A 72,089-nucleotide genomic window follows, 5' to 3' on the forward strand; every position below is an offset into this window, starting at 1 on the left:
TGAGGGCAGGATTTTAGGTCTTGTCCCAACCTAAGTCCCAAAAAGTAGACAACCACCCACCGAGAGGGATAGGGCATTTGCCAGGGCCCGGTTGATCCCACGGTCAGCGTCTGACGGGCACGGCTCCCAACCAAAGGACCGGGAGCGGACTCCTGCGTTATGCACCGGGAAGTCTAGCACAAAAAACACAGTGCAGAGGAAAGGGGCATTGACCACCGGCCCGGGTGTGGGACCAGAAATACACCCCCGGCCGCGGCAGCCGGCCACTATCACCTTGGTATACCAAAGGACTTGTGTGAATTATTCAACCGTGAGTAACATCCCCGGCCTGGCCGGGTGCGCCGGCCCCTGCCGTTACCATCCCCTGCACAGAGACATTGGGCCCCGGGGCATCCATCCCTACCCGCGGAGTGGTTAACATCCCGCTGCCAGCCCATCGCCCCACAATAGCAGCGGTGGTGCAACACCTCACCACACACCGTGGGTAGCGTCAAAGACAGTTTTCAATAACACCTGTACAAATACGTCCCCTTTTTATTTGAAGTGTGCGCGACCCCCGGGTCCGGTAGAGTCCCTCGAGCCATACCGCAGATCCGTATCAGAGCAGCACGGCTGCTGGCGTGGGGGAGGCACACCAGCACTAGGGATACCTAGGGTCAGGTATCCTTATCAGCGCATAGGTGCACAATCTATCTAGGGTGGTGATGGACTCCAGGGACCAGCTGTTGGTTTGGTCAGTGGTCACCATCTTCCTCCTCCCTAGACACAGGTTTTCCCTTCCCTTTCACTGTTCGCTTGGTACTTCCTCATACCTAGTGTGACATCGTGCTACTGATTTATGACACCATATTTGGGCCAATGGAGGCTGTTATACAGGCTTTTGCATACAGGAATGAAGAGGTGGCATGTCATTATGTCTATGGGAGTTACAGAAGGTCTGATACCTCATGATTTGGATGAGATATGTAACGCCGACGTCTCTGCAGAGACACCAACTTACTCACCGCCCTGGCCAGGTCGCGTCCTCTCCCGCTGACATGCAGCCACCTACGTGTGCTGCTGTCTCCTTCCCCACCCAGGCTCTGTACATGCCGCACAGGGTTCCCGGGAGGACATCTAAGACGCGCGCGCGCGCACACCGGCCTTCCTTTTCAAGTGCTGGTGTGACGCCCTGGGCAAGCCAGGGGTCACAGGTCACAACATCACATGCACCCCACATTCCCTGCAGGTACACCAAGGCTAACCCAAAATCCTTGTTGCCTTCCTCCAGGGGCTGATGTCCACACCAGGGGGTGGGCCAGGCGGTTGGCTCCGCCCACCGAGTACACAGCCCTGGAGGCGGGAGAACCAGGCAGTTGAGCTCAGGCAGAGCTTGATTGAGAAGCAAGAACAGTTAAGGAAGTGAAAGTAGAAGGAAGTGAAGTGGTAGAGGAGCTTAGGAGAGAAGCTGAAGTAAAGTGAAAAGAAACAGTTTGTAAAGCCTGAAGTTGGTCCGGGTGTGTGACCCGGACAGTGACAGCAAGGTCAGCAGACGGTGGTGATAGTCTGCAGGGGGACTGCTCGGAGGTTGCTGGAAGGACCGCGGACGGGTGGTGACCCGGCGGTACCGGAGCAGTATACGAAGAACAATCAGCACCAGGGCAGGGGCCTTTCGGATCCCGGCAAGGCTAGGAGTCGCCATAATTTGCCAAATCCGTCAGTGAAGGGGACGTCTGTCTCCTAACAACCAAGTCCCGATTGAAGGCAACAGCCCGACAGTGAAGGGGAGACACCGCCACCGCCAGGGCACCAGTTTCCCAGGGCCAGCGCCTGCGGGCAAAGTAGGGCTCCTTCGGCCCAGCTTGAAGCCGAGGAGTGGGTAACCAGTGGGGACCCATCGCTACCAAAGAGACTTTCATAGGTGCAGGGAAGAGACCGTCACCGCTAACTGCAGGGAACATCAGCACCATGAACCGTCCGAGGGACCCGTCCAACCAGCCGTTTGTTTACCAAGAACTGTGTCGTGTTTACTGGCTGAGTGAGTACCTCCGTGCCGTGCGGCACAGCGCTGTCCCTGCGCCCCTGCACCTCCACAGGCCCCATCCCCGCCTGTCCACCATCCCAATCCCATCACCGGGCCCCGGGAGCACCACAACCCCTACCCACGGAGGGGCACATCAACAACTGGCTGCTCCATACCATCACTCCCGGGCTCCCCATACAGAGCAGCGGTGGTGTTAACAAATCACCACAACCGTGGGTGGCGTCACGGACAATAAACTATCCCCAAAACCCAATCCCTTTTCACTAACGGGCGAGGAGCGCCGCTCGAGTCCCCGGGATCCGGCCCATCGCTCGAGCCACCGAGCAGCAGCAGGTCGCAGCAGCCGCGGCAGCCGGACCCGAGCAGAGGGAGAGCGCGGCGTCCCCTCCTCCGCCCGCGACACTGGTGTGCCATTTCCAGGTAATGCCTCTCAGCCTATAGCTGAGAGGCACTGTGTATTTAAGGCTGCCTCCCATTAGGGGAGGTGCCTGTGCAACGCCTCTAGTTAGTTAGTCAGTCAGTCTCCAGTCTGCTAGCTAGGTAGTTGTCAGGACCTGCGCTGCTGTTCTGTTAACCCTGTGCCTGTCACCCTGTACCTGCCTTCCCATACCTACCTGTCTATACCTGCCGTGCCCACCATTCCTGTCCGTACCCGCCTGTCCAGCCTGCCTCAGTCATCCTGCCTATATCGGAGTCCGTCTCCTGCCCTGGTGGTCAGCTGCCACAGTCCCAGTCACTTCCCTGAGAGTGGTACCTGGCGTCCGCCTCACGGTGCGTGCTTAGTCAAGCCCTTCACTTTAAGGGGAAGCCCGGGGTCCCCCTTTGGCACAGTGGGTCTACTAATCCAGCTTGCAGCCTCGACATCAGCCGTGAGCGTTACATCCATACTTCTTACCTGGTATTGTCTCTTGTATCTGTGGCTCATACTGGGTGAACAAGTGGTGCAAATGTTACCCAACGAGCACATTGCCTGTGAATATGAGTACATACGTTGATCGTCTATGCCAAGGATCTCGGTAAAATACCAGGGCTGTGCTTATCAAGGGCTTGGAAACGCTGTATAAGTGAACAGAATTGCACAACCAGGCTTGGCACATCGTTGTGCCTAAAAGATCATAGAAGGGGCCACAGTTTGCCGAGGAATGTTTGGAAGTCTAATACAGCTGCTCTCTGGGGGTCAGATGCCTAAGGATTGCATATTAATTCCTACGCTAAGACTGGGGCTTCACTGCAACTTTGGATAGTCGTGTGGCCAGAGATCTCTGTAAGGCTAGTTTCACACATCCGGCTTTTCGCCGGTTTGCCGGATTCGGCGCACTCCAGTACAGTGTATACAGTACAATGGCAGTGCAACAAGCTATGGTCACAGGCTGTGATGTGACCGGAGCATGTGACCCAGAAGTTGCCGTGCTGCCATTGTACTGTATACACTGTACTGGAATCCGCCGAATCCGGCAAACCGGCGAAAAGCCGGATGTGTGAAACTAGCCTAAAGGGAGCTTTACACGCAGCGACGTCGCTAGTGATGTCGCTGGTGAAAGCACTCGCCCCCGTTGTTTGCAAATCGCAGCCCGTGGCGCACAACATCGTTAGGACCCGTCACACAAGACTTACCTGCCTAGCGACGTCGCTGTTGCCGGGGAAAGCCTCTTTTCTAAGGGGGCGGTTCGTGCGGTGTCAGTAAGCGGCCACCCAATAGAAGCGGAGGGGCGGAGATGAGTGGCCGTAACATCCTGCCCACCTCCTTCCTTCCGCATTGCCGGCAGCCGCAGGTAAGCTGTAGTTAGACGCTCCCGAGGTGTCACACATAGCGATGTGTGCTGCCTCAGGAACGGCGAACAACCTGCATCCTCAACGATTTTTTTGAAAATGAACAACGTGTCAACGATGGACGATTTGGTGACTATTTTCCATCGTTAACGGCAGCTCTTTAGTATCACACGCAACGACGTCGCTAATGATGCCGGATGTGCGTCACGGAATCCGTGACCCCGGCGATATATCGTTAGATACGTCGTTGCGTGTAACGGGGCCTTAAGCTGCTGCATAGTGCAAGAGGATAGGGTTGCAATATACGGTATCAGATCCTTTGCAACTTGCTTGTTGTGTTTACAGTATCTTGAAGGTCGCAACGTCACCCCATTCACCGCACTACGCTGCGTTTTAGCAGTGGCATGGAGCCGTCATGTAGCCCAAACCTTAAAATAGACATTGTGCTTTACCAAAAGACTCCATTAATGGATAGAGCAAGTCCACACAGATATTACCAAATAGTTGCATTCTAATTGTACAAAGGAGAGAAGCAATCATCAATTTAACGGGCGCTACAATCATAAAGGACGAATCTTTTGACAAACTCAAGTCTCAATTCCGACTCCAGGAAAGATGAAAGCTGCTTCAGAAACCGGCTTCAGGAATGTAACGGAAGGGATAAAAGACGGGGCGATATGATCCTATAAAGGGCCAGTATGAAGCTATAGGCAGTGACAGCTGTGATGGATGGTGGGAATTGTGTGAATCGCTGCATGCTGACTCTAAAGCACCAATACAGCAACAACAAAGGAGCAGAAATGAAGATTGAAATCCATAAATCTGGAAGAGGAAAGAGACAAGGTAAAGATTTAAAGCCTATCCCGCCAGGAACTAAAGGACATGGGCAGAATAATGTGCATTCTCCTCACTGCCATTAGGGCCAGAAGGTTTAATATCCCTGGAGTTTGCTGCAATTGCATCATTATTTTATCATGAACATATTCATACATGTATTTTTCATTAACAGTTCAACCCTGAAATCAACGATTTTATAAGGCTCTGTGCACACAGCACTGGAGCCTTGTACCAGAGGTATACACTCCCAAGGTTTACTCTGACGTATCTTACTGTACAGACATAAGTAGCGCATAAGTGGCCCTCGTTATAGGAAATCTCTAAACATTTAATATAGGTGTGCACATAGTCTAACCCACATATTTACGGTAGTAACGATATTACCTTGTGATTAAAATGCAGTACAATTGTTAATTCTTGCAAAAAATAAAAAACAAAATGACACTATCACAGTCATCTTCCTGTTGTTTTGAGACTAGTGACAGCCTTAGGACTGGAGCCTCCAATCTCCATCTAGAGTCCTCATTTAAACAAGGTTTCCTTTACGTTGGCGTCTCATGAGTTAATATCCGTTTTTGTTTCCAGCAGCTCTGTGCAGTGCAGGTCAGCTGTTTTTGCTTTGGGGGCCCATGCCCATTTTGGGTTAAATAGCACAGTTTTCCCACTAGTCCTTGCTGTTGTTAGAATTCTTTCTACTCTGGCCAGCCTGGTGGAAGGAGCTGCTGAGGAATTATCTTCTGCCCATCCATCTGCTACTCTGGAGTGAAGTTTGGTGTTTGTACCCTTCTGTTTATTCCCGTCTGTTTCTCCTTTCCCTCTTTGTTTACTAGTGTAGCGGTGAAACTAGTGTATCCTGCCGGCCATTTCACTAACCAGGGTGTTTGCAGCGGTAGAAAGGGATTAGGTATTTGGCTCAGCGACGGGTTAAAACACCCCATATAGGGAAGCTAGGGAGCTCAGGTATCAGCTTGAGGTAAGTTCAGGAGATGTCCCCTTACGCCTCTCCCTATAAAGTGTCCCCGATGTCCTCCCTTTGTTTTTGTGGTGCATCAGACACCCGTTGGTCTGAACACGTCTCACATAGTACATATGGACATCTCCTACTCTGTGTGTGACAGACACACTAAAATATAAATAATATATATATATTCTTGAGGTCTTTAAAAGGGTTACCACTAGGTATGATGGAACACCTCAAATATTCGGCTTCACAAATATTTTCCGAATAGGTTGCTGCTATTCGAATATTCGATGCGCAATGTAAGTCTATGGGAAGCCCGAATAGTTCCGAATAGTTGTTATTCGGGTTTGTCATAGACTTACATTGCGCATCGAATATTCGCGAATAGTCGAATAGCTGCGACCTATTCGGAAAATATTTGCGAAGCCGAATATTTGAGGTATTCGATAATCCCTAGTTACCACATCATCAACAATTATTATGATGTGGTGGGCATTACGGAAACCTGGCTGGATGAAAGCCATGACTGGGTGACAAACATACAGGGTTATAGTACATTTAGGAAGGACAGGAAAGGCCAAAAAGGTGGTGGGGTGTGTATATTTATTAAATCTAACCTAAAACCTGTGTTGAATGATGACATTGGGGGAACTGCAACAATGTAGAGTCAGTATGGGTAAATGTACATGGGGAGGGGAATAATGGAAAAATGCTAATTGGAGTTTGCTATAAGCCTCCTAACATACCTGAACAAATAGAGGGTGAAATGCTGGAACAAATTGAAAAGGCAGCTAATAATAATAATCGGGTTCTTATTATGGGGGATTTCAACTATCCAGACATACAGTGGGACATAGAATCTTCTGGTTCTGCTAAAAGCTGTAAGTTTTTATCTACCATTCAAGACCATTTCCTCTCTCAGATGGTAGATGAACCGACAAGGGGAGATAATTTGCTAGATCTGGTCCTGTCAAATAGACCGGATACAATTTCAGATCTACAGGTCCGGGAGCACTTGGGCACCAGCGATCATAATATGGTAAGCATCAACGTAATATTCAATAGAACATTTCAAAGGGGAAATGCTAAAACCTGGAATTTTAGGAAAGCTGATTTCAACAAATTAAGGGAAGAGCTTAAATGTGTAGATTGGGACAGAGTCATGGTAACTGGGGATACCGAACATAAATGGGGTAAGTTTAAGGATATACTACTAGAGTCCTGTAAAAAACGTATACCCTCTGGTAATAAAATGTCCAGGAATAAAAAGAAACCACTATGGATAAATAAGACTGTACAAAGTATAATAAAACAAAAACAAAGGGCGTTTAAAATCTTAAAGGCTGAGAATACAGAAATAGCATTGCCGGAGTATACAGATATCAATAGGAAATGTAAAAAAGAAATCAAACAAGCAAAATTAGCTACTGAAACAAAAATCGCCAATGACATTAAAATAAATCCCCAAATCTTTTATAAATACATTAATGCCAAAAGGAAAACAAAGGATAGTATCGACCCCTTAAAATATAATAACAAGTTAGTTATAGAGGACAAACAAAAGACTGAGATATTAAATAGGCATTTCTCATCTGTATTCACCAAGGAACTGACTGTACCAGGGATCATTCAACAAGTGAAAAATCAAAGTCCACCACCCGATATAATTAATTTAACACAAGATGAAGTACGCCTACGTCTGAGTAAATTAAACATTGACAAATCCCCAGCGCCAGATGGCATTCATCCACGAATATTGAGGGAATTGAGCTCCGTAATCGACAGACCGCTGTATCTCATCTTTTTAGACTCACTTGTAACAGGGTTGGTGCCTCACGATTGGAGGATTGCTGATGTGGTACCGATATTTAAGAAAGGTAAGAGGTTAGATCCAGGCAACTACCGTCCAGTAAGCCTGACATCAGTAGTATGCAAAGTTTTTGAGGGCATTTTAAGGGATGACATGCAAAAATATATTGCAGAAAATAATATGATAACTGACAAACAGCATGGATTCATGAAAGATAAGTCGTGTCTAACCAACCTGTTGGGGTTCTATGAGGGGGTAAGTGCAAACCTGGATATTGGTAATGCAGCTGATGTGATTTATTTGGACTTTGCAAAGGCATTTGATACTGTACCACATAATAGCCTTATACTAAAGCTCCAGAAGCAAGGACTAGGGGACACAATATGCGACTGGGTAAGGAATTGGCTAAAAGATAGGAAACAAAGAGTAGTCATAAATGGAACATTCTGTAAATGGGCTATAGTCAGCAGTGGGGTGCCGCAGGGATCTGTGCTAGGACCGATTCTTTTTACTCTCTTTATTAATGACCTTGTGGATGGGATTGATAGTACAGTGTCAATCTTTGCCGATGACACCAAACTATGTAGGATATTAAAAACTGACCTGGATAGTGCAATATTACAAAAAGATCTGGATAAGATGTCAGAATGGGCAGATACTTGGCAAATGAGATTTAATGTTGATAAATGTAAAGTAATGCACCTAGGACGGAGTAATCCTATAGCTGCGTATACATTAAATGGAAGTAAACTCGGGACTACAGAACAGGAGAAGGACTTGGGTATTCTCATTACAAATAAGCTGAGCAGCAGAACTCAATGTCAGGCAGCAGCTGCTAAAGCAAACAAGATTTTAGGGTGTATAAAAAGAGAGATTAGATCCCGTGATCCCAACGTATTGTTACCCCTCTATAAATCACTTGTAAGGCCACATCTGGAATATGGGATTCAGTTTTGGGCTCCACATTTTAAAAAGGACATTCAGAAGTTAGTCAGTTCAAAGGCGGGCAACTAGACTATTACAAGGAATGGAAGGCCTCCCATATGATGACAGGTTGAAAAAGTTAGATATTTTTAGCTTAGAAAAAAGACGTCTCAGAGGAGATCTCATTTATATGTATAAATACATGTGTGGTCAATATAAAGGACTGGCACATGACTTATTTCTTCCAAAGACAATACTAAGGACCAGGGGGCACTCACTGCGAGTGGAAGAAAAGCGATTCCGACACCTAAATAGGAAAGGGTTCTTTACAGTTAGAGCGGTCAGACTGTGGAATGCCGACCACAAGAGGTAGTAATGGCAGACACTATAACAGCTTTTAAAAAAAGGGCTGGATGATTTCCTCAGTACACAAAACATTGTTGGTTATAAGTGACTTAGAGACAAAATGTAGAACTGGTGGAGGAAGGGTGAACTAGATGGACCTAGGTCTTTTTTCAACCTAAGTAACTATGTAACAATGGATAAAATTGTAGAGTGCTGTCACATGGAGCTTTGCTCAGAATTCAGTGTCATGGCGCATCAGACGCTGTTCACACTAAAGGTTCTGACACTCCACAATATGGTAGTCTCTGGTGCTTCTGAATTACACAGACAGGCTCGGGCGTCGACCAGCTGTGTGCTCATTATTTGTCAACCTAGGAAGATTTAGACTATGTGCGCACACTGCGTTTTTCGGGGCTTTTTTTGCGCGTTCTTTGGCTATGTGCGCACGCTGCGTTTTTTTTTGACGCTGTGTTTTTGGCTGCTAAAAACGCACAAACGCACCTGCGTAAAAAAACGCATCAAAAAACGCATGCGTTTTTACCGCGATTTGGTGCGTTTTTGGCTGCGTTTTGCTGCGTTTTTGCAATGCATTGCATGGGCGAAAAACGCAGGAAAGAATTGACGTCCATTTTTTTTTTTTTTTTTTCTCAAGCTCAAAAACGCAGCTTAAAAAAAAAAACAGTTGTGTGCAGACAGCAAAAATGAAAACTCATAGACTTTGCTGGGGAAGCAAAGTCATGCAGTTTTGAGGCCAAAAACGCCGCGAAAAACGCACTGTGCGCACATAGCCTTTGGGTGCGTTTTTGGTCTAAAAACTGCATGACTTTGTTTCCCCAGCAAAGTCTATGAGTTTTCATTGTTGCTGTCCGCACAGTGCAGTTTTGTTTTAGGTGCGTTTTTGTGGTGACCACAAAGATGCAACGTGTCCATTATTTCTGCGTTTTTCTCTGCGTTTTTTACCCATGCAATGGATTGGAAAAAACGCAGGAAGAAAAAAACGCAGCAAAACGCACAAAAACAGGTGCATTTTTTGAGGGCAAAAATGCACAAAAAAGCTGCATCTTTGTGGTCCCAAAAAAAGGCGACATGCGCACAGAGCCTTAAACTCTGCTAGCCTGCTGGTTACGTCCAGGATCACATGTTGCGAGAAACCTATCACATTTACTGAAGAAAAAACCATAGATGATCTAGCGAGGGAAGGAAGTCCACCAGGAATGAGTAAAATCTTATATTTGGTATCATGATTAAGGCTTATAAGTTAGCTGAAACGCGTTGATCTGTAACTTTCCACACACCTTAGAGTGATGTTAGAGTTTTTTCTGATGAAAGTATATGCAATGGATATTTTGAGATTGAAGACATAAAATGCAAGATTTTACTTATTCCTGGTGGACTCCCTTCCCTCTCTGGATCATCTCAGATGATGCACATGATGCACATGAGCCATTTGGAAAAAAAATCCCAGCTTTTTAGGGACCAAACTAGTGTATACTATAGACAGAAGGGTAGTCAGACAGGCCAGGGTCAGGAAAAGGAGGACATGACAGTACATAGGGAGTAAGCAGAAACGCAGTCAAGTCACAGGCCGAGGGTCAGAATTCCAGGACAGTACGTACTAGATTCAGGGAGCAGACAGAGCCATGGTCAGGTAGCGGTCTTAGGTCAGAAGCCAGGAGGTAACGACGTGAACAGGGAGCGGGCAGAGAGGAGTCAAACAACGGTCCAGGTTCAAGAAACTTAGATCTGATCACAAGCCAAGAGCACAACTGAAGAACCAGAGAGTACGACTGGCAAGGTTCTGAGAGAGCATGCTCAGTAATGAAACAGAGCAATTACCAGGAAGGTGGAACATCTGAGTACGCACCTCCCAGAACCTGTATGGAATCCTGTGCTGTCAAATAACCTACCAGCTAGTGCTCAAAGAAACACAGCAGAGCATCTCCAAATATGCAAGGTGCTCTGCACAAAGGAAACATGTCACTGCCGACTCTGTAGTTCAGGAAGGCGTGGCAGAACATCATCTGTTTTCAAGATGCTCTGCACAGAGGAATAATGTCACTGCTGGCTTTGTTATTCAGGAAGGCGCAGAAGAGAATCACCTGTGTGCAAGATGCTCTGCACAGAGGAATAATGTCACTGCTGGCTCTGTTATTCAGGAAGGCGCAGAAGAGAATCACCTGTGTGCAAGACGCTCTGCACAGAGGAATAATGTCACTGCTGACTCTGTTATTCAGGAAGGCGCAGAAGAGAATCACCTGTGTGCAAGATGCTCTGCACAGAGGAATAATGTCACTGCTGGCTCTGTAATTCAGAAAGGTGCAGCACAGAATCACCTGTGTACAAGATGCTCTGCATAGAGGAATAATATCACTGCTGGCTCTGTAATTCAGGAAGGTGCAGCACAGAATCACCTGTGTACAAGATGCTCTGCACAGAAGAATAATGTCACTGCTGGCTCCGTTATTCAGGAAGGCGCAGAAGAGCATCACCTGTGTGCAAGATGCTCTGCACAGAGGAATAATGTCATTGCTGTCTCTGTAATTCAGGAAGCTGCAGCACAGAATCACCTATGTACAAGATGCTCTGCACAGAGGAATAATGTCACTGCTGGCTCTGTAATTCAGGAAGGTGCAGCACAGAATCACCTGTGTACAAGATGCTCTGCACAGAGGAATAATGTCACTGCTGGCTCTGTAATTCAGGAAGCTGCAGCACAGAATCACCTGTGTACAAGATGCTCTGCACAGAGGAATAATGTCACTGCTGGCTCTGTAATTCAGGAAGGTGCAGCACAGAATCACCTGTGTACAAGATGCTCTGCACAGAAGAATAATGTCACTGCTGGCTCCGTTATTCAGGAAGGCGCAGAAGAGCATCACCTGTGTGCAAGATGCTCTGCACAGAGGAATAATGTCACTGCTGGCTCTGTAATTCAGGATGGTGCAGCACAGAATCACCTGTGTGCAAGATGCTCTGCACAGAGGAATCATGACAGTGTGCTAACTAATGCACATGAGCCATTTGGAAAAAAAATCCCAGCTTTTTAGGGACCAAACTAGTGTATGTAATGGCAGATGGTGATCGCAGAGAGCAAGGAGCAGAAAACGGACCCAATATGGGATGTGACGGTCCGGATTATAACAGCCATCTGAAACCGGCCTTGGAGATGTGGAAGGCGACATGTCAGGTATATTCACCCACATTCTCATGATATTTGCAGATCTTATCCAAAGAGTGTAACAAAACCAGCACCCCTAGGTGACAGCTACCTGTTTTGTTTCCTCTGGCATTCTATAAGCACATTATCCTATCCTGGATTTAGCAGCTTACCGGTTAAGTTGCTTGGCAGGACGGAGCGGCTGTACTGAGCATTATGTGAAAGGCGAGCTTGTTCTCATGGAGCAGGGTTCACTACTCGCCTTCTCTAATGTTTCCATGAACCAAAGTAGTTCAGATAGAACTATTGAGAATAAGTTATCATGGGCAGAGACCTAAAAGTTTAACAGGTTTAGGAAAAATATATCTTTTTAGATTATGAAAGAGTAGTGTCAAATAGTAAGAGATTACTCGGGGCTGTTCATCAGGCATTAATGAACATTAGTCTATAAAGTTTGCTATTTGTTACCAACTTTTCAGTTACAATGTATCAATCACTGAATTTTGACTATTTTTTTGTCTTTTTTTGTACTGTCATTCTATCTTTCCCCACTAGGGGCCACCATAACACCATGCGTCTATGTCCCAGAGCACTAGGTCTTGTTTCTATCCTCTCCTGACCCCAGAATTTCCCACTCCCTATAGTAAAACGTGCCGCTCTCCTCGCATGACCTGATAATTCTGCATGCGATAATCACAGTAGTAAAGTATGGAGGAGACAACTATCTCAGTAGCAGAACTCAGCAGCTTTGTGAGATTCTTCCAAACACATAATGATAAGTAATCCCGTGTTTCCCCCGAAAATAAGACAGGGTCTTATATTATTTTTGCTCTGGGCTTATTTTCAGGGGATGTCTTATATTTTACTATGAACAACTATCCACATTTATTCTTGAACATTTAATCACATCTAATCGTCATCACATTCTGGAACATGAACATTTTGTGTTATCCTATTACTGGGTCAGATGCATATTTTCTTATCTGATCTGCTATTTTCATGGTGCAGAACCAGTCCTATAGTGATGGGTACATACTATATTTACAAAGGGTTAAATTATCGCTTACATTTTTTATTCTGTATGTATTGCTAAGTTTAGCCCCAAAAAAAAGCAGACACCCCCTAAAAGAATCGCACTTACCAGACCCCAAACAATTAGAGTTGGAAAATGAATGGGCTCTCACATACAGATCTGCATCACTGTCAGGTCCCCCTGCGTTCTACAGTAGTTGGCTCCCCCTGGTGACTGGAAGATGTATCACTAGTGTAGAGTGATACTGGTACCCAATCGGTTTGTGAGAGCTGCAGTGCAATGCCACTGGAACAGCGAGGACCTGACAGCGACACAGATCTTTGTGTGAGAGCTCATCTACAATCAGCACTTGCCAACTGTTAATTGTTTGGTGTGTTTTCTTTTTGGCTGTGTTTGCTTTCTTTGATGAAGAATTCTGCTGTGATGCTAGACACTACAAGCAGTAGGAATAGAAGGGTAGTCAGACAAGCCGGGATCATAAGCCAGGAAGTAACAAAGGGTTCAGGGAGCAAACAGACGTGGTCAGGAAGAGGTCAGAAGCCAGGAAGTAACGTTCCAGATTCAGGGAGCAGACAGAGACGTGGTCAGGAGGAAGTCCGAGGTCAGAAGCCGGGAGGTAACATATAGGGTTCAGGGAGCAGACAGAAACGTGGTCAGAAGCCAAGATCAGAACACTTCTACCAGACAAGAGCATACTGAGCAAACAGGAAGTACGACTGGCGAAGTTCAGGCAGAGCAAGCTCAGTAAAGAAACAGAGCAATCACCAGGAACGAGGCGCATCTGTGAAGGCACCTCCCAAAACCAGCGTAGATTCTAGTGCTGAAAGACATGTAAGGCTAAAACGCAAACTGCATGTTGCCGGATTCGTTGTCTGCTCAATGCAATGTCAATGGACTAGCGGCAACATGCGTTTGCATCCGTTTTCATGCGGCAGTGTCTGGATCCTGTGAGTTACAGTTTTTTACCATGTTTCAAAAACGCAAAATGTAGCGTTTTTTGCCTCCGACCTAAAACTGCAGCTCACCGGATCCTGTACATTGCAGCACTAGCGTCAATGTTTTTCAATGGGCGACGGATCTAGTTTTCACATTTGCGGTAGTATGCGGCTGGAAGGATACTTTTTGCCGTACAAAACATATCCTGAAGCATTTTCATTCTTTTCTCTTCTCATTGTCTTCTCTTCTCATTTTCTTCTCATTCTCTTCTCTGCTCTTCTCATTCTCTTCTCTCTCTCCGCACAAACACCGGCACTACAGCCCCCAGCATCACCGCACATGAAGGCACTACCGCACACACGCAGGCATTACCTCAGTGATGTCCCCGCTGACAGCGCAACTTCCTTCAGTTGCTGCATGGAGCTCCCGGGAGCGGCGGTGTTCTACTGCCGCTCCTGTCAGCTTCATGTAGCAGAGCTGATAGCGTCACGGGACCTCTGTGGATTACGTCGGACCTGGAGGCGTATTTGGGGATTTTTATTAAAATGTTGAAAGAGGGTGGGTTTTTTTGTCTTTTATTCCAAATAAAGTATTTTTTTGGGTGTATGTGTTTATTTACTTTCACTTACAGGTTAATCATTGGGGGTGTCTCATAGGCGCCTGCCATGATTAACCCCTTATTACCTCGATTGCCACCGCACCAGGGCAATTCGGGATGAGCCGGGTAGAGTCCCAGGACTGTCACATATAATGGATGCGGCAATTCCGGGCAGCTGCTGGCTGATAGTTAGGGTTGAGGGCTCCCCATAACGTGGAGCTCCCCATCCTGAGAATACCAGCCTTCAGCCGTGTGGCTTTACCCTGGCTGGTATAAAAATTGGGGGGGACCGCACGTCGTTTTTTTATAATTTATTTATTTATTTTACTGCAAGATATAGCCCCGCCCACCGGCGGCTGTGATTGGTTGCAGTGAGACAGCTGTCACTCAGCGTGGTGGCGTGTCTGACTGCAACCAATCATAGGCGCCGGTGGGCGGGGAAAGCAGTGAATACGAGATTGAATAATGGGCGGCCGGCATTTTTAAATCAGGAAAAGCCGCCAGAAGAGTGTCACAGCCCTGCAGCGCCGGTGATCGGTGAGTGGGTGAGAGTGAGTGAATGAGTCAGTGACACTCACTCACTCACACACACACACACACTCACTCTCACACACACACTAACACACAAGGGTGCTCTACATGCTGCGACATCGCTAGCGATTTCGTTAGCGATGTGACACACCAGATCGCAGATGCGATCTGTCCATATCGCACATAGGTCTGTTTAATAGCGCCGGTCACATGTGCGACCTCTGCAGATTGCATCAGTGATCTGGCGTGTCACATCGCTAACGAGATCGCTAGCAATGTCGCAGCGTGTAAAGCACCCTTGAGTGTGAGAGTAAGTGTGTGTGTGGGTGGGTGTGAGTGAGTGTCACTGACTCATTCACTCACTCTCACCCACTCACCGATCACCGGCGCTGCACGGCTGTCACACTGCTGGCAGCTTCTCCTGATTTAAAAATGCCGGCCTCCCATTATTCAATCTCGTATTCACTGCTTTCCCCGCCCACCGGCGCCTATGATTGGTTGCAGTCAGACACGCCACCACGCTGAGTGACAGCTGTCTCACTGCAACCAATCACAGCCGCTGGTGGGCGGGGCTATATCTTGGAGTAAAATAAATAAATAAATAATTTATAAAAAAACGACGTGCGGTCCCCCCCAATTTTTATACCAGCCAGGGTAAAGCCACACGGCTGAAGGCTGGTATTCTCAGGATGGGGAGCTCCACGTTATGGGGAGCCCCCCAGCCTAACAATATCAGCCAGCTGCCGCCCGGAATTGCCGCATCCATTATATGCGATAGTCCTGGGACTCTACCCGGCTCATCCCAAATTGCCCTGGTGCGGTGGCAATCGAGGTAATAAGGAGTTAATCATGGCAGGCATCTACCCGAGATACCTTCCATGATTAACCTGTAAGTTAAAGAAAATAAAGACATACACACAAATCCTTTATTTGAAATAAATGACAAAAAAAACCCACCACCCTCTTTCACCACTTTATTCAAGTCCCCAAATACCCCTCCTGGTCCGACGTAATCCACAGAGGTCCCATGTCGCATCCAGCTCTGCTTGATCAGAAGCTAACAGAGAGCGGTCTCATACCACGACTGCTCTCTGTGAGCTCCCTGCAGCAACTGAAGTGAGTCGCGCTGTCAGCGGTGACATCACTCAGGTTACCCGCGGCCATATAACTCAGGTGGAGAACTTCAGCTGTGGCCGCGCGTAACCTCAGTGATGGCACCGCTGTTAGCGCACATCACTTCAGTCACTCAGGGGAAACCTTCAGCGGTGACCAAAAATCAGCCCATGACACACAGACAGAGCCGCGGGATGACAATGAAGTCGGGTGAAGTTCATCCGACTTCATTCTGATCGCGCGGCTCTGTTTTTTTCTGCTGTCACCGGCCATTCAGCTCTGCTACATGGCTCTGCCTGTGTCTGCTGTCAGCGGTCATGTAGCAGACCTTAATGGCAGATGACAGATTCTGAGAATAAAAACGGATCCGTCAAAACTAAGCAAAAAAACAGCACCCAAACTCATGCAAACGCAAGTGATCGCTCCGTTTTTATGCTGGATCCGGTAGACTGATCCAGTTAAAAAACGTTCAGGTCACTTGCGCTGGCATGCGTTGTTCTTCAAAAAAAAAGGATCCAGTGACATGCAGTTTGCGTTTTTTTTTGCCTTTTTAAGGAAAAAAAATGCTGATGTGAAGCTAGCCTAAGCCAGTGCACAAGACACACAGCAGAGCATTTTCAAATGCAAAATGCTCCGCACAGCGGGACAGTGACACCTACTGTATTCTTTAACTTTTTTAGCTGCTTAGATACTTCCTTCTGGAACCACAACTAGGGCTTATGTGACGCCCTGGGCAAGCCAGGGGTCACAGGTCATCACACCACCACACCCTACACCCCAGTTAGGAACACCAAAGCTAACCAGAAATCCTTGTTGCCTTCCTCCAGGGGCTGGTGTCCACACCAGGGGGTGGGCCAGGCGGTTGGCTCCGCCCACCGAGGAGTTCACAGCCCTGGAGGCGGGAAGAACCAGGCAGATAGAGTTTGGAGGGAGAAGTGGAAGGAGTAAACAGTTGAGCTCAGGCAGAGCTTAAGTGAGGAAGTGAAAGTAGAAGTGAAGTAGTAGTGGAGCTAAAGAGAGAAACTAAAGTGAAGAGTAGTAAAGTCTGAAGTTGGTCCGGCTGTGTGCCCGGACAGTGACAGCAAGGTCAGCAGACGGCGGTGATAGTCCGCAGGGGTGACTGCTCGGAGGTTGCTGGAAGGACCGCGGACGGGTAGTGGCCCGGCGGTCTGGAGCAGTATACGAAGAACAGTCAGCACCAGGGCAGGGGCCTTTCGGATCCCGGCAAGGCTAGGAGTCGCCATAATTTGCCAAATCCGTCAGTGAAGGGGACGACTGTCTCCCAACAACCAAGTCCCGATTGAAGGCAACAGTCCGACCGTTACAGAGAGACACCGCCACCGCCAGGGCACCAGTTTCTCAGGGCCAGCGCCTGCGGGCAAAGTAGGGCTCCTCCGGCCCATATCCAAGCCGGGGAGCGGGTTACCGGTGGGAACCCATCGCAACCATCATCAACTTAGGTGCAGGACAGAGGGACCGTCACCGTCACCTACTGGGGAAAGCAAGTGCAGCCGTCCGTGGGAACCGTCTTTCCAGCCGTGTGTTTTACCGAGAACTGTGTCATCGTCTCAGGCTGAGTGAGTACCACAGTGCCACAAGGCTGCTCCCGCGTCCCTGCGCCCACCAAGCCCTGCATCTCCCACCTCATCACTGGGCCCCGGGATCACCAACCCCTACCCACAGAGGGGCAACACAACAACTAGCTGCTTCATATCATCATTCCCGGGATCCTCATACAGAGCAGCGGTGGTGCCAACAAATCACCACAACCGTGGGTGGCGTCACTGACAATAAACTCTATCCCAAAACCCAATCCCCTTTCACTCATGGGCGAGGAGCGCCGCTAGAGTCCCCGGGATCCGGCCCATCGCTCGAGCCACCGAGCAGCAGCAGGCCACAGCAGCCGCGGCAGCCGGACCCGAGCAGTGGGAGAGCGCGGCGTCCCCTCCTCCGCCCACGACACTTATTTTTGGCATAGGTCTTATATTTTACGTACACTCAAAAACAGCCACCAAAATCCTGCAAAAGCTTATTTTCGGGTAGGTCTTATTTTCGGGGAAGCAGGGCATTTACCCTTCAGGTTACCTAAGATTATAAATCCCAGTATTTCTTTCTTTCGTCTACTTCTTTTTTGGTAATTTCTTGCTTACATTTGTATGTTGGACAGGAGGTGCTGTTAGGGCTCATGCGCACGTTACATACTTACATGCATTTACGCTGCGTATAGCACTGCAGTGTAAATGCATGCGTCCTGTGTCCCCTGCAAAATTTATGAAGATTGTGCATGATACGTGCGCACGTTGCTTTTATGAACGCAACGATTTGGATGCTAAAATTTTGACCCAAATCTGTGCATTCATAAAAGCAGCATGTCAATTATTTCTGTGTTTTGGATGCAGCTCCCACTCTGCCTATGGTGGGAGCAGCAGCCAGAGCGCAGGAAATCAGCTTTTTGCAAAAAAAACCGCATTCATTATGCAGTCTTTCTGCAGCGATTTGACGCGCACATGTGCTGTCAAATCGCTGCAGAATATTCTGCAGTTACGTGCGCATGAGCCCTTACACTGGATATTTCCTCATCCACTTAGCTGATACGTAGATTTTCTGCATGCAAATGCTATAATGCAAAATGTGGGGGGTTTTTATCAGTTTCGTGTAGACCTACAGTTCCTACGACACGTTCTTAGTGAAGTTTTGATGCCGCATATTATTTGCTGTGCAAAAAACACAGTGTCTTACATTTCCAGCAAAGACCATGTGATTTATAGACATGTCCTGGGCGTAGCGAGGACAAAAATCAAAATGTCAGAAATTTTTTTACCTCATTATGAAGGTCACGTCACGTGCACACGCTGAGTGTTTGGTGAGTTTTTTACCTCAGTATTAAGGCTACGTGCACACGTTTAGTATTTGGTGAGTTTTTTTACCACATTATTAATGCCACGTGCACACGTTTAGTATTTGGTGAGTTTTTTTACCTCAGTATTAATACCACGTGCACACGCTGAGTGTTTGGTGAGTTTTTTTACCTCAGTATTAAGGCCACATGCACACGTTTAGTATTTGGTGAGTTTTTTACCTCAGTATTAAGGCCACATGCACACGTTTAGTATTTGGTGAGTTTTTTACCTCAGTATTAAGGCCACATGCACACATTTAGTATTTGGTGAGTTTTTTTACCTTAGTATTAATGCCATGTGCACACTTTTAGTATTTGGTGAGTTTTTTACCTCAGTATTAAGGCTACGTGCACACGTTTAGTATTTGGTGAGTTTTTTACCTCAGTATAAGGCTGGACTCACACGAGCGTATGGCATCCGATGCGAGAGCATCGGATGCGATATGCTAATGTCCCCCGGCTCAGGCTCTGCTGCGAGCGTGAGCCGGGTGTCATGCGACTGTAACCCGATCTTGCGATCGGGTCACAGCTGTGAGGCTGAGTGCAGGTGCTGCGGAGGAGAGGGAGGGGTTAATTCTCCCATCTCCTCCACTGTCAGCCTGTGCGTAGATCGCACTGCACTGGGATAACATCCGAGTGCAGTCCGATGTATCTCTCGCATCCATTCACTTGAATGGGTGCGAGGGATATGGCTCTCGCAGACAATCGCAGCATGCTGCCGCTTTTCTCGCATCCAGAATCTGGATGCGAGAAAAGCTGACCAACAGCTCGCCCTCAATGCCTAACATTGGTCAGAGTGCAATGCGAGAATTTCTCGCATTGCACTCGTCCGATTTTCACGCTCGTGTGAGCGTACCCTTAAGGCCACATGCATACGTTTAGTATTTGGTGAGTTTTTTACCTTAGTATTAAGGCTACGTGCACACGTTTAGTATTTGGTGAGTTTTTTTTACCTCAGTATTAATGCCACGTGCACACGCTGAGTGTTTGGTGAGTTTTTTTACCTCAGTATTAAGGCCACATGCACACGTTTAGTATTTGGTGAGTTTTTTTACCTTAGTATTAATGCCATGTGCACACGTTTAGTATTTTGTGAGTTTTTTACCTCAGTATTAAGGCTACGTGCACACGTTTAGTATTTGGTGAGTTTTTTACCTCAGTATTAAGGCTACGTGCACACGTTTAGTATTTGGTGAGTTTTTTACCTCAGTATTAAGGCTACGTGCACACGTTTAGTATTTGGTGAGTTTTTTACCTCAGTATTTGTAGCCAAAATCAGGAGTGGGTAAAAAATGCAGAAGTGTTGCTCGTGTTTTTACGATACGTTTTCTCTGATTGCTCTTGGTTTTGGCTGAGGTAAAGAAACTCACTAAATTAGCAAAGGAAGCACGAGGCCTTAGGGCCGCAATGTCTGTGTGTATTGTTCTGTCAAGACTGAAGTATCACTGTGCATTGTGGTTGGACAATTGCAGATCAGATGTCACGAAACCTCATCCATCCAGGAGAACAGACTGGCCCTGATTCCAGGGATGTGTCACTTAAGCTGTGCTGTTGTTTCAATAAAATCAATGTTTTATCATTAGGATATTATCACTACAGGTCTCGTGCCTCCTAGTCCAACCCTGCCCCCAACACTGACTAGCAGATTTCTGCCTATTCATAATGTACACAGAAAGCAGCCAATCAGTGATGTGGGCGGGGTTATACACAGCTCAGCATTCTGAGCTCTGCTACATCTACAGTAGAGAAAACTATGATTTTATCACAACTTCTGCACCTAATAAACTAAGTGACACATCACTGGAATCAGGGTCTCTGCCCTAACATCATGCTGCTCTTTAATTGCTAAAACCTGCTGACAGATTCCCTTTATGTAGTGCATCTCTGGCCTGTCTCAGCACCAGAAAAGAAAAATCTAGATTAACAGTTTTCTGGTATGTGTCTCAGCTAAGCTATGTTGACACGTTTTTTGACACTAGGTTTTTTTTCATGAGTTTTTCTTTTTTCCTCCCTATCTTCTAAGAGCCATAACTTTTTTTTTTATTTTTCCATCAATCTAGCAGTATGAGGGCTTGTTTTTTGCTGGATGTGTTGTACTTTTGAATAACAAAAAAAATTTCTGAAATTTTGAAACAAAAAAAAAAATGGCGCTTTTGTCGCCATTTTCTGAGACCCGTACCGTTCTCATTTTTTAGGATCTGGGACTCAGTGATGGCTTATTTTTTGCGTCTAGAGCTGGCGTTTTTAATTATATTATTTTGGGGTAGATTTGATATTTTGATTGCCTGTTATTGCCTTTTAATGCAATGTTGCAATGACAAAAAAAAAATCAATTCTGGTGGTTTTGAATTTTTTTTTATCGCTATGCTGTGTACCGATCAGATTGATTTTATATTTTGATAGATCGGGCATTTCTGAACATGGCAATTACAAATATATGTATTTTTTTTTAATTATTATTGTTTTATTTTCAATGGGGCAAAAGGGGTTGATTTGAACTTTTGGGTTTTTTTCATATGTTTTTTTAAATTTTCCTTAATGACTTTAATAGTCCCCCTAGGGGACTTTATTCCTGCACATTCCGATCATTTCTGCTGATCAGAGCGATGCTTCAGCATCACTCTGATCAGCAGAAATGCAGTGCTACTATCCCTGCCAACATTCACCGGAAACATGTCATGGTAGCGACAGAGGCCATCATCTGACCCCGCACTGTCATGGCAACCCATTGTCGCCCTATCATCTATATCAGATAGGTGGTGGTCCAACACCCGGCCCTCATTTAACCCAGCCATTGCGGCTGCTGCCTGGCTCCACAGATCAGCTAATGCTCAGTACTTGGCAGCGGCCTCTACACAATAAGAGGATTCTCCAGATCAGCATGATTACAACTATACCAAACCTGTATAGTTTTGTTTTTTTTTAACTAAAAAAAATCCGAATTTTGTTAAAAAAAAAATAAATTGGGTTGGTCGCCATTTTTCGACATCCATAATTATTATTATTTTTTTTTTAAACGTATTTTTGGGGTTGACTTTTTTCTTAACGCTCCCATTTTGGTGTGCACGTGACGTTTTCATTGCATTTTTTTGCCAATTTTGTTGTTTTTGATTTTTTTTTTTAACATTTTAATCTTATAGGTTAAACAACATTGTATATTTTCATAGCTCCGGCGTCTACAGACATGGCGATATCGGCTTTGCTGATTTTTTTTAAATTTATTTTCAACTAAAGGGAATAGGGGGTGATTAGACAGCCGCCCTTGGTCTTGGTAGACCCCTGGCTCCGAGGCAACCAATCGGCACGTCAAGTGGGGGCCCGAGCGGAGGCCTGAGTGGGAAAGTGCTAATTATGTGCGGATGTAAGAGCTTGATTTCTGCTGTTACAGGTAGATGCTGGCATCCACACACCCGCTCCATGATGGCACAGTACCTCAGTGCAGGAAGGGGTTAAATGGCCTCCCACATCAATAGGGGCCATAGACCCATGTAGAGACTTCTGATACTTTGAGATCTGTGAGAAAAATATTGTCTGCACCAGATGGTGCCAATACAGTTCATATTGATCCCGCCATTTATGTTGTTATGGTACTTGTAGGGACACTGACAGACACTTTAAAGGATTCTTTACCAGACACTGATTGTTCCAATTATGAAAACACCATGTCTTCTAAAAAAATGGCTTATATCTAAACTACAATACACCCCCTTTAAATGAAATACGGGGCTCCTTACAGAGTATCCTAAAGCATGATTCTTACTCACGCCGTTCGAAGCTGAGTGACTACTACCTGACGTCACGTGGCTGAGGCAGCGTCACGTGACAGGAGCGCTCTCACTGCACAACCTCAGTGCGAGTGACGTCACAAAGCAGAGATGTAGGGGGCGGGGCTAGAGAGGAGGTGTTAGGGACGTGATTGTATGGGCGGGGCGAAGAGCTGAGCAGGAAAGGGGTGGGGCCTAGGAGCGGCGACCACCACCGGGCGGGAGACTCCCAGAGCGCGGGGACCCGGGCGGGTGACAGGGACGAGATTCGTGACCCGGTTGGTGGTCAGGATGCCGCGGGTAGTGCCGGACCAGAGGAGCAAGTTCGAGAACGAGGAATTCTTCCGGAAACTGAGCCGCGAATGTGAGGTGAGAGCACAGGGCTGGGGATATACGGGGGGTGTATGGGGTATATAGTGGAGAGGGGTGTATAGAGGGGTGTATGAGGTATATAGAGGGGAGGGGGGTGTACGGGATATATAGAGGGGTGTATGAGGTATATAGAGGTGGGGTATACGGGCTATATGGGTGTATGAGGTATACAGAGGGGAGGGGGGTGTACGGGGTATATAGTGGGGAGGTGTACGGGGTATATAGAGGGGAGGGGGGTGTACGGGCTATATAGAGAGGGGGTATATACAGGGGTGTACGCTGTATATAGTGGGGGTGTGCGGGGTCTATAGAGGGGAAGGGGGTGTACGGGGTATATAGAGGTGAGGGGGTGTATGAGGTGTATATAGAGGGGAGGGGGGTGAACGGGGTATATGGAGGGGTGTATGGGATATATAGAGGGGTGTACAGGATATTTATAAGGGGGTGTATGAGGTATATAGAGGGGATGGGGTGTACAGGGTATATAGTGATGGGGCGGTGTAGTATATAGAGAGGGTGTGTACCGGGTATATAGAGAGGTGATCTATGGGGTATATGGAGGGCTGTGTACAGGATATATAGAGGTGTATATAGAGGGGACATGTACGAGTTATATAGAAGGCGTGTACGGGGTATATAGTGGGGGTGCAGTATATAGAGAAGGGGTGTATATAGATGGGTGACAGGGGGGTGTACGGGGTATATAGAGAGGGGAATATGGGGTTATAGGGGGTGGGTGTGGTAAGAGAGTGGGAGTGTGGTATATAGATAGCGAGGTAGTGGGTATCTAGGGGGGGTGATATATAGAGAGGGTATGTGTGTGAGGTAGATAATCGGGTGGTGGTATATAGGGAGGAGGTGGATGGGGTTGCGATATATAGAGAGTGAGGGGATTGGTGATGGGAATACAGGTCTGGGGGTGTACGGGGTATGAAGAGGGGGTGTGGTATATAGAGAGGCGTCTGTGCAGTATACAGTGGTGGGAGTGTGGTATATAGAAAGCGGGGGGTGCGGTATATAGAGAGGGTTGATGTGCAGCATGTAGATAGGGGGTGCAATATATACTGTAGATTGTGTGTGATAGTATATAATAGTTGGGGGTGTGGGATATAGAGAACGGAGGGGATGTACGGTATATAGCAAGGAGGATGTGCAGCATATATATAGTGGGGGATGTTGTATGTGATTTTTGTTTACATACTGTGCTTCATTTTTGTTTGGGGTTTTATTTTGTATGAAGATCTCACATATTTTATTTACTCGTCTTCTTACTTTTTTGTGTTTGCAGATCAAATACACCGGCTTCAGGGACCGGCCGCACGAGGAACGCCAGGGCCGTTTTCAGAACGCCTGCAGGGACGGTCGCTCTGAGATAGTAAGTCTGTGCCTGGATAACACCTGTGGGGACAGTCTCTCTAAGACAGTGAGTCTGTGCCTTGATGATGCCCACTGGGACGGTCACTCTGAGATAATAAGGCTGTGCCTGGATGATGCCCACTGGGACGGTCACTCTGAGATAATAAGGCTGTGCCTGGATGATGCCCACTGGGACGGTCACTCTGAGATAATTAGGCTGTGCCTGGATGATGCCGCTGGGACGGTCGCTCTGAGATAATAAGGCTGTGCCTGGATGATGCCGCTGGGACGGTCGCTCTGAGATAATAAGGCTGTGCCTGGATGATGCCGCTGGGACGGTCGCTCTGAGATAATAAGGCTGTGCCTGGATGATGCCGCTGGGACGGTCGCTCTGAGATAATAAGGCTGTGCCTGGATGATGCAGCTGGGACGGTCGCTCTGAGATAATAAGGCTGTGCCTGGATGATGCCGCTGGGACGGTCGCTCTGAGACAGTGAGTCTGTGCCTGGATGATGCCCACTGGGACGGTCACTCTGAGATACTGAGTCTGTGCCTGGATGATGCCCACTGGGACGGTCACTCTGAGATACTGAGTCTGTGCCTAGATGACACCTGTGGGGACGGTCGTTCTGAGGTAGTAAGGCTGTGCCTGAATGACTCCTGCCGCTTGTGACCTCTGTTTCTGTGTCTGCACATTGTACATCCAGAGCCTGAACTTTCTGCTGCTCCATTATGAGACGTCCAGTAAGTGACCCGCACTGGAATCTGGGTCTCTGTCCTTACTTTATACTGACCATAAAATTGCTAAGAGAATCCAAGTTTCTGGAATTGAGGATAGAAGACCAAAAGTGTAGCAATCCTTGTTTCTAGGCTGGACAAGACCATACCAGAGGGGGCTGTCAGCCCTTTATCCCACTCACCCTAATAATCAACACATACATACTTAACCACCCTGCTCAGTGCGGCTCCTCCACCGATCAGCTGTTCCTGCTACCTGAAGTGTCCAGTAGCGCCACCAACTCGATAGTGGCCACAGCCTGTTACTGCATTTTGCCCCCCCCCCCTATACAAACCAATGTAAAAGGTCTGGACAATTCCTTTAATTTGGCGTCAGTACACATAGACCACCTCTGACTTCCTGTGTATTGATTCTCTATTTCAGGCTTTCGTGGCCACAGGAACCAATCTGTCTCTTCAGTTTTTCCCAGCAAGCTGGCAAGGAGAGGCTCGCCAGGCTCCCACCCGGGACTACGTGGACTTTGAAAGAGAGACTGGAAAGGTAAGTGTGCCAGAAGAGGAAAGATCTTGTCTACATACTGGGATCTGGAACAAAGAGGAAAACAAATGTGTATATTCTGTTACTTTTTCTGTAGCTATCCAATGTATGACCCGAATGAGGATTTGGGGGGGGATCAACTTTTTTACCAATTCCCATAGACTAAAGCAGCCAGACTCCATAGTTTTGGCATTTCACTTGCAATATGCCGTCAGGTACAGTATTAGCAAAAATAAAACCTTTAAAGGGGCTCTGTTATCTTGACAGCTCCTTGTCCCTCTTTATCGGAAATCGTCTGTTTTCATCAGTTGCTGAAAAGTGAAACCTAGTACTTACTATGTGACGGCCAAGATGACCCTTTAAAGGGAACCTGTCAGCAGAAATTTCGCCCAAAACCTAAAAGATTCCCCCTCTGCAGCTCCTGTGCTGCATTCTAGAAAGGTCCCTGTTATTATTGTGCCCCATGTGACACCAAAATAAAGACTTTATAAAGTGGTACCTTTTTGTATTCAGATACTGTAAATGTGACACGGGGGCGGCCTTTCTGGCGTCCATTATTCTGCCTCATGGTCCTGTATGCCGCCCCCCATCGCTCCTTTCCATAGCTGATGCACCGCCCACTGCTCCAGCCATCCCCGCGCATGCCCAGTGCCGGTCTCACGGGACTGAGCAGTGTGACCGCTGGTGACGTGTGCGCAGGGAAGTGATTATGGGCGGGGCTGTGATTGTTATCAGCAAGTACCCGCCCATAATCTCGTGAGCGCGCAAACCTCACCAGCGGTCACACTGTGCTCAGGGTACATGCTAGACTGTATGGGCTGCTTCCAGGGATGACGTCCCTTTTGTCACGTGATAGGGGCGTGTTCAAAATACTATCACGTGACAAAAGGGACGTCATCCCTGGAAGCAGCCCATACAGTCTAGCATGTACCCTGAGCACAGTGTGACCGCTGGTGAGGTTTGCGCGCTCACGAGATTATGGGCGGGTACTTGCTGATAACAATCACAGCCCCGCCCATAATCACTTGCCTGCGCACACGTCACCAGCGGTCACACTGCTCAGTCCCGTGAGACCGGCACTGGGCATGCGCGGGGATGGCTGGAGCAGTGGGCGGTGCATCAGCTATGCAAAGGAGCGATGGGGGGCGGCATACAGGACCAGGAGGCAGAATAACGGACGCCAGAAAGCCCGCCCCCGTGTCACATTTACAGTATCTGAATACAAAAAGGTACCACTTTATAAAGTCTTTATTTTGGTCTCACATGGGGCACAATAATAACAGGGACCTTTCTAGAATGCAGCCCAGGAGCTGCAGAGGGGGAATCTTTTAGGTTTTGGGCGAAATTTCTGCTGACAGGTTCCCTTTAAGGCAGGGGTCTCAAACTCAGCTGGGTATATGTGCCGCATATAGAAAAAAAAATAATTTGGTGGGCCGCATTCTTTGCAGGACCAAGTGATGTTTTCACCACTTATTGGTGAATGTGAATTAATTGGTGAATTAATGTGGCACCATTTATTTCTCTTTACAACTTCGGATCACTGTTTTTGAACAGATTTTGCTTGTTTATTATAACAAACATGCACTTTTTTTCTTTTTTTTTATATATATAAACCTTTTTAATGGTGAAAAAAAAAATCATGCTTTATTTTAATTTTTTTTTGTTTTCATTTTGTTCCCTTTTTGTAAGTAATATTATAATTAGTGCCATGCAATAATTTTGGCCAACATCTTGGAGTAATTTTCCATCCTAGTCCTCATCTTTTAGTAATGTACCCAATCCTGTTCCCCTTCTTGTAGAAAAGTGCCCCACTGTAGTAATGTGCCTCATCCTGATCCCCATCCTGAAGTAATATGCCCATCCTTGTCCCCTGGTAGTAATGTGCCCCATCCTGTAGTAATACGCGCCGCCTCCACTGCCATTTTCTTGAAATCAATTTCGTCAACTGCGGGCGATTTAAACAGAGCCCGCAGTCAGGTCAATGGCACCCGCCGCCGAGACTCTCATGAGTTGCTCCACTGCAGTGACACCCCCGCAGCCCTCCGGCAGATCAGTGGTGCCTGCTGCTGCGACACCCCCGAGCCTGCAGTATCACCGGTCCTCCTGAGCCGCAATACCCCTAACTCCGAGCCCGCAGCGTCGCCAACCCCGCCGCCTGTGACCTTCCTGAGCCACTCAAACACTGCCACATCCACCTGGTGAGCATTAGGATTATAAGACAGACCCTGATTTTAAGATTAAAAATTATTTTTTCCTGTTTTCCTCCTCTATAATTAGAGGTGCATCTTATATCTGGTGCGGCTTATAAAACGAAAAATACAGTGTGTGTGTGTGTGTGTGTGTGTGTGTTTTTATATATATATATATATATGTATATATGTATATATGTATATATGTATATATGTATATATGTATATATGTATATATGTATATATGTATATATGTATATGTATATATGTATGTATATGTATATATGTATGTATATGTGTATATATATGTATATGTATATATATGTGTATATGTATATATATGTGTATATATGTATGTGTGTGTGTTTTTATATATGTGTGTGTGTGTGTGTGAGATTATATACAGTTAGGTCCAGAAATATTTGGACAGTGACACAATTTTCGCGAGTTGGGCTCTGCATGCCACCACATTGGATTTGAAATGAAACCTCTACAACAGAATTCAAGTGCAGATTGTAACGTTTAATTTGAAGGTTTGAACAAAAATATCTGATAGAAATTGTAGGAATTGTACACATTTCTTTACAAACACTCCACATTTTAGGTCAAAAGTAATTGGACAAATAAACCAAACCCAAACAAAATATTTTTATTTTCAATATTTTGTTCCGAATCCTTTGGAGGCAATCACTGCCTTAAGTCTGGAACCCATGGACATCACCAAACGCTGGGTTTCCTCCTTCTTAATGCTTTGCCAGGCCTTTACAGCCGCAGCCTTCAGGTCTTGCTTGTTTGTGGGTCTTTCCGTCTTAAGTCTGGATTTGAGCAAGTGAAATGCATGCTCAATTGGGTTAAGATCTGGTGATTGACTTGGCCATTGCAGAATGTTCCACTTTTTTGCACTCATGAACTCCTGGGTAGCTTTGGCTGTATGCTTGGGGTCATTGTCCATCTGTACTATGAAGCGCCGTCCGATCAACTTTGCGGCATTTGGCTGAATCTGGGCTGAAAGTATATCCCGGTACACTTCAGAATTCATCCGGCTACTCTTGTCTGCTGTTATGTCATCAATAAACACAAGTGACCCAGTGCCATTGAAAGCCATGCATGCCCATGCCGTCACGTTGCCTCCACCATGTTTTACAGAGGATGTGGTGTGCCTTGGATCATGTGCCGTTCCCTTTCTTCTCCAAACTTTTTTCTTCCCATCATTCTGGTACAGGTTGATCTTTGTCTCATCTGTCCATAGAATACTTTTCCAGAACTGAGCTGGCTTCATGAGGTGTTTTTCAGCAAATTTAACTCTGGCCTGTCTATTTTTGGAATTGATGAATGGTTTGCATCTAGATGTGAACCCTTTGTATTTACTTTCATGGAGTCTTCTCTTTACTGTTGACTTAGAGACAGATACACCTACTTCACTGAGAGTGTTCTGGACTTCAGTTGATGTTGTGAACGGGTTCTTCTTCACCAAAGAAAGTATGCGGCGATCATCCACCACTGTTGTCATCCGTGGACGCCCAGGCCTTTTTGAGTTCCCAAGCTCACCAGTCAATTCCTTTTTTCTCAGAATGTACCCGACTGTTGATTTTGCTACTCCAAGCATGTCTGCTATCTCTCTGATGGATTTTTTCTTTTTTTTCAGCCTCAGGATGTTCTGCTTCACCTCAATTGAGAGCTCCTTAGACCGCATGTTGTCTGGTCACAGCAACAGCTTCCAAATGCAAAACCACACACCTGTAATCAACCCCAGACCTTTTAACTACTTCATTGATTACAGGTTAACGAGGGAGACGCCTTCAGAGTTAATTGCAACCCTTAGAGTCCCTTGTCCAATTACTTTTGGTCCCTTGAAAAAGAGGAGGCTATGCATTACAGAGCTATGATTCCTAAACCCTTTCTCCGATTTGGATGTAAAAACTCTCATATTGCAGCTGGGAGTGTGCACTTTCAGCCCATATTATATATATAATTGTATTTCTGAACATGTTTTTATAAACCGCTAAAATAACAAAACTTGTGTCACTGTCCAAATATTTCTGGACCTAACTGTATAACACACACACACACACACAGCTCTGGCAGAAATTAAGGGACCACTTCTTTATAGGTATATTTTTGAGTAAAATGTAAATTGTTCTTTTATTCTATAAACTACTGACATGACTCTTGCGGTGGGCTGAACGTCAACACATGCCCCACTCATTCTCTATCAGGCTGCCCCCCAAAAACAGTGCTTGAAAGCCCCATAGTGAATGAATGGAACCATGGAGCCTGTGCACTGCCTCTCCATACTGTGTGTTCTACCGATCAATGTAAGTGATCACCTACAGCTGCTTTTGGGTGACCTTATGCCACCCCTAGTACAAAAATGTAAGCAGATCTTCTTTGATGGCTTCATTGTGACTATCCATCTTCCTCTTGATTACATTCCAGAGGTTTTCAATGGGGTTCAGGTCTGGAGATTGGACTGGCCATGACAGGGTTTTGATGTGGTGGTCCTTCATCCACACATTGATTGACCTAGCTGTGTAGCATTGTCCTGCTGGAAAAAAAACAGTCCTCAGAGTTGGGGGAACATTGTCTGAGCAGAAGGAAGCAACTGTTTTTCCAGGATAACCTTGTATGCGGCTTGATTCATACGTCCTTCGCAAAGTTTAATCTGCCCAATTCCAGCCTTGCTGAAGCATCCCCAGATAATCGCCGATCCTCCACCAAATTTGGTCCTCCACAATGGGTGCAAGACACTGTGGCTTGTATGCCTCTCCAGGGCTTCGTCTAACAATTAGATGATTAGATGTTGGGCAAAGCTGAAAAGGACCATGTGCCATGCCACACAGCTAGGTCAATCAATGTGTGGCTGAAGGACCACCACATCAAAACCCTGTCATGGCCAGCCCACTCTCCAGATCTGAACCCCATTGAAAACCTCTGGAATGTAATGAAGAGGAAGATGGATAGTCACAAGCCATCAAACAAAGAAGAACTGCTTACATTTTTGCCCCAGGAGTGGCATAAGGTCACCCAAAAGCAGTGTGAAGACTGGTGGAAAGCAGCCAAGATGCATGAATGCTGGGATTATAAATCATGGTTATTGCACAAAGTATTGATTTCTGAATCTTCCTGAGAAAACAGTATTAATATTGTTTTGTTGGTTCTAAATGATTATGAACTTGTTTTCTGTGCATTATTTGAGGTGTGAAAGCATTGTGCATTGTTTTGTTATTTTGACCATTTCTCATTTTTCAGAAAATAAATACAAAATGTATTGCTTGGGAATTCAGAGACGTTGTCAGTAGTTTATAGAATAAAAGAACAATTTACATTTTACTCAAAAAAAATAGAGAAAAATAAGAAAAATGGACAATTTTGCAGCGGTCTCTTAATTTTTGGCAGAGCTGTATATACACGCACCGTCACTTCCAAAATGTGGAGAAACCTAGTGCATGTGGGGGAAAATGTTTTTTTTTTTTTTTTATTTTGACAATCTCTGCAGCAAGATGTTGAGTCAATAGACAAATCTAAAAGGCAATAGAAATAATTTTATTTTTTCTGATTTTTCATTTTTTGTCCATAGTATAAAAACTCCCTTCTTTCCCAGTGCAGAGATATTTTCCAATGCCAGCCGCTTCTATATATTATTGCACGTGATCCCGTTGCTGGAGGGCGGGCTGATGCAGGCGTAATGTAACACTGGCTGCTTTGTGATGAATGAATAATTGCTGACTGTTCACATTCGTCAGTCACTTTTCCTTTGATTTGCTATAAGGGGATTTCTGGCTCCTGATGAGTCTCCTGTATTCTTTTCTTCATACCCTAACGCAGCTGCTCATCTGTTCATCATCATTGCTGTCGGGTCGGCCTTTTTTTTTTTTTTTGTTCTTTTTTTTCCCCTACACATGATCATTTTCAGCATCTGATCCACCAAATTTGTTTTGCTCTCTACCTTTTAAAAACCACGGCTTAAAGAACATTGCATGGTGCGTTTCTCAGTCTGGCTTCATCAAGGGTTCTTCATCGTGCCCCATTAGACTTTATGGGGATGGTGAGTGCCTAACTGCATTCAGGTTTTTTTTATCATGTATCTTTGTCAGTGACAGAATAGCTGGCCAGACATGACACTATTGCTTTAATGACTTCCTTGTTGAGGTGGATTATCTAACCAGTAGGTCTGGATGAGCAGCAGAGACCAGAGGTGTTGGTGAATTAAGGAATTGCAAAGCTTGAAATGTTGGCCGTCACCTTGGAACGACAGCGCTGGATATGCCGGATGGCATTTTGTAAGGGCCTGAGCTTGATATGCTGTATGGCACCCTTGGAGGGCGGAGCTGGATGCGCCGTATGGCACCCTTGGAGGGCGGAGCTGGGTGCGCCGTATGGCACCCTTGGAGGGCGGAGCTGGGTGCGCCGTATGGCACCCTTGGAGGGCGGAGCTGGGTGCGCCGTATGGCACCCTTGGAGGGCCGAGCTGGGTGCGCCGTATGGCACCCTTGGAGGGCGGAGCTGGGTGCGCCGTATGGCACCCTTGGAGGGCGGAGCTGGGTGCGCCGTATGGCACCCTTGGAGGGCGGAGCTGGGTGCGCCGTATGGCACCCTTGGAGGGCGGAGCTGGGTGCGCCGTATGGCACCCGTGGAGGGCGGAGCTGGGTGCGCCGTATGGCACCCGTGGAGGGCGGAGCTGGGTGCGCCGTATGGCACCCTTGGAGGGCGGAGCTGGGTGCGCCGTATGGCACCCTTGGAGGGCGGAGCTGGGTGCGCCGTATGGCACCCTTGGAGGGCGGAGCTGGGTGCGCCGTATGGCACCCTTGGAGGGCGGAGCTGGGTGCGCCGTATGGCACCCTTGGAGGGCGGAGCTGGGTGCGCCGTATGGCACCCTTGGAGGGCGGAGCTGTGTGCGCCGTATGGCGCCCTGGGAGGGCGGAGCTGGATAAGCTTAAAGGGGGGGGTTCATTCTTATCTGACAGTGTGCAACAGCAGAGCCCATTGTCTTAGCAGAGTTGAGTTTATCAGCCATGTGTTAGTGGCATGGATGACAAAATCTCTAACTAGCCATGCGGCGTGCCATCAGGTTGCCATGATAACCTGATGCGCACAGGGAGTTGGCAGCTGGAGCAGGAAGAAAAGCGCGGCGCTGAGTGTGGGCAGGTGAGTATCCACTCCCCGACCTCGTTATCTTCACACTAATGTTCATGCTTTCTGTGTGTAACTTCCTCATACCCCCTCCATACTGTGCTCTTTTGCGTTTCCTTTACAGAGGTAGTAAAACCAAAATCTCCTTCCTGGGGGGTGGGGAGTCCCCTCACAGGGTGCTGGAGAGTTTGGTTCCAATAAATAGTTTTACAGCTGATTGTGTGGTCTGCCTTATCAGAAGTCACTTCTAAGCTCACTTTGAGAAGGAAACCGTGGTGGGCGAGATACGGTGGGCGCCGAGCGTTCTGCATAATCTCCACTGACCCTCGTATCCGGGAAATGACATACCAGTATTTCTCTGTATATTAATAAATCATGCCAAAATTACTCCACCTTATAAGTGGGGAAATCACCTGAGTGACACAGGAGTGCAGAAATCGGGATCACTCCACGTACATGGGAATGAAAAATCCATTATGGTCCCACTGGTTGCATTGGATTTTTTTATATTTTAATTCGCCTTTTTTGGGGGGGGGGGGGGGGGTCAAATTGACCATAAATGTGTGGTCAATATAAAGGACTGGCACATGACTTATTTCTTCCAAAGACAATACTAAGGTCCAGGGGGCACTCACTGCGAGTGAAAGAAAAGCGATTGCGACAGCTAAATAGGAAAGGGTTCTTTACAGTTAGAGCAGTCAGACTGTGGAATGCCGACCACAAGAGGTAGTAATGGCAGACACTATAACAGCTTTTATATCAGGGCTGGATGATTTCCTCACTACACACAGCATTGTTGGTTATAAATGACTTAGTGACCAAATGTAGAACTGGTGGAGGAAGGGGGAACTGGATGGACAGAGGTTTTTTTTCTTCAACCTAAGTAACTATGTAACTGTATTGGAACAGAAATTATAATTTAAAAAAAAATATAATTACTTGCTGGTAATGTGTTTTTTCGGAACCCATGACAGTACCATGAATATATGGGTGCTGTTATCGGTTCTGAGAAAAAACACATTGTCTATTTTTCCTACCACCCATGACAGCACCTGTATATTCGTGGTACTGTCATGGGTTGTGAAAAACATTACCGGTAAGTAATTATATATATATATATATATATATATATATATATATATATATATAATATATTACATTTATTTTTTTTAACCCCTTAACGACCCTTGACGTACTGGGTACGTCATGGTGACATGGTGCTAAACGACCCATGACGTACCCAGTACGTCATGGCAAAATCGCGGCCCCAGAGCCCCAGTGAGTGCAATCGGTTCACACAAACCGCAGATTCGGGGAGGAGGGGACCTCTGCCTGACTTCAGGAGGGGTTGTGCCTCTTCCCCGGACCTACGGAAGCTGTGATGGCTGACTAACACCGCTCAGCCAAATCACAGCAACTGTAATGTTCCTGCCATTGGAAATGGCTGAAACATTGAAATCCAGCCCTAATCAGTGCAGCATTATTGGCTGGAGCTGGGTGATCGGTGCTTCACCCGCCCCCAGCTCTGATTGGAGAGACCGGCCTTGTGACCGTTCTCTCCAATCACCGTGGATCTGGAGCCGGTGACCACTCCCCTCCGCTTTACTCCATCCGTGGAAGCCGAGGGGAGCGATCCCTGCAAGTGCCCTGGTAAGCCCCTGACCCCGATCCGCTGCAACCGCCGCCAGTCCGCTGCAACCGCCGCCAATCTCCTCTATCTGCTGCAGCCGCCTCAATCTGCCACCACTCCTCCCCCCCCCCCATCAGCCGCTGCCCCCCTCCGTGAGCTGCTGCCCACTCTCTCCCATCCTAATCTGTTGCCCCCTCCACCATCTCCCACCCTGTGCGATCTGCTGCACGCTCTCCGCCATCTCACCTCCCCATCTGCTGCACGCTCTCCGCCATCTCACCTCCCCATCTGCTGCACGCTCTCCGCCATCTCACCTCCCCATCTGCTGCACGCTCTCCGCCATCTCACCTCCCCATCTGCTGCACGCTCTCCGCCATCTCACCTCCCCATCTGCTGCACGCTCTCCGCCATCTCACCTCCCCATCTGCTGCACGCTCTCTGCCATCTCACCTCCCCATCTGCTGCACGCTCTCTGCCATCTCACCTCCCCATCTGCTGCACGCTCTCCGCCATCTCACCTCCCCATCTGCTGCACGCTCTCCGCCATCTCACCTCCCCATCTGCTGCACGCTCTCCGCCATCTCACCTCCCCATCTGCTGCACGCTCTCCGCCATCTCACCTCCCCATCTGCTGCACGCTCTCCGCCATCTCACCTCCCCATCTGCTGCACGCTCTCCGCCATCTCACCTCCCCATCTGCTGCACGCTCTCCGCCATCTCACCTCCCCATCTCCTGCACGCTCTCCGCCATCTCACCTCCCCATCTGCTGCACGCTCTCCGCCATCTCACCTCCCCATCTGCTGCACGCTCTCCGCCATCTCGCCTCCCCATCTGCTGCACGCTCTCCGCCATCTCGCCTCCCCATCTGCTGCACGCTCTCCGCCATCTCGCCTCCCCATCTGCTGCACGCTCTCCGCCATCTCGCCTCCCCATCTGCTGCACGCTCTCCGCCATCTCGCCTCCCCATCTGCTGCACGCTCTCCGCCATCTCGCCTCCCCATCTGCTGCACGCTCTCCGCCATCTCGCCTCCCCATCTGCTGCACGCTCTCCGCCATCTCGCCTCCCCATCTGCTGCACGCTCTCCGCCATCTCGCCTCCCCATCTGCTGCACGCTCCCCCATTTCACCTTCCCCGATCTGCTGCCCCCCTCCCTGATCTGCTGCCCCCTCTGTCACCCTCCCTGATCTGCAGCCTGCTCTCCCATCCTCTTCATCTGAAGCCCCCTCCCCACCTTTCACCCTCCTCGATCTGCTGCCCCCTCCACCACCTCTCACCCTGATCTGCTGCCCGCCCTCTCCCATCCTCCATCTATCTTTTTTTTTTTTTTCTTTTTTTTTCAACCCACCTAGCGCCCCCCCTCCTTTTTGCGGCACATTCGTGTGTGCATCCTGATTTTTTTTTTTTTTACTTTCTGTAAACTAAGAAAGAAATACAAAAAACTTAGTTTAGGGCCAGTAAAATTATACTGTAGTAGTCGTCAACTACAGTATTTTTTTTCTGAATATTGTAAGGGTCAGCCCAGTGCCACACATGAGAGCGATGCACGATTCTCACATCGCATCATCTGGCACAGTCGCTCTCTTCCAGACAGGAGTGTGCGCCTGTGACGGATGATGCGATGCGAGATTCGTGCATCACTCTCACGTGTGGCACTTGCCATAGAGTCAGTTGCAGGCGCTCATTATTATTATTAATAATAATATTATTATTATTATTATTATTATTATTATTATTATTATTATTATTATTATTATTATTATTATTATTTTTTTTTTTTTTCTTTTACTGACATCTGTATTTTTTATTTCGCCAAACTAATTTTTTTGTATGGGAGGGGGGTGCTAGTTTCCAAAATGGGTCACATGTGGGGCAGGTCCATTGTTTAGGCACCTCAGGGGGTCTCCAAATGCAACATGGCGTCTGCTAATAATTCCAACCAATTTTGCTGTGAAATGGCGCTCCTTCTCTTCTGAGCCCCGCCGTGTGCCCAAACAATTGATTTCCACCACATATGAGGTACCTGTGTACTCAGGAGAAATTGCACAATACATTTTATGGTGCATTTTTTTTCCTGATACCCTTGTGGGAAAAAAAACTACTTGTTTGAAAAAAACAATTTCATGGTAAAAAAAAAATAAATTTAATTTCACGGCTGAACATTACAAACTTTTGTGAAGCCTCCAGGGGTTCAAAGTGCTCACTAAACAGCTAGATAAATTCCATGAGGGCTCTAGTTTCCAAAATGGGGTCACTTGTGGGGGAGCTCCATTGTTTAGGCACCTCAGGGGGTCTTCAAACCCGACATGGCGTCCGCTAATGAGTGCAGCTAATTTTGCACTCAAAAATTCAAATGGCGCTCCTTGCCTTCCGAGCCCTGCCGTATGCCCAAACATTTGATTTCCACCACATATGAGGTATCTGCGTACTCAGGAGAAAATGCACAATACATTTTATGGTGCGTTTTTCCTGATACCCTTGTGAAAATGTTAAATTTTTATGGCTAAAGTAACATTTTTTTTTTTTCCCACAATTTTTTTATTTTTTTTTTCTATATTGCTTTGGTTGCTGAGAAGCTCCTAAAGGGTTAATAAACTTCTTGGATGTGGTTTTGAGCAGAGGGAGGGGTGCAGATTTTAGAATGGGGTCTCCTTTTGGGTATTTTCTGTCGCCTAGGTTTCTCAAATCACTCCAAATGTGATGTGGTCCCTAAAAAATTTTTTTTTTGTAAATTTTGTTGGAAAAATGAGAAATTGATGAACTTTGACCCCTTCTAACTTACTAATGGGAAAAAATTTTGTTTCAAAAATTGCGCTGGTATAAAGTAGACATGTGGGAAATATTATTTAGTAACTATTTTGTGTGACATAACTCTCAGATTTATGGGCATAAAATTTCAAATTTTGAAAATTGCGAAATTCTCGCCAAATTTCCACAAATAAACAAACATATCGGCCTAAATTTACCACTGACATGAAGTACAATATGTCACGAAAAAACAGTGTCAGAATCGCCAGGATCCGTTGAAACATTCCAGAGTTATAACCTGTCAAAGTGACACTGGTAAAAATTGCAAAAAATGGCCGGGTCTTTAAAGGGAACCGGTCATCAGAAATTTTGCACTAAACCTTAAAGATTCCCCCTCTGCAGCTCCTGGGCTGCATTCTAGCAATGTTCCTGTTGTTTGTGCCCCCTTTCTGACCAAAATAAAGACTTTTGTAAAGTGGTACCTTTTTGTATTCAGATCTTGATAATGGTACACGGGGGCGGGCTCTCTGGTGGCCGTTAGTCGGCCTCCGTGTCGCTTCAGGCCGTCCCCCATCGCGCAATTTCAAAGAGGTGACGTGAGGTAAGCTGGCCAGGACTTGCGCAGAACGGTGGAGGCGGCGGTGAAAGCGCGACCACGAGATTATGGGCGGGTACTTGCTGATGAAAGTCACAGCGCCGCCCATAATCTCGCACATGCGCAACACGTCACCAGCGGTCACACTGTGCACCAGAGAGCCCGCCCCTGTGTACCATTATCAAGATCTGAATACAAAAAGGTACCACTTTACAAAGTCTTTATTTTGGTCAGAAAGGGGGCACATAAACAACAGGAACATTGCTAGAATCCAGCCCAGGAGCTGCAGAGGGGGAATCTTGAAGGTTTAGTGCAAAATTTCTGATGACAGGTTCCCTTTAAGGTGAAAACAGGCTGGGGGCTGAAGGGGTTAATATTATTATTTTTTTTTTTTTTTCTTTCTTTCTTTATTAATTTATTTTTTTAGATTATATTTGTGTTCCAAGAAAGCAAAGTGTGGGACAGTGTACACTTTTTTTTTTTTTTTTTGCGCATCCTCAGAGGACTTGAGCAGTACACCACAATACTAATTGTATTTTGATGTATTGTAAAATTGTTGAGTGACTGATCTTCTATGAAACCCAGCCACGGGCTTCCCAGGTATACAAACATGACATGGCTATGGGTTTGAAGGGGACACTTTTTCCGGGCTGTCATTATTGACCGTGGCATCTAAGTGGTTAAACCACTGCATTTTGGGCAGGCTTTTATTTCCTGCAGATAGCTTTAGGTCCCAGCTGCATTCACACTCTGCAGCAAAAATTAAAGCATGATGGCCACAATGTGTGACCGTTGCTGCATGGAGAGGGCTCAGCTCCTGTACACACAGTGCACATGTAGCTTGGAAACGCAATTCTCCTTTTGCAGGTTGTTGTCATCACTTTATATGGAAAAGGTGTTTTTTTTTTTGTTTTTTTTTTTTTTACACATTTTTTCTTCCATTTTTCCATCTAAGCATCACATCAGTGAACACTCCTGCCATAAAACTTTGCTGCCTTTTAGTTATTAATACACCGAGCGCCTGATCCATCACCAGACCTCGCTCTGTGAACCGATTAATCACTGTCACCCGCAAGATGTTGGGTTTTCGGTTATCCGGGAGGGCAGAACTGTGACCAGTCTGGTGGAGAAGTAATAAATTACATTTCATAGGCAGCAATGGAAATATTGTATTTCTAAAATAGCAGTTCTAATTGCTAATACAAGAGTGTATCACATTCAGTTTGTGTAGAACTAGCCTCTAAACCAGGGGGGGGAATCATTCGGTAGAGACAAGGCCGCGTTCACACTTCTGTGTGTCCCATAGACTTTCATGGCTGAGTCTGATCCGCAAAATGGACTGTGATCATAGAAGCTAAACCAGCAATGAGGAGCACTTCTCTTTTTTTATTTTGCTTTTCCAGATTTGCGTTGGTCTGGCGCGCAGTTGACTTTTTGCGATGTTAGTTATTAAAACAGTAAGTTGTACCGAAGACAGATGTATTGTACCGAAGACAGATGTATATTACACTGCTTGTCTACTGAAAATGGCGAAATTCATCACAGCTCAAATAATGTTTATAGAACTCAAGAAGTGGGAAGTCTGCAGCATATAAATCACATAGGAGACGCGGAGGCTGCCGTGTGCATCCCGCAGGAAACGCGGAGGCTGCCGTGTGCATCCCGCAGGAGACGCGGAGGCTGCCGTGTGCGTCCCGCAGGAGACGCGGAGGCTGCCGTGTGCGTCCCGCAGGAGACGCGGAGGCTGCCGCGTGCGTCCCGCAGGAGACGCGGAGGCTGCCGCGTGCGTCCCGCAGGAGACGCGGAGGCTGCCGCGTGCGTCCCGCAGGAGACGCGGAGGCTGCCGCGTGCGTCCCGCAGGAGACGCGGAGGCTGCCGCGTGCGTCCCGCAGGAGACGCGGAGGCTGCCGCGTGCGTCCCGCAGGAGACGCGGAGGCTGCCGCGTGCGTCCCGCAGGAGACGCGGAGGCTGCCGCGTGCGTCCCGCAGGAGACGCGGAGGCTGCCGCGTGCGTCCCGCAGGAGACGCGGAGGCTGCCGCGTGCGTCCCGCAGGACTACTACAGTGGTTTTCTACTACCCGTTCACTAGAACCTTGACTATATTTGAGGCGGCTTGGGGGGGCGTCACCTCCTAGGGGTTGGCCTGAATGGGCGTCGCCTTCTAGGGGGCGGCTTAGGGGGGGGAGTGTCGCCTCCTAGGGGGCGGCGCCTCAGCTTAAGACATACTGTATTTTATTTCACTTTTGCACCATTTTGGGTTTTGTTAGCTTGTTTCCATGCATAGTAAACTTTGATGTGGTCTTAAATCAGCTCAGAGGAGCGCAAAAAAAATGGATGAAAAGTTACACGCTCCCCAGACCATCATAGCGCGCTCACTGATGGATTCTCAGTTAACTCATTCTGCAGCCAGCAATAGGCAGTGCAACCCAGAGGTTATAGAAGGCAAACAGGAGAAAATCTTTAATGGAGCTCAATGTAGCTACTGTAATTGGGGTTAAAAATCACTTACAATTCTCGCTGGCACTTTGGCAGCGTCCTGTGACTGGTTTGGGGTCTGTGTGTGAATAATTGGTGTCAGATCTGTGCAGCAGTTACTCAGTTAATTGATGAAACCACTTTCCTCGGCCCTTGTCCAACTTGAGCTCAAATTTCCCCGTGGCCCTGCACCCTCTGAATTCCTCATTAATCCTGCAGTCCTTGGCACGTGGCCCACAGTAAATGGTTGTGTTTTCTGAGTGTGCCAGGTCTATCTACGTGTGTCTGACAACCTCCTAAAGCTGCGTGAAGATGGCGGAGACAGAAAATAACATATTGTTTAGGGGTTTTCTGTCCGCAGGCACAGTTAAAATAAAAAATAAATAAGCCTGTTCTTTGTTCACCCTCCCCGGGTCCAGCAGTCTCCACCACTGCTCCCGTCTACCAGGGCTAAGCCACTAAGGTCACTGATCGGCTGCAGCAGGTCAGAGCGCTGCGAAGAATAACAGACAACATGTGAACGAAGCCTAAATGTGTTTTTGTTGTTCTTGTGATTTTTTTTTTTTTTTTTAATAGATTTTATTTTCTAAATCATGTTAATTAAATAAAATCTGAAATCTAGCTATTTTCACATCGGCTACTAACCCTGATAAATAAACCCATAGTCTGTTTTCTGTGGCAATCCCTATTCAGTTTTCTTTAAGAATAATATTATTAGATTTATCAGATTACTAATATGTATTATTTTTTTAGATTATTATTTTTATTAGATTATTATAACATTAATTTTAAGATAATATAGTTATGTAAATAATAAAAAAGTAACATTCTATTTGAATTAATAATATAGTAATAAATATTAGTAATATTATTAAATCTAAATAAAAATCTTCTAATATTAATATATTATAATATAAATAATCTAATACGATTATCCGATTATTACTAATATTTTAGATTATTTTTATTACTATTTTTTATTATAAGATTTTTAAATTTATTTTTAATATAGTACTATTAGTAATCTAAATAAAAAATAATCTAATGTAGTAAATATTAGTAATTGATAATTTTAATAAAAATATAAATAATCTAATGTTAAATATTATCATTATTATTTAAAAATATTTATTTATTTTTATATTCAAATTACTAATTATTACTACATTAGATTACTTATTTAGATTACATTATTAGATTATTTTAGATTATTTTTATCTTGTATTATTACTAATAGTACTATTAGTTAAAAATAAATTAAAAAAATCTTATAATAAAAAATAAAAATCTAAAATATTAGTAATCTGATATTAGAATATTATTTATATTATATTATGTATTAAGAATATTAGATTTTTTTAGATTTAATATTACTAATATTTATATTAGATTATGAATTCAAATTATAAGAATGTTAAATGTTTTGATTATTTACATTTATTACTATATTATCTTAAAATTAATGTTATAATAATCTAATAAAATAATTAGTAATCTGATATAAATCTATTAATAAATATTATTATTATTTATTATTATTATTTTAGAAATTTGATTTTCATGAAAGGGTTAAAAATGCATCCCCTTTACAATTGGCATAACTTGCTGATGTTTGTGGTCTGATCTTTGGGACCCCAATGCTTTTTAACCCTGAGAATATGGCTCTGCACCCCTGCCCTGTGTAAAACGGCGTTGCGCATGCTCGACATCTGCTCGATTCATTATGTATGGGACTGGTGGAAATAGCCAAGGTGGAGCATGCGCACCTCCGTTCAATTCAGAATGGGGATGCAGATCTCTGTTCTCAAGATCGCTGAGGTTAAGAGCGGTCTCCCCCCTTAATAGTTATGGGAAGATCGTTCCCCAGTGGTGAGAGTAGCAGCATTGACACTTACGCTATTCACTACATTGGGCACTACGTAGTCTGGGTTGTAAGCCTCTTTCCTTCTCCTTAGGACCTGGAGCCTTCTTGACTGCACAAGTTCTGCAGACTGAGACATGAGATGTCTGCGGTCAAGGCAGTGAGGGGTTGTTAAAGGGTTAATAGCTGAGAGGTTGAGGATGAGAATAATTGGGTTCTCGGTTCTGTTTTCAGGTCCATTTAAAGGCTCCAATGATCCTGAACGGAGTGTGTGTGATGTGGAGGGGATGGATTGACCTCCAGCGCTTGGACGGGATGGGCTGCTTAGAGTTTGATGAAGACCGAGCGCAGGTGAGTACAGATCCCCCTCCTCTCCCCGCATTCATTATGTGCGTTGCATAACACCACCCGGGATGGATTTAATAATAGACACTAAGTGCACAGTCATTATACCGCTCGCTGGATGAGAACCCACCATTACTTAATATTATTTTTGGATGCAACCTTTGTAGAAAAATATACAAAAAAAACTAGCTTGCCGTTCTGGAAAGTTGGCATAGTGACTGTTGTTCCTGTTTGCTCTCAGCACGAGGACGCCCTGGCGCAGCAGGCCTTCGAGGAAGCGCGCAGGAGAACCCGAGAGTTTGAAGACAGAGATCGCTCTCACCGGGAGGAAATGGAGGTGAGAGTTTTACGACCACGCTGCCCTTAACTGGTCAGTACCCCTTGGAAATAACTACTACTTGTGTGCATGAGCGGTGGGCGCCAGATCCGAGGGGAGGGCCGTGCATTTTCACTGATCAGACTATGAATCCACGTAATGATTGGGTGGGGGGGAGCTTCTTTACCCTTCCACTTCCAGAATACCGTATTTTTCAGACTATAAGACACACCTGACCATAAGACGCACCCTGGTTGTAGAGGAGGAAAATAGGAAAATAAAATTTTAACTAAAAAATGTGGTCATGACACACTACTATGGGGCGAGGATCTGCAGCTGACACTATTTTGGGGGTAATGTCCCCAAATTCTCTACTAAGGTACTTCATTCTGGTAACGATCCTCCTGCCTTGTATATGATCCTGCTCATATACCCCCATCCTGCTCATATACCCCCATCCATCCTGCTCATATACCCCCTATCCATCCTGCTCATATACCCCCTATCCATCCTGCTCATATACCCCCTATCCATCCTGCTCATATACCCCCTATCCATCCTGCTCATATACCCCCTATCCATCCTGCTCATATACCCCCTATCCATCCTGCTCATATACCCCCTATCCATCCTGCTCATATACCCCCTATCCATCCTGCTCATATACCCGCCATCCTTCCTGCTCATATACCCGCCATCCTTCCTGCTCATATACCCCCTATCCATCCTGCTCATATACCCCCTATCCATCCTGCTCATATACCCCCTATCCATCCTGCTCATATACCCCCTATCCATCCTGCTCATATACCCCCTATCCATCCTGCTCATATACCCCCTATCCATCCTGCTCATATACCCCCTATCCATCCTGCTCATATACCCCCTATCCATCCTGCTCATATACCCCCTATCCATCCTGCTCATATACCCCCTATCCATCCTGCTCATATACCGGCCATCCTTCCTGCTCATATACCGGCCATCCTTCCTGCTCATATACCGGCCATCCTTCCTGCTCATATACCGGCCATCCTTCCTGCTCATATACCCGCCATCCTTCCTGCTCATATACCCGCCATCCTTCCTGCTCATATACCCGCCATCCTTCCTGCTCATATACCCGCCATCCTTCCTGCTCATATACCCGTCATCCTTCCTGCTCATATATCCCCCATCCATCCAGCTCATAATATATCCCCCATCCATCCAGCTCATAATATACCCCCCCATCCATCCTGCTCATAACTTACCCCCCATCCATCCTGCTCATAACATACCCCCCATCCATCCTGCTCATAACATACCCCCCATCCATCCTGCTCATAACATACCCCCCATCCATCCTGCTCATAACATACCCCCCATCCATCCTGCTCATAACATACCCCCCATCCATCCTGCTCATAACATACCCCCCATCCATCCTGCTCATAACATACCCCCCATCCATCCTGCTCATAACATACCCGCCATCCTTCCTGCTCATACACCCACCATCCTTCCTGCTCATACACCCCCCCCATCCATCCTGCTCATATACCCCCCCCATCCATCCTGCTCATATACCCCCCATCCTTCCTGCTCATATACCCGCCATCCTTCCTGCTCATATACCCGCCATCCTTTCTGCTCATACACCCCCCATCCATCCTGCTCATATACCCCCCATCCTTCCTGCTCATATACCCGCCATCCTTCCTGCTCATATACCCGCCATCCTTCCTGCTCATATACCCGCCATCCTTCCTGCTCATATACCCGCCATCCTTCCTGCTCATATACCCGCCATCCTTCCTGCTCATATACCCACCATCCTTCCTGCTCATATACCTGCCATCCTTCCTGCTCATATACCCGCCATCCTTCCTGCTCATATACCCGCCATCCTTCCTGCTCATATACCCGCCATCCTTCCTGCTCATATACCCGCCATCCTTCCTGCTCATATACCCGCCATCCTTCCTGCTCATATACCCGCCATCCTTCCTGCTCATATACCCGCCATCCTTCCTGCTCATATACCCGCCATCCATCCAGCTCATATACCCCCCATCCATCCAGCTCATAATATACCCCCCATCCATCCAGCTCATAATATACCCCCCATCCATCCAGCTCATAATATACCCCCCATCCATCCAGCTCATAGCATATCCCCCATCCATCCTGCTCATAACCTACCCCCCATCCATCCTGCTCATAACATACTCCCATTCTGGTATATGGCCTGTATCCTGTGGCACAGAAAAAAAAAATAAACGTTTATACTCTTTTCCTCACTCCCTGCAGCACCAATCATCTTCCTCTGTCTCAGCAGCAGCGCCGCTGAGTGGAGCCGTCCCCGTGTGTGGAGCCGTCACCGTTGTCTGCAGCATCGCGATGCCTTCCTGTCTGTGCCGGTCAGCTGATCTGTGTGGACACTAGCGGCGCGCACAGAGATGACGTCATTGCTGTGCTCACCGCTCTATACACAGATCAGCTGACCGGCCCAGACAGGAAGACATCGCGATGCTGCAGACAACGGTGACTGCTCCACACACGGGGACGGGTCAGTACACTGATTCACTGCACCCCGTGCTGATAATGATGCGCGGGGGGCAGTGAATACAGCCGCATGATCACTCCAGGCTGTAGTTGCTAGCGGTGATCATGAGGGCAGGCTGTTAATTATGCGCGCAGAGCCTCCCCCCGCCCATCACCCCGCCCACCTGTCAGCACCGGCTTCACCGCTGAGACATGGGCGGGAGGATGGGCGTGCATATGTAATGAGCGGACCCACGTGGTCACGGCAGGCGCTGCTACAGCCTGCTCGTGCCCCCGATGACCCGCTCCACCGCAGCACCCTCATTCCCCGCAGCCATATTCAGACCATAAGACGCACCCCCCACTTTCCCCCAACATTTGGGGGGAAAATAGTGCGTCTTATGGTCTGAAAAATACGGTATATTATTTCACTTTTCCCTCCGGCACTTTACAATCATAGGCGCCTTCATGTTTGTTTTATGTATGCAGACATCTGTGTATCACAGTCAAAGAATAGACCGCCATGTACAGGACCGGCTGCAGGTATCCTGACTGACCTGAGCAGCCTCATCGGCAGGAGACCCGCCGTCGGCTCATGCGTCACTGTCTGTCCTCGGACTGTGCTACACAGACATCTGAATTCAGCCTAAAAGTCTGACCTTGTAGAGAATATCCTTGTACGTATCTTTACTAGAACTAAATAAACAATCCAGAGGCCAGCAAACATTTGAGCCCTAGTCAACAAATGGGTTGGTTAGTTGTATGGTGTAAACGCTCATATTTCTCCCTGATTAGAAATGGGATGGAGGGGTGATAACATGTAGAAAAGTCCCCATATTCATCTCCCACCCCCAGAGTGGTATAAAGGGATAACGTGTAGAAAAGTCCTAATATTCCTCCCCCAAGAGTTGCAGAAGGGGATGATGCCATGTAGAAAAGTCCCTATATTTCTCTCCTACCAAAAAGTTCCATAAAGAGGTGATAACCTGTACAAAAGTGATGTTCATTCTTTTCTCCGAGCTGCTTAAGTTAGTGATATACAGAATTGTGTGTATGTATGTATGTATGTATATATTTATATAGAGATATAGATATATAGATATATATATAGATAGAGAGAGATATATATATATATATATATATATATATATATATATATATATATATATATATATATATATATATATATATATATATATATATATATATATATATATATATATATATATATATATATATATATATATATATTTAGCTGTACTACCCGGCTTCGCCCGGGTTAATAACTGCTGTTAACAAAATAGAATGTATTAACAAAAAATGTATTCTGCACACAAAAACCACAAAACAAATCGAAATGTAATTATTAAATTGTTGCCTATATTAACCAATCAGAGCTCAGATTAATTAACTGTAGCAAAATAGAAGCTAAGCTGTGATTGGTTGCTATTGGCAGCCTGATAAATCTCCAGGCAGCAGAAAGCCCTCCCCCCTGACAGTATATATTAGCTCACACATACACATATAGACAGGTCATGTGACTGACAGCTGCCGTATTTCCTATGTGGTACATTTATTGTTCTTGTAGTTTGGCTGCTTATTAATCAGATTTTTATTTTTGAAGGATAATACCAGACTTGTGTGTGTTTAGGGTGATTATGTGGCGAGGTTGGTGTATGTGTGGTGAGATGTGTGCTGAGGGTGGTATAGGTGTTCAAGCACGTGGTAGTGTGTGGTGCATTTTGTGTGTGTGTTCATATCCCCATGTGCGGTGAGTATTCCATGTCGGGGCCCCACCTTAGCAACTGTACGGTATATACTCTTTGGCGCAATCGCTCTCATTCTTTAAGTCCCCCTTGTTCACATCTGGCAGCTGTCAATTTGACCCCAACACTTTTCGTTTCACTTTTTCCCCATTATGTAGATAGGGTCAAAATCGATTGGTAAATTGGAACGCGCGGGGTTAAAATTTCGCATCACAACATAACACCCGGCGCTCCCCGGGATAGTAACTGTCTCTCTGTTTCTCTCCCATTCTCTGTCTCTGTATATATCTCTCTGTATCTCTATCTCTGTCTGTCTGTCTCTGACTGTCTCTGTCACTTTCCCTGTCTGTCTATCTCTGTCACTTTCCCTGTCTATCTCTGTCTCTTTCTCTGTCTATCTCTGTCTCTGTCTCTTTCCCTGTCTGTCTGTCTCTTTCCCTGTCTGTCTGTCTCTTTCCCTGTCTGCATTGTGACACGCCAACATTCCATATAAGGGCGTGGCTGCACATTCTTCTGAAGTTCTGGCTGCACTGTGTCTCCCAGCTCCATTCGCTTTAATGGAGGCAGGTTTTTTGGTGAATAACTGTAAAGCACTGGGTTAAAATTTCCCCTCAAAACATAGCCTATGACGCTCTCTGGGTCCAGAAGTGTGAGTGTGCAAAATTTTGTGGCTGTAGCTGCGACGGTGCAGATGCCAATCTCGCACGCACACACACACACACACACACACACACACACACACACACACACACACACACACACACACACACACACCGCGCGCGCCCCCCTTTATATATTAGAGAGAGATATAAAGATAGAGATTAGATAGAGGTAGCGATATAAAGATAGATATATAGATATAGATATATATAATATATGTGTGTATATAATATATTTATCTCTGTAACACCCCTCCGAATTACACAAGGGGGTGATAACATATAGAAGAGTGTCCATATTGCTCTCCTACCCCCCCAAAGTTGCATAAGAACTATTCTATACAAGTTATCATGTATAATTCTTCTACACCCCAGAATTGCACTGGGGGTGATAACATGTAGAAAAGTCTCTTTATTCCTGTCCTACCCTCCAGAGTTGCATAAGGGGGTGATAAGTAGAAAGGTCCCCATATTCCTCTTACCCTCCAGAGTTGCATGAAGAAGGGGGATAACCTGTAGAAAAGCTCCTGTATTCTTCACATTTGTTGCTAGGAATAAATTAGTTTGTGTTTTTTATGGGAGGGGTTTTTTTGTTTTTTTTCTAACAACCAAGAGGGAAACTGATTTTTTTTGTCTCTTACCAATGGGAATATTTTACTTGTAATGAACCATAAAAGACTTGGAATGGATGATTCTCATCCACAAAAACAGATGTAAATGGCATATGCACAGAGTTTATCTGAATCCTGTTTAAGCAAAAAAAAAAAGCAACAAAGCCTGAATGAGCAAAACTTGTGTGACTATGCTCATATATAGATTTCCCTCTGGTTTTCTGCAAAAGTGCAATTTTTCTGCCTTTTTTGTGTAGTTGGTGAATTTGTCACTTGCCCCCAAAATAAGTTCACTTTCAATATTCCCCTGATCCTGATGCACTTTTTGCTTTGCGCTGCGTCGCTCCATTGCAGAGATATTGACATTTGTTTCTTCTGGAGCTCAATATGTGAAATCTCTGCTTTGCAATCCAACAAGGTGTTTCTTCAGAGTCTTCTCTGATGTGTGCTTTTTCATCACCCCCTCCCAGATGCTGCCAACCACAGCTTGACCGTATTTGAGAATGGTAGATCAGCTGCCATGCTGTGATTGGCAGCATCTGGGAGAGACTGGGGGAAACTCACGCCCCAGAGAAGACTCTGAAGAAACTCCCAGTTGGGCTGCAAAGGAAAGATTTCACATATTGCGCTCCAGAAGAAACTAATGGGAATATTTCAGCACTGGCGCGACAGTGCAAAATGGAAATAATCTGCAGGACGGAGGTTTTATTAAAAAAAAAAAAATAATAATAATTTAAGCAAGTGACCGGTCCTCTTTAAATACAGGCGGTAACACTGGTTTGGTGCTACTGTACATCAGTAATTCAGTGTCTTTACAAAGGTATGTAACGTTTTATGTAGATTAGATATTTATGTAGCCTGTCGTTAGGACATTCACATTAATTAATGATGATGTATCATAAGAGCAGAAAGGTGTTAAATGCTTAAGGCGGTCTCTTCCTCTTTGAGTCCCATGTACTGCCATTGAAAGCAACTGCTCCTGCTTTTTCTACTAACCAAATGTTTTGTCCTTCCTCTAAAAGCTATTGCAGCGTCAGCCACCTATTTTTTTTTTTTTTTTTCCTTCTACCACAAGTCTGCCGGCTCGGCCTCTTTTCCTTACCACAATGTATCAACTTGTGATTTCAGATTGGTGCAAATGCACACAATGCAAAAATGATGGGACTGCAGCGCCCTCTGCTGTTCAGATGTTGAATTGCAGGATTGGGTTTAAAAATGCAGTGTGTGTGTGTGTGTGTGTGTGTATAAAAAAAATTTATATGTGTATTACGTGTGTGTGAAGATGAAAAAAGCATGTGTATACATATATAATATATAAATATATTTATATATTATATTTATATCTTATATAAAATTATACATTTTTTTTATTGTCTTCACTAATTCTATAATGTGTGTGGATGTATATATGTATGTATGTAAAATATATATATTATATATATGTGTGTGTGTGTGTGTGTATATATATATATATATATATATATATATATATATATATATATATATATATATATATATATATATATATATATATATATATATATATATATATATATATATATATATATAATAAATTAATATATAAATACACACATATACATATATATATATAGTGTGTGTGTATTTATATATTAATTATAATATATATATATATTATAATTATATATAAATACACACACACTATATATATATATATATATATATATATATATATATATATATATATATATATATATATATATATATATATAATGTGTGTGTGTATTTATATATTAATTTATTATATATATATGTATACACATGTATATATGTGTGTATAATATATATATATATATATATATATATATATATATATATATATATATATATATATATATATATATATATATATATATATATATATATATATATATATATATATATTAGTATTTTAGTATTTAAAAAAAATATGTATAATATTCTTTCATTACAATTTTTTAATACTGATACGTATGGTATTTAATTTTCTTAATATAATTTTTCCACTATAAAATATCTATTTATAGTAACAAAAATTATATATACTATTAAAAAGTATATGTGTATGTGTATATATATGTATGTGTGTGTATGTATATGTGTATATCTGTATATCGCTATCTAAAATTAATAATTTATTTATTTTTTTATTTACTACACACAATTCATGAAATGTGTTTATATTTGAAAAAGTAGAACTTTAAAGGTTGTTAATATTGCCAGCCTATCCTGCGGTAGGTTTCTAAAAACAGAGGTTGGGGGAGGGGGGGGGTCAAGTCCTGAAACCGTGACCAATCGGCTGATTGACTGTGGTTCTGGCTTGTAGGTTCTGATCTGGAATAAATCCTAAGTCCTATGAAATGGCTTGATAAAAGGCCACTTTTGCCTTGTAGGATTGCTACTTCCAGTAGGTGTCGCTAGAGTTTGTCTCCTTCCTCCCTGAGGAGACAATTTGATTATTTCCCAGAGGAGCTATAAGACTCCTCGCCATGGTTTGTCAGGTCTCCGCAAGGAGAATAGTCTTTCCCATTAATCTGGCTGGCACAGCGCCATACACAGTGCAGTGGCCAATAATGGAACTTCAAGCTCACTTGCAATACCGTTCATGGCCACTGCACAATGTATGGCGCTGTGCATTGTGGTATCCTCAATCAGATGATTGGTCAGGGTGCCACAGCCAGATTTAACGTCCTAGAAGCCCCTTTTTCCACCTGCTCGCACCCTTTTCCTGTATGTGCTTGTGTCTGTATCGTGCGTTCTGTCTCTTTCACATGATCTATGTCTCTAACTTTAAACAGAATTTCTCTCTGGTGTAGGCTCGGCGGCAACAGGATCCCACCTCCGGCCTGGGCAGTGGAGACGACCTGAAGTTACGCTAACCCTGACTCCACCTCCAGCTTCCATTATACCCGTGACCTGCCCGCCCAGGAGAATAGAAGCCTTGGACCATTTCATCTCAGCACCTGCTCCGAACCCTGCACCCTCCCAACGACGGTTCCCCTCCCCTCCCCTCTTGTCTATGCAAGCTTTTAGCCGCATGTGATGTGCACTCAGGCGGCTGTAGGTTTTTATTTAGTTTCCTGATAATTTAGGTCAATGGTGTTTTTTTTTTTTTTGTTTTTTTTTTGTTACGGTAAATGTTGTGCTTTCTGCTTTTATTCCGGTTATGTATCCACAAGGCTGTACTGGTGTTAGGTCAGTTACAGAAGCACCGCTGTTACACGGCTCTTGCTGGACGATGCTATTTGCAGGAAGGGTTAATGCTCCTTTTGCAATCACATTGATGCCTTTTTATATTATTTTGTATAATTCTTATGTTTTTCAATTTTTTTGTTATTTACGTTAATGTTTTTTCTAATTATTTGTACCTTTTTGTAAAGCATTGCCGAATATCGGTACGGTGTCACGCGCCCTGTGTTGGCTTTAGACAGTCACAAACATTATTGCACTTCCCAAAAAAAAATCATTTTTTTTTCTTTTTCACAATACAAAACAATTGACAGAAAAGCGTCAGAAAAACTTTAAATATTTTCAAATATCTTGAATATATGCAGCAATAAACACCAAGGGGCGCACAGACGTCAAGAACTGGAGACTAGTTGCTATCAGACAATCGGTAAAAAAAAAAAATGTTTTTCCATTGACAGCGTGTCCCCGTCCACCAGTCACAGAGGGGCTCAGGAGGGTCACAGGATGGGGTGTGTTGGCAGTGGGTGCCATTGACCTGACTGCGGGTTCCATTGAATCGCCCGTGGTTGATGTGATGAACTGCAAGAACATGGCCGCGAAGGTGGCGCATGTGCAGATGGACATGGAGTCCTATCTGCGCATGCGCTGCCTCCACGGCCATGTTCTTGAAGTCAATCTCGTCAACCACGGGCAAGTCAACTGAGCCCACAGTCAGGTCAATGGCAACGTCCGATGAGACACCCCATCCTGTGACCCTCCTGAGTTGCTCCACTGCAGTCACACCCCAGCAGCCCGCCGGCAGATCAATGGCACACACTGCTGAGACCCCCAAGCCCTCAGTATTGCCGACCCTCTTGAGCCGCAACACCCCCTCCTCTGAGCTCACAGTTAGATCAATGGCACCTGCTGCTGAGACACCCTGCCGCGATCCTCCAGAGTTGCTCCACTTCAGTGACACCCTCGCAGTCCACCAGCAGAACAATGGCACTTGCCGCCGCGACACCCCCCAAACCCTCAGTATCGCCAACCCTCTTGAGCCGCAACACCCCCTCCGCTGAGCCCGCAGCATCACTGACCCTGCCTCCTGTGACCTTCCGGAGTCACTCCCCCTGGTGAGATATTATAAGATGTTCTAGGGACTCTCATATTAACATTTAAAAATTATTTTTTCCTATTTTCCTCCTCTACATTTGGGGTGAGTCTTATAAAGCAAAAAATACTGTGGTTTTGTATTTTATTTTTTATTTTATTTATTTATTTTTCTTACACCCTACAAGTTAATTTAGCCTGCAAGGAAATAAAAATAAACTTGTTCCTTTGCAAAAATAAGCTTAGGATATATATATATATATATATATTATTTATTTTAATAAAATACATGATGGGAGAAAGATGTGACGAATTCCCAAAAAACCGTCTCGCCCCGTCTCTGCTTGCGGGTGACTGGCATTTCCGCCTTGAGCAGACTCTGACAGGCTGGTTCCTGGCGACATGACGCCTGACAACTTTTGGAGAAAATGAAATCTCACATGACCGTAATGTGACAGCGCCGAAAAGGAGAAGTCGGTCCAGACACAAACACCCCCCCCCCCTCTCAATCTTCACTTTGTAAGGATGGTACAGATTAAGTCAGGCTGTTCTAGAAGACTGAGTATATTCACACGTAGCAGATTTGTTGCAAAAGTCTGCACGACCGCCCTATTCCTCAGAATGTACTTTACAGAAAATTCCACCAAATATTATTTTGTGACTGAATACAGTATATTGTATATATCAATTTCCACCCTTCATTAAACGGGGCTGACATTTCACTCTTGAAGCTTTTTTTTTTTTTATATATACATTTTTATTATCTTAGCGGCAGCTTTATGTTACTGTTGTTTTTACTTTGCATTTGATACCAACCTCACCCATTACTGTACAGCCGTGTGGAAGATTTCTGCAATATGAAACAATCCATCATCTCCAAAATGTGGGTGCCTGATATTTCACCAAAAAATGATGTATCTACCTGGATGCCATAGGTCACCCAGCAACTGAACGGTTAATCGCTTTAAGACCTACATGTCTGTATGTTTGTCGCAGTGAATAATGTATGACGTGGACCTGTAAACTGATCGGTTTTAATAAACGGCTGATATTGTCATCACATCCAGACTTTGCTCCATTGATTCTTTGAGCCTTGATTAAGGTGGCGTCCCCTCTAATATGTGCGCCGAGTCTGGTACTGCAGCTCTGCCATATGAGCTGGAGTACCCCATAAAAATGTCAAGGCCTCCAGTAACAGACGCAGCAAAGCCACCCCACAGCATTATGCCTCCTCCACCATGCTTAACTGTGGGTAGGGTGTTCTTTTCCTTTTATAAGCTTCATTGCGCCGTCTGTGAACAAACTGTTGCCACAAAGGTCTATTTTTGTTTTCTGTCCACAGGACATTTTCCCACAAGGATTGTGGTTTGTCAAGGTACTCTTCTTCGGTCAAGATCAGTCGTTCCTTTTTATGTCTTTTCTTCAACAATGGTTTCTTCCTTGGCCTTCACCCATAAAGCTCTGCTTCCTTTAGTGTGCGGTGTATGGTACTTGTTGAAACCATGAACTCAGACTGTTCCAGGTTGGCCTTCAGGTTTTTTGATATTTGACGTGATGTGTTTTTTTTCCACCATTCGCACCAACCTTCGAAGACATCTTTTGTCAGTTTTCCTTCCCCCCCCCCCCCACCTCCAGGGAGGTTCTTGACGGTTCCATTCTTGGTAAACTTCTTAAAGTGAACTTGTCACCAGACTTCTCCCTTATGAGCTGTGGCCACCACCAGTGAGTCCTTATATACAGTGTTCTAGAATAATAAGAGCCCAGGCCGCTCTGTATAACGGAGGTGGAGGGAGTAGATAAAGAAGTAGAAAAGTTAGTGCATCCACATAACCAAAGATCTTTGAATAATGAAGGTTCCTATTCAATAGCAGCAATCAGAGATCTTAAAGCCCATGGTGTAACTAGAGTTTGATGTGCCCTGGTGTAAAAGTTGAACCTGGGGTCCCCCTCCCACTTGTTGGTCAGATCTAAACCCTATAAAGACATAAGAGGTGTGCTCCCCCCCCCCCCATTATGTAGTAATTTCCTCCATCCTGGGCTCCCTCTTGGATATATATATTGCCCCCATCCTGGTATACATGTGCCCCCATCCTGGTATATCTGTCTCCCATCCTGGGCTCCTTCCTGGTATACATGTCCCCCCCATTCTTCTATATATGTCCACCTACTGGCATATACTGTCCAATTCCTGGGACCATACTGGTATATATGTCCCCCCATCCTGGTATATATGTCTCCCATCCTGAGCTCCTTCCTAGTATACATGTCCCCCCCCCCCCCATTCTTCTATATATGTCCACCTACTGGCATATACTGTCCCCTCCCTGGGACCATACTGGTATATATGTCCCCCCCATCCTGGTATACATGACCACCTACTGCTATATACCTAAAGGATAATTTTTTTTTTTTTTATTTTGGGGGGGAAGGCAAGAGTAGATGGGATAGGAGCAACTGTGTTCTGTACAGCACTATGGAATATGTATATCTGTGCCCTTAATTACAAGCCCCACACATCAGGTGCAGGGTGGTCTCCCCTGTTCCGATTTGACCTGATTTTTCCATGACATTTTTAGTTTTAGCTGCCGCCTAATGCAATTGATTAGTGTCTCTGTATATAATATTCCCTGAAAAGCTTGGAAAACTGTCCTTAAAGAAAGGGAATCTGTCTCTATATATTATTATTTATTTCTATCTGTCTATATTTATTATTTTTTTTTTGCAGCACACTAGAGACAGAGACCCTGTTTCCAGTGATGTGTCACTTACTGGGCTGCTTGCTGTCATTCTGATTATCTGCTGATAAAAGTGATTTTTATCACTAGAGGACTAGTATACCTACCACCATGTAGTCCAACCATACCCCTACCACTGATTGTTGGCTTTCTCTCTATGCAGTGTATGCAGGAAGCTGCCCATCTGCCCAGAGGTGTGGGCGGGGTTATACAAAGCTGAACATTCTGAGATCTACAGCAGAGAAAACAGGGATTTTATCAAAACTGTAGTAAGCATCCAAGTAAGTGATGCATTGCCGGAATCAGGGCCTCAGCCCCTACATCATGTTGCTCTAAGATGAGGGTGCAAAACCTGCCGATGCATTCTCTTTCAATATGATGTACAGAGGGCAATGACATTTTCACAGGATGTGTGGTGAAAACAAGTGATCACCTCTCTGAGCACCGCCGCTGCACTGAGGACGGCGCTGCAGAACCTCTTTCCTGAGCCCTGTTCTTGGGATTGCAGGGGGTCCCACTAATCAGATCCCTCAATAAGCTAGCCTCTTTTCTATGGAAAACCCCTTAAAAAAAACCCCAAACCCTTATGAACTGACAGCTGAGTTCAGGGACATCTCTCATCTCGGTTGGTTAACCCTTTAAATGCCATAGTAACCAAACAATTGCAACTTTTTTTTTTTTGCCTCCTTCCCAAAAATAGTAAAAAAAACATAAATCATTAAATTGGGTACTATGGACCCTAAAAATAAGACCAAAAACCACAGAAAATACAAAAAGCTTAAAGATGGCTGGAATAACAAAACTCCATAGTGTGACAAATATATATATATATATATATATATATATATATATATATATATATATATATATATATATTATATAAAATACACACTCACTTCCTGCTCCCCTCCCCATTCCTATTCACCTTCTGCTCACAGTATACACATATATATACAGCATATATCAGCCTCCTCCCCACCATCCCCCCGCACTGCCTCCTCCTGCCGCTAGGCGGAGCTAAGAAGCACTTTACGGCTGTTCTCTCCAGAACCGGAAGTTTTGCAGCAGCGACCGGGAGGAGAACATAAACAGAGGTAAGAGCGGTGCGGGCAGCTCACACCGGGCACCGGCGGAGGGGCAGGGAGTGTGAGCGGACGGCTGACCCCCGGGCTGCTGCATAGCCTAGAGGCGGCAGGGGCAGCGCGGCTACCTGTGGCCCCTACCTGCTGTACGGCTAAGCTCGGCATGACCTGGCAGGGCTTTGTTAACCCTGTCGTGACTGTACTGGAGATTACAGACTGGTGTATGGGGAGGATTGTGTACACACTGCACCTGGACTATTGTCCCATAGGGATATATGTATCCATTGTGTCTGATGGGAAACCTGAGTCATGTGGCTCTATGTCCCATGACCACCAGGGCTGTGGAGAACATCAATTCCATGACGCTTTACATGTGAAAGGGGTATACATAATAGGGACAAGTACAATAATCATAAACAATACAAGACACAGACAGGTATAGGAGGAGAGAGGTCCCTGCCCACGAGGGCTCACAGTCCTGCTGGTCTGGGGGCCCCCAGGACTTGTGTTGACTTCTTATGCACCTCTCCAGGGCTTCCCATCTCCCCCGCCCCCAGGGTGCCCCATGCCTCCAGGGCTTCCCATCTCCCCCGCCCCCAGGGTGCCCCATGCCTCCAGGGCTTCCCATCTAACCCGCCCCCAGGGTGCCCCATGCCTCCAGGGCTTCGCATCTCCCCCGCCCCCAGGGTGCCCCATGCCTCCAGAGCTAGCCATCCCCCCCCCCACTCCCAGGGTGCCCCATGCCTCCAGGGCTTCCCATCCCCCCCCAGAGTGCCCCATGCCTCCAAGGCTTCCCATCCCCCCCGCCCCCAGGGTGCCCCATGCCTCCAAGGCCTCCCATCCCCCCGCCCCCAGGGTGCTCCATGCCTCCAAGGCCTCCCATCCCCCCCCCCCGCCCCCAGGGTGCCCCATGCCTCCAAGGCTTCCCATCCGCCCCCAGGGTGCCCCATGCCTCCAGGGTGCCCCATGCCTCCAAGGCTTCCCATCCCCCCTGCCCCCAGGGTGCCCCATGCCTCCCAGGGCTTCCCATCCCCCCCGCCCCCAGGGTGCCCCATGCCTCCAAGGCTTCCCATCCCCCCGCCCCCAGGGTGCCCCATGCCTCCAAGGCTTCCCATCCCCCCCGCTCCCAGGGTGCCCCATGCCTCCAGGGCTTCCCATCCACCTCAGACTGCTGTCATCCTCCCCTCTGGACTTCCCATCCTCCCGAGGGCGCCGCCTCCCATCCCTCTTAGGTTGCACCATTGCACCATGCCTCCAATCCTATCCCCCCTGGTTGCCCCATGCTTCCAGGGGATCCCATCCCACCCTGGGTGCCCCATCCCCCCCCTGGTTGTCCCATTTTCCCCCCAGTTCCTCCTGTCCCTTCTCCCTGTTCTTCCCCTCACTTCCCCCAGTATGCCCTCTCCCCCCAAGGTGCCCCATCCCCCTAGTTGACCAATGTCTCCAGGGTGCTCCATGCCCCCAAGTTGTCCCATTTTCCCCCCAATTTCTCCTGTCCCTTCTCCCTGTTCCTCCCCTCCCTCCAGTATGCCCTCTCCCCTCAGAGTACCCTCCTCCCATCCCCCTGGTTGTCCTATTTTCCCCCCAATTCCTCCTGTCCCTTCTCCCTGTTCCTCCCCCCCCTCCCCCCAGTATGCCCTCTCCCCCCCCCTCCCCCCAGTATGCCCTCTTCCCCCCCCTCCCTCCCCCCAGTATGCCCTCTTCCCCCCCCCCCTCCCCTCCCCCCAGGGCGCCCTCCTCCCATCCTTGCTCTTTGGCCAGATCACTGATATCTGGATGACCCCTTCACATGGCTGTCAGTTCTCTCTAACATACAATGTAATGTGAAAGGGGCTTTATAATGTATACGGGCCCACAGTGGCTGCCTTGTCCGGTCCTTGGTGGTCCGCTCAGTTTATCCCTAGACACCTGGGAATTTAGAAAATAATGTGTGTATGTAATAAACTCCTGCACTCGCCCACCGTTGCTCCAGCGCTGCCTCTGGTCTTTGACAAGCTGCAGCGGTGACATCACAGCTCCGCACATCCAGGTAGGGGTGCTGGGATTTTCAGTTTGTTGGTCACGGAAAATGGGCATAAAAAAGAGCACAATTCTCATGAGCAGGTCTTATAACCCCCTTGTAGGAGATTGAGCCCGGCAATCTGTGCAGAGCTCTGCAGGACACACGCCAGGCTTTCAGTCACCTCCATATTTGCATGTAACTTTCAGATGATGTTGATGTGTAACATCTGCTCTGAGTTAGAGAAGCCTCGGTCTTCGGTGTCCTCCCCTCCGGTCACAATTTGAAGCCATTCTGTTTGGATGTGTGCCCTTTCCAGGGGGAAAGATGGCCGTACACATAGAAGGTCCTCTTGTGTCATCAAGATCGCAAAACCATGTAAGGGCTAGCACACGGCGTCTTTTACACACTGATGTACCCAGGTTTTGCGAGAGGAAGACTCTTCAAGAAAACATTGTCAGTGTTTTTCCTTCAGCGTAATTTTTTTTTTTTTTGTGGGTTTGTTGGAAGCCACACAGAGAATCGGCCAGTCTCTTCTTTGAGCCACTTCATGACTTTCGAAGCCCGACTGTGTCACAAGAAGCTGAAAAGTCTGACTTTATGTGCAGCAATCACTGCGATATTGCACTACAGAACCGTGGTTCTCCAAAAATAGGACTGGGTCTATTATTTTTTGCTCCAAAAGATGGGCTAGAGCTTATATAATAATATCACATTCTGGAACATCAACATAACTCTACAGACCATGTGGGTAACATATCTATCTATCTATCTATCCATCTATCCATTCATCCCGCCTATCTATCCATTCATCCCGCCTATCTATCCATTCATCCCGCCTATCTATCCATTCATCCCGCCTATCTATCCATTCATCCCGCCTATCTATCCATTCATCCAGCCTATCTATCCATTCATCCCGCCTATCTATCCATTCATCCCGCCTATCTATCCATTCATCCCGCCTATCTATCCATTCATCCCGCCTATCTATCCATTCATCCCGCCTATCTATCCATTCATCCCGCCTATCTATCCATTCATCCCGCCTATCTATCCATTCATCCCGCCTATCTATCCATTCATCCCGCCTATCTATCCATTCATCTCGCCTATCTATTCATTCATCCCGCCTATCTATCCATTCATCCCGCCTATCTATCCATTCATCCCGCCTATCTATCCATTCATCCCGCCTATCTATCCATTCATCCCGCCTATCTATTCATTCATCCCGCCTATCTATTCATTCATCCCGCCTATCTATTGATTCATCCCGCCTATCTGTTCATTCATCCCGCCTAGCTATCCGTCCATCTCACCTATCCGTCCATCTCACCTATCCGTCCATCTCACCTATCCGTCCATCTCACCTATCCGTCCATCTCACCTAGCCGTCCATCTCACCTAGCCGTCCATCTCACCTAGCCGTCCATCTCACCTAGCCGTCCATCTCACCTAGCTGTCCCTCTATCTATCCATTCATCCCGCCTATCTATCTATCCATCCATCCATCCATCCCTTCCTTCTATTTATCTAGCTATCTATCACTTCTATCTATCCATCCATCCCTTCTTTCCACTACACACACAGACCAGCCTGTCTCCTCTTCAGCTTTAGATTCCTGCAATTCAGAGACCTTTGATGACAATTTAGTCACATGACCGTGATGTCCCAAAGGTCCTTAAGCAGTTTTATCAGTATATAAACACTGGGCCCTGTGAAATTGCCCAGTTTGCGCTCCCTTCCCCCTAATGCCAGTCCTGATTACCAACCGGTCTCCTATTGAGTTCTTTTAGGCTCCTTTAAGAGACCTTTGGTCACATTATTGTGAAGCCACCAAAGGTCCTTAAACAAGCCTAACTTCAGAATACAACAGCTGGAGTCACTAAGAAAGTGGGGGCCCAGAGAAATTGTGCAGTTTGACTCCCCCCAACGCCAGCCCTGACTGTAACTAGAGTGAGGCTTATATTTGAAGCATTCTCAAAAGTTCATGTAAAATCCTGCTAGGGCTTATTTTCATGGAAAAACACTATGTTCAATATTGCATTTTTTTTCAGTTGGGGTTCAATACAGACCCACCTGAAACAGATGTATTGAGCACATACCCTGAGGCCAAACTTCCACATCACAGATTCACCAAAAAAACCCCGTTTTTCATCTGGTCCTGTATCAGATTCTCCTCCCTTTTTAGTTTCATATGTCCGTTTTTATCTTTTTTTTTTTTTTTTTTACAATGGTGATTTACACTTTTAAAAATGTATTTTTTTTATGTGTCTGATGCACTCATTTTGTCCACATTGAATGTGTCGGTGATTCTGTAGAATCCTCAGCACCCGACGTTGGATGGCTACCAGATCTTCAAACGCGGCCATCAGGTTTCTGTTGATAAGCAGGCTCCTGACGTTTCTTCAGAGAAAGGAGGATGAAGAGGAAATAATAGATAGGTGGAGATGGATGGATGGATAGGTGGATAGATGGTTGGATAGATAGATAGATAGATAGGTGGTATAGAAAGATAGGTAGTATAGATAGATGAATGGATAGATAGGTGGATGGATAGATAGGTGGTATAGATGGATGGATAAATAGATAGATAGGTGGTATGGATGGATGGATAGGTGGTATAGATGGATAGGTGGTATAGATAGGTGGTATAGATGGATGGATAGATAGGTGGTATAGATAGATAGATAGGTGGTATAGAAAGATAGGTAGTATAGATAGATGAATGGATAGATAGGTGGATGGATAGATAGGTGGTATAGATGGATGGATAAATAGATAGGTGGTATGGATGGATGGATAGGTGGTATAGATGGATAGGTGGTATAGATAGGTGGTATGGATGGATGGATAGATAGGTGGTATAGATGGATGGATGGATAGATAGGTGGTATAGATAGATAGGTGGTATAGATAGATAGGTTAGATAGATAGGTGGGATAGATAGATAGGTGGGATAGATAGATAGGTGGGATAGATAGATAGGTGGGATAGATAGATAGATAGGTGGGATAGATAGATAGGTGGGATAGATAGATAGGTGGGATAGATAGATAGGTGGGATAGATAGATAGATAGATAGGTGAGATAGATAGGTGAGATAGATAGGTGGGATAGATAGATGGGTGGGATAGATGGGTGAGATGGATAGGTGGGTGAGATGGATAGGTGGGTGAGATGGATAGGTGGGAGAGATGGATAGGTGGGAGAGATGGATAGGTGGGACAGATGGATAGGTGGGAGAGATGGATAGGTGGGAGAGATGGATAGGTGGGAGAGATGGATAGGTGGGAGAGATGGATGGATAGGAGAGATGGATGGATAGATAGGTGAATAGATAGGTGGTAGAGATAGGTGGGGGAGATGGGATAGATGGATAGATAGGTGGGAGAGATGGGATAGATGGATGGGTGAGATGTGATAGGTGGATGGATAGATAGGTCAAGATCTATGGTTGGATTTTCCATTGAGCCCAAAACGCTTGCTCTGTTCCAGTGGTATTGAATATTAGAGCAAAGTCTCTGCTGCAGGAAGGGCCGTTTGTTGTCCGATATTGATGGCTTATCCTATCCTAAAGGTCATAGGGCAGGCTCCACCATGGTTCCATTCATTCACTATGGGGCTTTCAAGCGCTGTTTTTGGAGGGCAGGCTTATAAAGGATGAGTAGGGCATGTGTTGACGTCCAGCCCACCGCAAGACTTTGCAATGGAGGACAAAGGTATCCTGTTAGAGTTGGAGGTTGGGGGATGTCTCTTAGTTTTTGGTTGTGTTTCTCTACTCTTTGGCTTCTTCTAAGGCTTTGGTCTGCAGAAAATGAGTGAAGATGGGTAACCCCCGACTTGTAGTGATCCCCAATCTAATCGGCCTTTTGTTCTTGTCCTTTGCAGGTTCAGACGTGGAAACATTCTGGATCTCAGCTGACCTCCAAGAATCTCCCTGCCCTGAGCCAATGCTGGATCTGGAGGTTGTGCCAGAGAGATCCCTGGGCAACCAGCAATGGGAATTTACCTTAGGTAGGAAATATACCGAATTCTGATTGCTCTTTCGTTTTCAGGTGAAGAATACAATATGTCATCCAGGATCTAACGATGGCTGGGTAACCTATGGTGGCCATACACTTTGGGTTGGGTTCAGATGACTGTATTTCAACGATACTACACAGACTGTAATCTCATGGACTGACCCAACCTAAATGCCACCGAAGCTGTTAGGCCCCTTTCACACTGCATTATGATCTCCGCAGTCTACTACATCTGGTGTCCACCTCCAGTAGGCATATACCCCCAAAAATAGTGCAGGACAGAGCACACAGTGACTCCGTCTGCACCATTATAGTCAATAGCCCCGTCGGTGCATACCTCCAAAGCCCGTTTTGCAAGGAGTTCGGACTGAAGCCACAATGGGACCTCTGAACGGGGAGGGGAACACAAAGGGGCCTTTAGTTCGGGGCAGGAGTCCCACCATAAGTCCACGCATGGCGTTCCATATGTGGACTGTTAAATATGGCCGTCTTAGCCCAGCTGAAAGGTCCATTTACGGAGCACGATTACTGTGAACTGAGAGTGCTCATTTCTAGAACAGCCTCGGTCATTTGAGGAACGAACAAAACACTCATCAGTTGGGTGAAATGATCATACGGATTGGCAAAAAATAACTTCATATTCAACAGCGCGTCATCCTGTGCTGCCGAGAATGATGGCAGCCTGTGCACACTGGAGGGATGAACAGCAGACTCCACTTTCACACACTGGAGGGAAAAAAAGGTATATTGACCCATACTGGCTGGGCATATGACAGAAACACACTTTTGGTATTTTGCATAAGGACCTACAGTAGGTGCATAAATTGTAAGCTTTCTTTTTCGCTCCTAATTGGGAGACCCAGACAATTGGGTGTATAGCTACTGCCTCCGGAGGCCGCACAAAGTACTACACTTAAAAGTGTAAGGCCCCTCCCCTTCTGGCTATACACCCCCCCGTGGGAGCACGGGTCCCTCAGTTTTTGCTTTGTGCGAAGGAGGTCAGACACGCACGCATAGCTCCACTGTTTAGTCAGCAGCAGCTGCTGACTATGTCGGATGGAAGAAAAGAGGGCCCATACAGGGCCCCCAGCATGCTCCCTTCTCACCCCACTTTCTGTCGGTGGTGCTTGTTAAGGTTGAGGTACCCATTGCGGGTACGGAGGCTGGAGCCCACATGCTGATTCCTTCCCCATCCCCATTAGGGCTCTGGGCGAAGTGGGATTTTACCGGTCTCCAGGCACTGAGACCGTGCTCCATCCGCAGCCCCTGGAGAAGCCGCTGGATATGGAGCTGAGTATCGTCAGGGACATGGCCCTGCTCCGTCAAGGTACTCTGTGTCCCCGTGCATACGCGCGCACACCGCAGCATTGCTGGGTGTGTTAGTGCGCCGGGGACAACAGCGCTGCTGCGCTTGTGCCATTTCCTCACTTCAGCTTAGCTGAGTGGGTAGACTCAGGGAGAACGGTCGCGCCGGCCACTGGGACTGCGACGCGGCTGGGACTTCCGCGCTGACCGTGCATATATCACGGCCGCGCTTATTACTACAGTCCCCGGCTTTTGCGGCCTAGTTCGTTCGTTCCCGCCTCCGCACCTGCCAGTCAGGAGGAGGGCGGGACGCTGTACAGAGCATCAGCGCTGAGGGCTGGAGTCTTTTTTACATACTCCAGCCCTCACACCAGGCACAGTAGGACGCAGTTTCCCGCACTTTGTTTGTGGCACGCCCACGGTCCGCCCCTCTTCACAGAACGCCGGCAGCCATTCCTGCCTGCACGCTGAGCTGCAGAGGGGAGACGGGGAGACCCAGACACGGGATTCTACGGCCTCATACCCGCTGTTCAGCGGGCGGTAAGCAGCCTCAAGGGCTCACCCCCACTTGTGCCGTTTGTATACTGAGTATTTTGTGTTTGCAAATACTTTGTACTGTACGGTCGCTGGTGATTCTCGGCTATACCCCCTCCTAGATTACAAGGAGACAACAGCATGTCGTCCGCAAAACGCAAGGGTGCCAAGGCACAGACATTATATGCTGCCTGTACCGCATGTGGGGCTGCTCTACCGGCAGGTTCCACTGACCCCCATTGTGTGCAGTGCTCGGCCCCTGTGCAACTTGCACAGCCGGGGCCTCTGCTGGACGTGACCCAGGGTGTACCACCTGTGAATGCTGTCCAGGTGACAGGAACGGAGTTTGCAGCTTTTGCTGACAGATTGTCTATGACCATGTCAAAGATTCTTGAAACATTGCAGTCTAGACCAGTAACTCAGACCATGGACACTGTGGCATCATTGCTCCCTGGTCCCCCTCAGCTGGAACACTTCCAAGCTCCGGGGGTGTCACATGCACCCCAGGGTGACGATTCTGACTCGGACGACAGTCCCAGACAACCTAAGCGGGCTCGTTATGAGGGGCCCTCAACTTCGTCTCACTGGTCAGGATCCCAGCGGGACGAATCTATGGGTGATGAGGCGGATGTAACTGATCAAGATTCTGATCCTGGGACCGCTCTCAATCTGGATACACCGGATGGTGACGCCATAGTGAATGATCTTATAGCGTCCATCAATAGGATGTTAGATATTTCTCCGCCAGCTCCTCCTGCGGAGGAGGCAGCTTCACAGCAGGAGAAATTCCATTTCAGATATCCCAAGCGTAAATTAAGCACTTTTCTGGACCACTCTGACTTTAGAGATGCAATCCAGAAACACCACGCTTATCCTGAGAAGCGGTTTTCTAAACGGCTTAAAGATACACGCTATCCTTTTCCCCCTGACGTGGTCAAGGGTTGGACCCAGTGTCCCAAGGTGGACCCTCCAATCTCCAGGCTTGCAGCTAGATCTTTAGTTGCAGTAGAAGATGGAGCGGCACTTAAAGATGCCACTGACAGGCAGATGGAGCTCTGGCTGAAATCCATCTATGAAGCTATTGGAGCGTCGTTGGCGCCAGCTTTCGCAGCCGTATGGGCACTCCAAGCTATTTCAGCTGGGCTTATACAAGTCGACTCGGTCACACGTACATCTGCCCCGCAGGTGGCACCATTGACCTCTCAAATGTCTGCATTCGCGTCTTACGCGATTAATGCTGTCCTGGACTCTACGAGCCGTACGGCGGTGGCGTCAGCCAACTCCGTGGTTTTGCGCAGAGCCCTGTGGTTGAGAGAATGGAAGGCAGATTCTGCTTCCAAGAAGTGCTTAACCAGTTTGCCTTTTTCTCGTGACCGATTGTTTGGGGAGCGTTTGGATGAAATCATTAAACACTCCAAGGGTAAGGACTCATCCTTACCTCAACACAGACAAAACAAGCCCCAACAAAGGAGGGGTCAGTCTGGTTTTCGGTCCTTTCGAGGCTCAGGCAGGTCCCAATTCTCCTCGTCCAAAAGGACTCAAAAGGATCAGAGAGGCTCAGATTCTTGGCGGACTCAGTCACGCCCAAAAAAGACAGCAGGAAGAACCGTTACCAAGACGGCTTCCTCATGACTTTCAGCCTCCTCTCTCCGCATCCTCGGTCGGTGGCAGGCTCTCCCGCTTTGGCGACATTTGGCTGTCACAGGTCAAAGACCGTTGGGTGAGGGACATTCTGTCTCACGGGTACAGGATAGAGTTCAGCTCTCGTCCTCCAACTCGTTTCTTCAGAACTTCCCCACCGCCCGACCGAGCCGATGCTCTGCTGCAGGCGGTGGCCGCTCTAAAGGCGGAAGGAGTGGTGACTTCCGTTCCTCTTCAGGAACAAGGTCACGGTTTTTACTCCAATCTGTTTGTGGTGCCAAAGAAGGACGGGTCCTTTCGGCCCGTCCTGGATCTAAAGTTGCTCAACAAACACGTAAAAACCAGGAGGTTCCGGATGGAATCTCTACGCTCCGTCATAGCCTCAATGTCTCAAGGAGATTTCTTAGCATCAATAGACATCAAAGATGCTTATCTTCACGTGCCGATTGCGCCAGAGCATCAGCGTTTTCTACGCTTCGTTATAGAAAGCGAGCACCTGCAGTTCGTAGCGTTACCTTTCGGGCTGGCAACAGCCCCTCGGGTCTTCACCAAGGTCATGGCAGCAGTAGTAGCTGTCCTGCACTCGCAGGGTCACTCCGTGATCCCGTATTTGGACGATCTACTTATAAAGGCACCCTCTCAAGAGGCATGCCAACACAGTCTGAACGTGGCACTGAAGACTCTCCAGAGTTTCGGGTGGATTATCAACTTTTCAAAGTCAAATCTAACCCCGACCCAATCACTAACATATCTTGGCATGGAGTTTCATACTCTCTCAGCGATAGTGAAGCTTCCACTGGACAAGCAGTGCTCTCTGCAGACAGGGGTGCAATCTCTCCTGCAGAACCAGTCCCACTCCTTGAGGCGCCTCATGCATTTCCTAGGGAAGATGGTGGCAGCAATGGAAGCAGTCCCTTTCGCGCAGTTTCATCTGCGCCCTCTACAATGGGACATTCTCCGCCAATGGGACGGGAAGTCGACGTCCCTCGACAGGGATGTCTCCCTCTCTCAGGCAGCCAAGGACTCTCTCCGATGGTGGCTTCTTCCCACCTCATTGTCAAAAGGAAAGTCGTTCCTACCCCCATCCTGGGCGGTGGTCACGACAGATGCGAGCCTATCAGGGTGGGGAGCAGTGTTTCTTCACCACAGGGCTCAGGGTACGTGGACTCAGAGAGAGTCCACCCTTCAGATCAATGTTCTGGAAATCAGAGCAGTCTATCTTGCTCTGCGAGCCTTCCAACAGTGGCTGGAGGGCAAGCAGATCCGGATTCAGTCGGACAATTCCACAGCGGTGGCGTACATCAACCACCAAGGGGGAACACGCAGTCGACGAGCCTTTCAAGAAGTCCGGCGGATTCTGACGTGGGTGGAAAACACAGCATCCACCATATCCGCAGTTCACATCCCAGGCGTGGAAAACTGGGAAGCAGACTTTCTCAGTCGCCAGGGCATGGACGCAGGGGAATGGTCCCTTCACCCGGACGTGTTTCAGGAGATCTGTCGCCGCTGGGGGATGCCGGACGTCGACCTGATGGCGTCACGGCACAACAACAAGGTCCCGGTTTTCATGGCACGGTCTCACGATCACCGAGCTCTGGCGGCAGACGCCTTAGTTCAGGATTGGTCGCAGTTCCGACTACCTTATGTGTTCCCACCTCTGGCATTGTTGCCCAGAGTGCTCCGCAAAATCAGGTCCGACTGCCGTTGCGCCATTCTCGTCGCTCCAGACTGGCCAAGGAGGTCGTGGTACCCGGATCTGTGGCATCTCACGGTAGGACAACCGTGGGCGCTACCAGGCCGTCCAGACTTGCTGTCTCAAGGGCCGTTTTTCCATCTGAATTCTGCGGCCCTGAACCTGACTGTGTGGCCATTGAGTCCTGGATCCTAGGGACCTCAGGTTTATCTCATGATGTTGTTGCCACCATGAGACAGGCTAGAAAACCATCCTCCGCCAAGATCTACCACAGAACGTGGAAGATATTCTTATCTTGGTGCTCTGCTCAGGGAGTTTCTCCCTGGCCATTTGCATTGCCTATTTTTCTTTCCTTCCTGCAGTCTGGGTTGGGAAAAGGTTTGTCGCTTAGCTCCCTTAAAGGACAAGTCTCTGCGCTATCCGTATTCTTTCAGAAGCGCCTGGCGCGACTTCCTAAGGTACGCACGTTCCTGCAAGGGGTTTGTCATATCGTTCCCCCTTACAAGCGGCCATTGGAACCCTGGGATCTGAACAAGGTTCTAATTGCTCTCCAGAAGCCACCTTTCGAGCCTATGAAGGAGATTTCCTTTTCTCGGCTTTCACAGAAAGTGGCTTTTCTGGTGGCGGTCACGTCTCTTCGGAGAGTGTCAGAGCTGGCGGCGTTATCTTGCAAATCTCCCTTCCTGGTGTTTCACCAAGACAAGGTAGTACTGCGTCCAATTCCAGAGTTTCTTCCCAAGGTGGTGTGACGGGGGTGTACAACAGAGCAAAGGATGGACGAGGCCGAGGGACGATCCAACAGGTTTATTAACAGGAATGCAAGAACAGCACACGATAAGTCCACGTAAAACAGATTCGGGGGCCCTTCCCGACAATCCTCGGACCGGATTACAAAGCAATCGTCCTTACAGTAGTCCAAAGAGTTCCACACAATCCCACGGGCCGCCACACAGGCCTAGCTCCGTCCGTGTCCACAGCCACACAGGCTGGAGCTCCTGCTCCCTTCAAGTTTCAGCTCACTCTGCCTGAATCTCCCAGGTAAGCAGAGTTTACACTAGTTGGACTCTAGGCCCACCTCCCCCTACTCCCAGGGATGGAAGTGCCTCAAGAGGATATAACCTTGCATTTTAGGGGGGTGATTACCTACAACAATAGAAATGTACACAGAAGTAGTTCAAATAAGACAATGAACCCAGCTTGAAATAGGAATCTGTACAGCATATACAGTGAGAGGGTAAATTACATCTTCACAATCCCTCCCCCTCCCAACTTGTGTACGTACTAGGGACCTCTACAGGTCACTGGTTAAGTACACACAGGCAGAGCGTTACTTACATGTGGCTTCATGCAGCCACGAATTGGCATCGTAGCTCTCCCACATCATTGCCCAGGAGAACAGCTGCAGGCAGACCACCCATCACCCCAACCACACATCGCCTGACCCCAAAACCAAAGCTCAGATCCACAGTGGCTGTGGGAATAGTCCTCCATTGTCCACCAGCCAGTTCAATGACAATCCCAGGTCCTCTATGGATTGCCTCAGGCCGAACCACTCGGGGATCAGCCAGTGTGAGGAAAGCACCCGAGTCACAAAATCCAACAAGTCTCTGTCCATCCAGCACAACCTCCTGCAAGTGCTTACCTCGATGAGCAGAAGTCGTCATAACTGCAGGTCGCACCCCGTAAACTCCTGGTGGTGCAACATGGGCTGAGTCACTAGGCCAGTCCTCACATAGCGGTGCCACATCTTCCTCCATGGCGCTGGGCTGTAAATAATTAACAATCCGATTGGGCGCAGGATCAGTCCTCATTTGAACAGCTGGGCAGGAGACTTGCCGATGCCCTGGCTGTCCACATTGATAGCATCTGAGCTGGGTCTCCCTCCATCCAAGGCGTCCTCTTGGGTAAGGGGTAGGGGAACTTGGAGGCCGGCTCCCACCTGAAGGTGCTGTAGGGGTTTGAGGATGATTCCTCCATGGCCTGGCTGGGCATGAGGCCTGCAAATGCCCGGGATGCCTACAAACATAACACCTGCGCTCTGTTACTTCCTCTCCCCGGCGTATTCCAGAAAGTGCAGTAGAAGCAACTGGAGGCACATTAACACGGGTATCAACATGTGGTGGCTTAGAGGAACGGGGAACAATGGGGACAGAATAACTGGGGGCATCCGGTGTTGTGGAGCTGTTAGGCGTCTCTCCATCCTCCAACAGAACCCTCCACTGAGGCTTGATGGTGAGCACCTCATCAGCTAGAGCAGCAGCTTCCTCCACTGTCGCTGGTTTTCTCTCACGCACCCATTCCCGGATCTCAGCGGGGCACTTGAAGTAAAACTGCTCTTTTAGGAGGACCTGGAGGACGGTCTCCAAGGTTAAGGCCTCCTCTGCCTCCAACCAACGATGCCACAGATGTTTGAGTTTGTGGGCATACATCTTGAAGGACACTTCCTCATCACATGCTAGAGTACGGAACTGAGTCCTGTAAGTGTCTGGCGTTACAGCATAATGTTCTAGAATAGTCTGTTTAATATCCGCATACTCACAGTTCCACCGATGGTCTATAGCTCTATAGGCTGCAGCAGCTCCACCCTCTAAGAGCCCAACCAGATGCCGGACGCGCTCCCTTTCTGGGACTTCCATTAATCGACACTGATGCTCAAAGTCCTGGAAGAAGCCCTCAATGTCACCAGCAGCCTCATTAAACTGCTTGAAGTCTTTGCGGGACACTCTGGGAAGTTCCCTCATGATGGGTGCTGGGGTTACAGTCTGTCTGGAACCTCTCGCGGCTTCCACAGCGAGCTGCTTATCCAGCAATGCCATCTCCTCCATCCTGCGCTCCTTCTCTTCAGCTCCACGCATGGCCTCCCTCTTATCTTCTATGGTGGCCTCATCGCCAAGCAGTGCCATCTTTTCCTTGTACCACACAACCCATTGACTTTTTTGGGTATTCACCTCCGGCTCCCGTCTTTGCTCCCCTTGCTGTGGAAATTGTTCCTCGGTGCCATCTTGCAGGCAAGCGTGTTCCAATGCCTCAATTAGTTGCTCCTTAGAGAGTCCTTTGTAGCCGACACCTAATTCACGGGCCTTTGTTTGTAGACTCGCCACAGTCCAGTTCCTGTATCCTGAGGTTCTGGTTTCAGACGTCGATTGGCTGTTGTCCTCCATTTCTTCTGCTCTGATCCCGCTGCTGCCAACCAGTTTGTGACGGGGGTGTACAACAGAGCAAAGGATGGACGAGGCCGAGGGACGATCCAACAGGTTTATTAACAGGAATGCAAGAACAGCACACGATAAGTCCACGTAAAACAGATTCGGGGGCCCTTCCCGACAATCCTCGGACCGGATTACAAAGCAATCGTCCTTACAGTAGTCCAAAGAGTTCCACACAATCCCACGGGCCGCCACACAGGCCTAGCTCCGTCCGTGTCCACAGCCACACAGGCTGGAGCTCCTGCTCCCTTCAAGTTTCAGCTCACTCTGCCTGAATCTCCCAGGTAAGCAGAGTTTACACTAGTTGGACTCTAGGCCCACCTCCCCCTACTCCCAGGGATGGAAGTGCCTCAAGAGGATATAACCTTGCATTTTAGGGGGGTGATTACCTACAACAATAGAAATGTACACAGAAGTAGTTCAAATAAGACAATGAACCCAGCTTGAAATAGGAATCTGTACAGCATATACAGTGAGAGGGTAAATTACATCTTCACAGGTGGTATCTTCCTTTCATCTCAATCAGGATATCACTTTACCATCTTTGTGTCCGCACCCAGTTCACCAATTTGAAAAGGGTTTGCATCTGTTGGACCTGGTGAGAGCACTCAGGATCTACATTTCCCGCACGGCGCCTCTGCGCCGTTCGGATGCACTCTTTATCCTGGTCGCTGGTCAGCATAAAGGGTCGCAAGCTTCCAAATCCACCCTTGCGCGGTGGATCAAGGAACCAATTCTTCACGCCTACCGTTCTGCTGGGCTTCCGACTCCTTCTGGACTGAAGGCCCATTCTACCAGAGCCGTGGGTGCGTCCTGGGCATTACGGCATCAGGCTACGGCTCAGCAGGTGTGCCAGGCGGCTACCTGGTCGAGTCTGCACACTTTTACCAAGCATTATCAGGTGCATACCTACGCTTCGGCGGATGCCAGCCTAGGTAGACAAGTCCTGCAGGCGGCGGTGGCCCACCTGTAAGAAAGGGCTGCCGGACAGCCCGATCACGAGGTATTCTTTTACC

At 46.8% G+C, this 72,089-nt stretch overlaps 2 protein-coding genes across 6 annotated transcripts in view; both read left to right on the plus strand.

The window, feature by feature from the left end:
- Nucleotides 1–22,869: 22,869 nt before the first annotated feature.
- Nucleotides 22,870–53,918, plus strand: CBFB (core-binding factor subunit beta). 4 transcript variants are annotated; one of them, XM_075325805.1, is made up of 6 exons: nucleotides 22,870–23,070; nucleotides 24,362–24,448; nucleotides 25,592–25,708; nucleotides 42,566–42,682; nucleotides 42,918–43,046; nucleotides 51,389–53,918. In XM_075325805.1, exons 1-5 carry the CDS (start codon nucleotides 22,993–22,995, stop codon nucleotides 43,041–43,043), a joined length of 525 nt encoding a protein of 174 aa, XP_075181920.1. In that variant the 5' UTR covers nucleotides 22,870–22,992; the 3' UTR covers nucleotides 43,044–43,046; nucleotides 51,389–53,918. The 4 variants fall into 4 exon arrangements, with proteins under 4 accessions (XP_075181920.1, XP_075181919.1, XP_075181921.1 ...); XM_075325804.1 differs by having other exon boundaries at nucleotides 42,918–43,013; XM_075325806.1 differs by having other exon boundaries at nucleotides 51,371–51,459.
- Nucleotides 53,919–62,622: 8,704 nt separating this feature from the next.
- PHAF1 (phagophore assembly factor 1) overlaps nucleotides 62,623–72,089 on the plus strand; it is an 81,561-nt gene continuing 72,094 nt past the window's right edge. For both annotated transcript variants that reach the window (XM_075326850.1, XM_075326851.1), the window contains exon 1: nucleotides 62,623–62,686. In XM_075326850.1, the coding sequence (XP_075182965.1) occupies nucleotides 62,623–62,686 (64 nt within the window). The remainder of the gene's footprint in view (nucleotides 62,687–72,089) is intronic.

Source organism: Anomaloglossus baeobatrachus, chromosome 10, assembly GCF_048569485.1.
Source record: "Anomaloglossus baeobatrachus isolate aAnoBae1 chromosome 10, aAnoBae1.hap1, whole genome shotgun sequence".
Lineage (NCBI taxonomy): Eukaryota > Metazoa > Chordata > Amphibia > Anura > Aromobatidae > Anomaloglossus > Anomaloglossus baeobatrachus.

Coding starts and splice junctions, on each gene's coding strand:
- CBFB (XM_075325804.1), top strand. CDS start 22,993: ATGCCGCGGGTAGTGCCGGACCAGAGGAGCAAGTTCGAGAACGAGGAA. Junction 23,071..24,361: donor AACTGAGCCGCGAATGTGAG/GTGAGAGCACAG, acceptor TTGTGTTTGCAG/ATCAAATACACCGGCTTCAG. Junction 43,014..51,388: donor CTCACCGGGAGGAAATGGAG/GTGAGAGTTTTA, acceptor TCTCTGGTGTAG/GCTCGGCGGCAACAGGATCC.